Below are 50956 nucleotides of genomic sequence, written 5' to 3' on the forward strand. Positions count from 1 at the left end.
CTGTTCATCTTTATAGCGTAACTGCAAATGTAAGAGCTTCTCCTGCATCCGTGGGATCACGGAGATCAGACAGCATACTCCTAGTAGCCGATGCTGTGAGAGGAGTGGAAACGCGGCAAAAATCTCTCAACGTTTTGCGTGTATCCCTTCATACGTGCACCTCCCGCGGACACAGCCTGCCTCTGGGAAGCTGGAAAGGAGGGTCTGGAAAGGAGTGGGCTGCACACTGCCCCGCCTTCCTCTTCCCTTCCTGCTGCCCTAGCCTAGGCCCTCAGCTAACTTGGGGAGGCGCCGTCGGAGGAGCATGGTGTGCTTCCTTGGCTGTTCAGGTTACTCACTCAGGACACACCCGCCCTCTCCCTACGTTCAAGCAAGTTCTGGTCCACATGGAAAGTGCCGCTTCTCGGGGCTGTCAGTCATCGACGTAACATGCTTGCTTTTCACTCACTTTGAGTCCCGCTGAACCCCCATGCCTGCGGGCCCGCCCGGAGTCCTGTGCTCACCGGCATTCCCGGTGTGGATGCGCAGCGAGGAAGGCGGGCTCGCCTACCGCAGGCCTTTCTCCTGCCCTGGCGCTGACTTCACGGCCCCATCAGACTTCAGAACACAAGTCCGGAGATAAAATTATCAGGACCTTCAGGATGGCAGCAGAGCATTCAGCCAAGTTCAGGGCCTTCCCGAGTGCAGGGCCGAGCATCCTCATGAGGCCAGCGGCAGCCTGAGGCTTCATGTCGAGGGGCACTGCTCAGAGGCCATCCCGACTGAGAACCGACCTTCTAGGATCAAACAGGCCCCAAACAAGTTCTAGGTCTCTTATTCTGAGTTTGTTTGTTTGTTTGTTTGTTTGTTTGTTTTGAGAGAGAGAGACAGAGAGAGAGCGTGCACAAGAAGGGGCAGAGAGGGAGGGACAGAGAGAGAATCCCAAGCAGGCTCAGCACCATCGGCGCCGAGCCCGACTCGGGGCCTGAACTCACGACCTGTGAGATCATGACCTGAACCCACTGAGCCACCCAGGCGCCCCTCTTGTTCTAAGTCCTTCGTTAACGATTTGAACCACTGTTGCATTCATAAGTATGTTAGTCCTGGGGTGAGATGGCAATTGCCCCCGGATGCCCAGGCCGACAGCGGCCTGTGGGTGCAGTGACCGTGTGAGCGGAAAGAAGGCCTGGGGTCAGAGGTCAGGGTGATGGGCTCATGACCTCTCTGCCCTCTGTGCTGGCGGCATAGACTTTGGGAACATCTTCTCCAGTCCTGACAACTGGGCCGCAAGGAGACGTAACACCCGCTTCATACCTGAGGAAGCCAGGGCTCACGCCTTGCCACTTGCCCAAAGTCCCCCAGATGGTAAGTGGCAGAGCTGGGACCGGGCTCCACACCTGCCCAACTCAGGCAACCCCCTGCCTCCCACACGGCAGCCTCCTCGCAGGCTGAGAACCAGAGTTGAGAGGGTGAAGCTGGAAAGGAAGCACGGAGGGAAGAAGGCTCTGTGTGCGAAGACTCTGGGTGAGATTCACCTTGGCATGTCCCCAAGACGGGCAGAGATTGGCTCGGCAAACCTACTGATGGGTGCCTTGCCTCGGTTATTATTTTTTTCTAAATATAACCAGGCAAATTAGGGAATTGACAAGAAATAAAAATCCACGGAGACGGGCTGACGCCGGGCGTCCAGAGGTTGAATTACGTGGGACAAGTGGGCGTGGCTTCGGAACTCGCAACAGGCCGGAAGGCGGGGGAGCGTCTGTCCCCGGAGCCCCGTGCAGGGCGCCAAAGCCACCGCACGCAAAAAGAATGGGCGGCATTTAAGGACAGGAGTTGAGGGCCAGGCTAACCTGAGCTAATATCCCCTCCGCACGCGGTCAGGAAAAGAGTAGCAAGTGTGCAAAGTTGACCCAAAGGCACGGGTTGGTTTGCTTCCAAAGCCCGGAAAGTCGGATGGCAGACGGCCGTCTCTGGCTACCGTGCGTGTTCATCAAACTGAGGCTGGAGTGGGCAGCACCCTAAAGGAAACTGAAATACTCCAGCAGATTCTTAATAAACCCTGGTACCCAAGCCAAGATCGAAACCACAGAACATCCATCCACAGAATACCGACACCCGCTGTCACGGGGCTGAGCCCCAGGACGAGCCCCAGGACCTCACACAAAGCGCAATGAGCCAGGCCACAGAAGAGCGCATAGAGTGTGAGTCCACGCCGAGTAGGCGCCCGCGGTCGGAACAGACGAGACTCCGGAGGAAGAAAGTAACTGAGTAATCTGTGTCCTGGGCTTGTGGGTGGGAGTGGAAAGTGCAAATGGGCGACGAGTTTCTATTTGGGGCGATGGAAATTTTTAAAACTTCGATTGTGGTGATAAAAACAAGTGAATTTTATCACCGAAAATTATACTCCCAAGCAGTTATTAAACATGTATGTATTCACTCGGCAACGTTTAATAAGCATTCGTTACCACAAGTGACGGCAATTTGGTGGAAGTGTTGCAGGGGAGGGAGCTGGAGGGGCACCAGGGGCCAGCAGGTCTGGGCCTTGACACTTTGCCGACCCAGTGAGATGGGTTGCCTCTGTTTCTAAAGACGAGGAAACCTGGTCTCAGGTTTAATAATTTGTTCAAGGTCCTGCAGCTGGTAAGTGACAGAGCCTGTGCCCGTCACCCCCCCCCCCCCCCGTCCTCACAAAACATGGCCTGTCAGGTGTCCCCTCAGGAAGACGACCAGATGTACCATTTAAGAAATTAAATCCTCCTGGGGCTCCAGGGTGACTCAGTGGGTTAAGCGTCAGACTTCAGCTCAGGTCATGATCTCACAGCTTATAGGTTCGAGCCCCGCGTCGGACTCTGTGCTGACAGCTCGGAGCCTGGAGCCTGCTTCCGATTCTGTGTCTCCCTCTCCCTCTCTCTCTCTGCCCCTCCCCTGCTCACGCTCTGCCTCTCTGTGTCTCTCAAAAACAAAGTAAACATTGAAAACACTTTTTTAAAACAAGCAAGTAAATCCTCCTTTTGTGCAGATTTTTGCCCACCTTTTCTCGTGGCTGCCTCCACGGAGCACCCTGGAGATTCCACCCCTTTCCCAGAGGGACTGACAGAGCCCTGAAGGACCACAAGACGAGTGTGCTTAACCCCCCTTCCCAGGACACCTGCTTCTCTGGCCCTCCACAAACCTCTGGCTTTGATGTGCGTGTAAGCAGGGCAGTGGTACATATACACATATAAATAGCACAATGCTTATTTATAAACTGCAGAACACCGGGTTTCCATTTCCTGCCATCAGGGACCCAGAACAGGCCCTTAATTGCTCTTGAGAGTCATTTGACCGTGTCTGGCTTTAGCAGTGTCGGACCTGGCTGCCTGCTCCCATGTCAGCGGCTGGTGAATCTCTTTACTGAAGTTGTCAGGCTCGTGCTCAGACAGATGTGGGTTCTAGTACTGGCTGCTCTGAGTCTCTGGCCTCACAAGGCACTTGAAATTAAGGCACTTAATGTCTTTGAGCCTCAGTTTTCCTCACCTAGAAAATCAGGATCATACTGCCTGCCTGATAAACTTTGCCTGCGTTATTCACCGATCCACACGCGTCAGAGTCGACGCGAAGGTTAAACCAGCTAATGTACGCAGGGTACCTGGTGCGACATACGGTAAAGCGTCCAACATATGGGATCTCGCTCAGTTCAGAATAAAAGCGTATCGACCGCGCTTTACTCTCTGAGACCAGCCACAAATGACAAAGAGAACGAAAAAGCTCCACCTTTGATGAAACTTTTGAAAAGCCACAATGCCAAGTGCCAAACGGTGAAGGACGGCTCTTAACCACAGTGAAACTCAAATGTGAAACCAAAGCAGGGGAAGAAAGAAGGCGACAGTGAACACAGGCTCCCTACACACGCCTCTGGGAAGAGCTGCAGCTTCTCCAAAAGCTGGCGGCAAGGTCCAAAGCTTCAGGAAGTAACTAACCCCTTGCTCTGAAGGCCAGGTTTGGGGAGTGTGGGGGCTGCAGAAGCCCCCCGGAGGCCCTCCAGGCCTGGGACAGTAGGCCCGGATGAAGCAGCCCGGGACACAGGAGGAGACGGCGGGCGACTCTGCCGGTGCAAACGCTGTCCACTGGACGGAAGCCTGCTGACCCGTCTCGCAGAAATCCCATGACGTACAGGAAGACCTCCTCTTTGCCCCCAAGACAGAGGCCGTGGCGGAGACTGACAGAAAAACGCCCTGCGGCAACATGGCTCAGCACAAGCCGTCCGCGGCCCGACTCACATCCCCGATCCTTTCACGCCCTGTTCTTGAGCTCGGGGAGCCTGAGCCCCGTGCAGAGATAAGCCGCGTGACAATGTCACTGGCGCGGGGCTCACCATCTGTACGAGAGCAATTTGGGGAAAAGGTACGCACGGCGAAGAAAAGCCAGACCTCTGAGTCCAAGGGGGGGGGAATCAGATACTGTCTTCCCCGTGATATCAGAGGAGTTTGTTTAAAAGCTCTCTTTTTTTAATGTAATAGACTTATTAGGAGTGAAAAATCAAAGAAACAAGAGTGGAGGTAAATTAACAACGTTTGGAAAGGGAAGAGGAGAACGAGCTACGTTAGGAAACAGGAAAGATGAGAAACTGCTACGACGCACCGAGCACTGAAGGCAGATTCGAGAAAACTCCGCAAACTAAAATAGGAAAGAATCAAAAGGCTAAAGTTATTCTGGGAAAACAGTGGTATGAGTGCTGCGCAGAAGAGCCCACGCAGCCATTCGTGGCACACTGAGCAAAGCCAACAGAGTAAACGCAGGTGGACGTGATGGAAGGGAGCATCCGACACATCCTGACGAAGTTACGCCACTTCAGAGGTCAAGGGTGAGTCACGGGGAACGCAGCCACAGCCGTGCCCCACGCCCCACGACGACGGCTGGTGCTGCAAGAGAGGCACGTTTAGCCCAAGAATTTTAGACCCAGTTATCTTCAGAACAAAGACAAGACAAATTCTTTCTAACGTGCAAGAGCTCGGTGACGGTGGCACCGTGGAGCCCTGAAGACAAAGAACCAGAGTCAGAGGGGGGTCTCGAGCCCACGTAAACACGGCACCAACGTTCCGCAAGTGTGAGAACTATGGTTGTAGGACTCGGCATAAATGTTCTAACTTTAGAGAATGTGGAAGTTCTATTATTACTCATCAGGAGGTGAAAGGGAAGAAAACATGGCAAGAGGTAAAAGTGAGCTGGTCTCTTTCTTTTTTATCAGAAAATAAATGGAGTCTAATCAAGAAAAGAGCTTTATGAACACTAGAGTTGCAAAGCTAGCCACTAAGAGAACTGAAAAGACACTATACACTCTTTGAAGTATAAGCAATATAATACAACCGTAAAAGAAAATACTGACGAGGGATCGAAAGAAAATAAAGCAATTAGAAGAGAAAGTTTGGTAACACAAAATTAAGTGACAGGATTAAGACCAACACAGTTGTCATATGAATGCATAGGTGATAAATAAACGTTACAAAAGCAATAGATACATTTGGGATCTAAAAATGAAACCCAATAGGTTTTTGCATATATTATATGCGAGAAATCGTTCTAAAACAAAGTGACCTAAAAGGTAAGTGAATTGATGCTAAAAAGCATACCAGACAGGGGTGCCTGGGTGGCTCCTTTGGTGGAGTGTCCGACTTCAGCTCAGGTCATGATCTCACAGTCCGTGAGTTCGAGCCCCAGGTCGGGCTCTGTGCTGACAGCTCAGAACCTGGAGCCTGCTTCGGATTCTGTGTCTCCCTCTCTCTCTGCCCCTCCCCCCCACTCCCTTTCCCTCTCCCTCTCTCTCTCTCTCTGTCAAAAATAAATAAAACATTGGGGCGCCTGGGTGGCGCAGTCGGTTAAGCGTCCGACTTCAGCCAGGTCACGATCTCGCGGTCCGGGAGTTCGAGCCCCGCGTCGGGCTCTGGGCTGATGGCTCAGAGCCTGGAGCCTGTTTCCGATTCTGTGTCTCCCTCTCTCTCTGCCCCTCCCCCGTTCATGCTCTGTCTCTCTCTGTCCCCAAAATAAATAAACGTTGAAAAAAAAAAATTTAAAAAAAAAAAAAATAAATAAATAAATAAATAAAACATTAAAAAAAAACAAAAAATAAAAAAGCATACCAGACAAATAGGGACAGGAATCCTGACATTAATTTCAGACAAATCTAATTCAAGCTAAAAAAAAAAAAAAAAAAAAGGTATTTAATTGGACCAAAAGAAGGGCTGTATATAATGATGAAAAACATAAGATTGACCACAACTTTCCATATATCAAATCACATAATTTTACAATTTATGAATCAACCAAAAGTATTACATGAGAACACTGAAGATCTACTTAACATATTTAACCAGCTGGTTATACTAAATATATGTAGAACTTTCTGTCCTGAAGATAAAGAATATACATTCTTCTCAAAGCCCCATGGAATACTTAACAACTAACAACAACGACGACCATATTAGGTCACAGAAAATCTCAATAAATTCCAGAAAGTAGGATATACACACACCATATTTTTGGATTACAATGAAATGATGAACGAAACATCATTAATAATAGCAAAAAGAGAAAAAGAAAAATCTACCATCTAGATATTTGAAAACTCTAAAAATTCTTGTTTCAAAGACAAAATCAAAACTGAAATTGTAAACTACCTAGAACATGTTATAATGAAAAGACTGTATCAGAACTTACAAAATATGGCTAAAGCACACACACACAAAAATCCAGAGCCATGAATATTCATATGGCTAAAGAGGAAAAAAATTAAACATTTCATTTAATAATTTGAAGAAAACAAAAAAATCTACGAAAAGTAAAAATTTATAAATTACAAAACAAAGAACTGTAATTAAACTCAAGAGCTGGTTATTTTGAGATTAAAAATAAATAAATACTAGCAAATAAAAACCAGGGAAAATAACTAAAAATAAAAACTGTCCTGAGTTAGGGAAGAAAGTCTGAACAGATAACGTATCATGGTAGAAATTTAGACCATCGCTAAAGAACACTCTTATAAAAAAACATCAGTTCAAGACAGTTTCATAGCTAGATTTTTGTAACATCATTAACTATATTCCCTACGCCGCACCATGAAAGTTCATTTTTAACTCAAGTTACACATCCAATATGAGTCAGGAGCAGACATCCGTCACCAAGAAACCCCAAAGGGGGAAGATGACACGGGCTTCACGACTTTGTGCCTGCACTCTCTGAATAATGGCCAAGAGAAATAAAACATAAGAATTGGAAAGAATAAGGTAAAATTATACATGCACAAAACGCAGAAGCTGAGGCAGACTGAAATTAGTAAGTATGCAGATTTGAGTGACATGATTAACAAGCTTGATCTAATCACAAAAATAAACTTGAAGACAAAGGAAGTATTAGGGATAAATGAATTATTACTTGATGACTAAAAGAGTATTCCTGGGGTGCCTGAGTGGCTCAGTTGGTTAAGCATCTGACTTCGGCTCAGGTCATGATCTTGAGGTTCGTGGGTTCGAGCCCCACGTCGGGCTCTGTGCTGACAGCTCAGAGCCTGGAGCCTGGAGCCTGCTTCGGGTTCTGTGTCTCCCTCTCTCTCTGCCCCTCCCCCACTCACACTCTGTCTCTTTCTCTCAACATAAATAAACACGATAAAAAAATTCTTAAAAAAAGATGGCCTAATCCACATGTCTGGGGCCTGGTCTGGGAGGCTGGAGCAGCTCCCCTTGATGGGACTGTCCAGTAGGGCGGTCAGACTTCATACTCGGTGGTTCAGGGCTCCAAGATAAAAACAAACCCTGCCACGTCTCCGAAGGGCCAGACCCAAAACGTGCTCAGCTTTACGTCTGCCACGTTCTACTGGGTGGCTAGATTCAAGTGTGAAGGATATATAAGGAACTTCTGATGGGAAGACGGTGAGGTACATACAGATCCAAGAACTGCTCCTTAGGAGGCAGTCCGCACTCTAGCCGCAAATATTTACATCCTTCTTACACGAAAAATAAGCTCACCACCTCCGGAGACCCCCCAAAGACTCATCCAATCACAGGATAGGGTTATCAGATTCAGATTCAATCATCTAAATCAGGTCCAAAGGTAGATGGGCCCCCGCCAATGGGTTCTCAGGTTAGAAACATATAGAGACATTTAAGAGCGGTGAGTCAAACTACCAGAAAGAAATAATTATAATTATATAAATGTATAAATATATATAAATTATAAATAACATACATAAATATAAATAAATTACATAATTACATAAATAAATAAGTAATTTTAAATGTATATGCACCCATAAAACAACTTCAAATTATAAAACAAAAAAAAGACAAGAAATTAAAGAAGAAATAGACAAATTCACAATTATAGAGGGAAACTTTAACATAATTCTCTTAGTAATTGACAGAAAGTCAGAAAAAAAAAAAGCTGTAGCTATATACCGACAAAAAATATTTAGAGAAAGCTTTTAATGATATCACTTACAATAACACGAAAAATACATATCAACTATTTAGGAACAAGCCTAACAAAAAAATGTAACTTCTACAAGAAAGTTACTGACTCCTGGTTTTGGCTCAGGTCATGATTCGAGGGCTGTGGGACCAAGCCCCACGTTGGGCTCTGCACTGAGCGAGGAGCCTGCCTGAGATTCTCTCTCTCCCTCTGCCCTTTCCCCCGCTCCCGTGCTCTCACGCACGCATGTGCTCTTGCTCTCTCTCTCTCTCTCTCTCTCTCTCTCAAGTTAAAAAAAAAAAAGGCAACAATTAGGACACTGTGGTTCTGGCATGAGAATAAACAGACAACTGGACGAGAACAGAGTTTGCAGAAGCAGACCCGCATGGCTGTTTGTCTTACAAGGAGGTGAAATTGCATGGTGCTGTGGAAAGCTTGGATTTTCAATAAATTTGAGACTCAGGCAAAGTGGCCATCTGTAAGTGAATATGAACCCTTGCTTATACATAGAAGTCAATTCTAACGATACTATGGATACAAAGTAAAAGTAAAAGAAATCAAGTTTCTAGAAAATAACTTGGGAGAATAGTTTCAAGAGCTTGGAGCAGACAACATTTCCTGGAAGGGACAGATAAAGCTCTGACCATAAAGGAAGAGACGGCTAAATGGACCACCAGAGTTACAGCAGGGATTTGTCAAAGGCTCTATCAAAGTGTGACAGAGACAGGGAAAGACATTCGCAACACATTACCTGGAAAAAGAATCCATATCCAGCTTTAAAAGCCCCACAACACAGAATGAGAAAGACCGAAAAACTAGAAAAAGGGTTCTTTCTAGATTGGAAAAGAGATTTCACATTAAAAAGAATATCTAAATTGCCAATTAAATATGAAACATGCTCAGTTGCAAAATTCATCAGGGACACAACAATTGAAACCACGCTGAGATCATCCCAGGAGAAGGGCTAAAATTTACAAGACTGTGTATAATACCAGTATCAATCGGCAAGGATTTTAGAGGGACGAGAACTCACACACACAGGTTGATGGGGTGTGCATTAGCACAACCACCTTGGAAGGCAGTTTAGCGGTGCCTTCTCAAAATATACACAAGCCTTAGGAGCCGCAGACTCCACTCCTAGGGGTGTACCCAGTAGAAATGTGTGCGCACGCGCACACCGGGAGACCCGTCCAAGAGTATACATAGCGACGCTGTTTGTGTCCAAAAGCACAGGAAGGCTCCTGGCTCGCGTTGAGGTCCTGCTGGGCTGCCGTGGGTTAAACTCTATTTACCCTTATGATGCTTCTCCTGTCTCCCAGCGCCGCAGGTCAGGGGGGCATCACGTATGCAACGGGATATGCATTTGTCCGCGTGAAATTAAACGTCCCCTTAGGAGGACCGAGGTGTGGGCCCAGGGGGAGAAAAAAGGTGAGAAACACTACTTGAAAGGAAGAAAGTGGCAGTCCTCATGCTACTAATGTCCTAGGGATCTTTGTTGACCGGTATGCCAGGATGGAAGCTTGACTTTTGCAAGTTATCAAAGCAACGCACCAACATAGTATTTGTCACTAATTATTAACATAGTGGTTGTTTATGGGGACGCCTGGGTGGCACCCGACTCTTGATTTCGACTCAGGTCATGGTGTCACGGTTGGTGGGATCGAGCCCCACGTTGGGCTCCGTGCTGACAGAGCAGAGCCTGCTTGGGATCCTCTCGCTCCTCTCTCTCTGCCCCTCCCCCATTGGCTCACGCTCTCTCTCAAAATAAACAAACATTTAAAAAAAATAAAAAAAAAAACAGTAAAGAAAGCCATAAAATGAAGTATTTCCTTTCCATCCACAGTTCTTATCAACACAACTACTATCTTAGGTATACTTTCCAGGAAAAAAAAAAAAAACAGCGTATTTGTATCAGCTTGCACACACGTGTTCTATTTGTCACATCTACCCCACTGGGACGATATTACGAGTACCAACCCACTCCTGGGCTCTCTCTTCCCACTCACCAGGGTGCTGCACGCCTCTCCATGGGGGCTGATCTCATTCGTAACGGCTGCACTGCATCTCGCCGCAGAGATGTACAGAATCTTCATCCACGGTCCCGTGTTCATGACCTTTCACGTGCTTTCAGTGTTTTGGGCAGTTATGAACGACACCGCTGTAAACATTCTCTTAGACAATCTGCACATACTTCCCTTAAGGTAATTTCCCAGCCTTAGAGATGTGGGGTCACGGAGCCGTGTGTGTGTTTTTTTAAGCCTAGGATTTATTTTCTCACCTTGGTCATAGGGCAGGACATTCTGATTCTCAGTTAAAGAAGGGTAGTGCCACTTCCTTCTTTCTAATTCACTAGCACGACCTGCTCTTCGAAAAAGAACTTTCTCAGATGAGCTCCTCGGGGCTGCTGTGGAGCTGTGCTTCTCAAGAATCAAAACCAGCCCTGTTACTCCTGAGAAAAGCCCTCGTCTGGCCTCATCCCGGGGCAGGCCAGGCCTTCATGCTTCTGTGGGTGTCAGTGCTGGTCCTGGGTGAGTACAAGTGCCCAACGCGGGCCCAAGGTGGGACGGGGACAGCCTCTCTCTCCACCCTGGGGCTGGCCCTTTCACGGGGCTCAGACGTTCTCTCCTGCAAGGGGAGACTGTTCTCGGGACTCCCCATCCAGCTCAGGGGTTTCTCTCTTGAGTCTGAAGCAGTGGAGGGAGCTGGGATAAACCTTCACCCTTACGGAGAAGGAAACCCAGTGACCACACGGTGAAGGATCTATTCGTTGTTTTTCTGCGATAAATCTTACTTCATGAAGCCCAGAAAATGTATTGTTTGCTTGTTCCTATTGCCTGATTCAGAGGAGACCTTCCTTGTTTCTCTGCAAAGGAGATCATCTATTGCTTGTATGACCAGCCCAGACCCTGGTCCTGGGCACGGAAGGGCACGGTTTCTAACACGACGATGTCTCCTTCCCCTACACCATGGCAAACCCCGGCAGTGATGGGCAGATAAAGATCACAGGGGGAGGGGGACAGCAGGGCCCCAGAGGGAAGGCAGTGAGGCTCGGGGAAAGCCTGGGGCACCTGACATTCTTTCCCCCGGGGTTGACTGAAGTATAATTGGCAAATAAAAACTGTACATGTTTAAGATGCAGAAGATGATGTTTTTTTTTTTAATTTTTTTTTCAACGTTTATTTATTTTTGGGACAGAGAGAGACAGAGCATGAACGGGGGAGGGGCAGAGAGAGAGGGAGACACAGAATCGGAAACAGGCTCCAGGCTCTGAGCCATCAGCCCAGAGCCCGACGCGGGGCTCGAACTCACGGACCGCGAGATCGTGACCTGGCTGAAGTCGGACGCTTAACCGACTGCGCCACCCAGGCGCCCGATGATGTTTTGACATACATCTATTATTAAAATAATCACCACAATTGAGCTAATTAACATTTCTATCTTTTCACTTCACCTTTTGTGCGCGTGTGTGGTAAGAACTCACTGTCAGGATCTAATCTCCCTGCCAATTTCGAGTGTCTGTTCTTATTAACTATGGTCCCCGTGGTGTGCATTAGGTCTCCAGGATTTATTTATCTCGTAAGTGAAAGTTCATTTCCTTGGATCCACACCTCCCTGGCTCCCCCACCAGCTGGGAAATACCATTTTATTCTCTGCTTCTGTGAGTTCCAACTTTTTTGGACTCCACGTGAAAGTGAGGTCACACAGCATCCGTCTTTCTGGGTCTGGCTTGTGTCGCTTAGCGTTGTGTCCTCCAGATTCATCCATGCTGTTACAATGGCAAGATTCCCTTCTTTTTTCAGGCTGCGTAATACTCCATCATATATATACATATATGTCATATTTCCTTTACCCATTCCTTGGTTGGTAGACTTCCATACTCCTTGGTATGGAAACTTAGAATGTTTCCGTATCCTGGCTATTGCAAAGAATGTGGCAGTGAACGTGGGAATGAACGGAGGTGTCTCTTCAAGATACTGGTAACATTTCCGGGCCACCTGGGTGGCTCAGTAGGTGAAGCACCCCCTCTCTCTCTGCCCCTCCCCCACTCTCTCTTTCTCTCTCAAAATAAATAAACTTAAGGAAAGAGATTTTTTTTTAATTTTTTTTTCAACGTTTATTTATTTTTGGGACAGAGAGAAACAGAGCATGAACGGGGGAGGGGCAGAGAGAGAGGGAGACACAGAATCGGAAGCAGGCTCCAGGCTCCGAGCCATCAGCCCTGAGCCTGACGCGGGGCTCGAACTCACAGACCGCGAGATCGTGACCTGGCTGAAGTCGGACGCTTAACCGACTGCGCCACCCAGGCGCCCCAGGAAAGAGATTTTTTTTTAAAGGTACTGGTATCATTTCCTTTGGATATATATCCAGAAATGGGATTGCTGGATCGTATGATAGTTTTATTTTTAATTGTTTAAGGAATTTCCAATCTGTTTTGCATAATGGCTATACCAAGTGCATTCTCACCAACACTGCACAAGGGTTTTCTTTTCTCCACTTCCTAACCAATGCTTGTTATCTTTTGTCTTCATGATAATAACCACTCTGACAGGTGCAATGTGATATCTCATTGTGGTTTTGATTTGCATTTCCCTGATGACTGAGTGATGTTGAGCATCTTTTCATGTACTTACTGGCCGTTTGTATGTCTTCTATTGAGAATATCTGTTCAGGTCTTTACCTGTTTTTCAGTGAGGCTATTTGTTTTCTTGTTGATTTGTTAGAGTTCCTTAAACATTGTAGATACTAACTCCTTACCAGAATCATGACTTACAAATACTTTCTCCCATTCCATAGGTTACCTCTTCATGCAGTTGGTGGTTTCCTTTGCTGTGCAAAAGCTTTTTACTTAGATGCAACCCCGTTTGTCTATTCTGCTTTTGTTCCCAAGTGCTTTTGGGGGTCATATCTAAAAAATTGTGTCCCAGACCAATGTCAAGAAGCTTCCTACCTGTGTTTTCTTCTGGCAGCTTCACAGTTTGGGGTCTTACATGTAAGTCATTAATATACTTAGAGTTATTTTTGTACAAACAAAAACGGCACGGTATACAAAAGAGACTACTCTTTCCCCATTGTGTGTTCTTAGCACTTTTGTTGAAGGTCAGTCAGCTGTAAATGTGTGGATTTATTTCTGGGTCCTTGATTCTGTTCCATTGCTCTATATGTCTGCTTTTGTCCCAGTTGGGATGACTATATCTTTGTAATATGTTTTAAGTCAAGGAGTAGGTCTCGAGTTTTGTTTTTGTTCAGTATTGCATTGACCCTCAGTATCTTTTGTGGCTTCACACGAATTTTAGGATCCTTTCTTCTATTTCTGTGAAAAATGCCATTGGAATTTTGAGAGGGATTGCATCAGATCTGTAGATCGCTTCGATAATGTGGTGTTTTAACATATTAATTGTCCCAAGCCGTAAACACAGGATGTCTTTATATTTATTTGTGTTTTCTTTCATTTCTTTCAATGTTTTATAGTTTTCAGTATAGAGATTCTTCGATTCCTTGGTTAAATTTAGTCCTAAATATTCTATTCTTGTTGATGCTAATGGAAGTGGGATTGTTTTCCTGTTTTTTCAAATAGTTTGTTGCTAGTATACGGAAATGTAACTTTTTTCTGTACATTGACTGTGTGTCTTGCCACTGTACTGAATTGCTTATCAGTTCTAACAGTATTTTCGTGGAGTCTTGAGGGTTTCCTATATATAAGATAACCATCTGCAAACAGAGACCGTTTTACTTCTTCCTTTCTGGTTTGGACATCTTTTATTTCTTTTTCTTGCCTAATGATTCTGGCTAGGACTTCCAGGACTATACCGAATGTAAGTGGCAAGAGTGGGCATTCTTGCCTTGTTCCTGAACTGAAAGGAAAAGCTTTTAGCTTTTCACCATTAACTGTGATGTTAGTTATAGGTTCATCTCTTATGGCTTTTACTACATTGAGATACTTTCCTTCTAGACATAATTTGTTGAGAGTTTTTTTTTTTTAATCATGAAAACGTGTTGAATTTTGTGAAATACTTTTTATACATCTATTGAGATGATCCTATGATTTTCAAAAAAAAATTTTTAACATTTATTTTTGAGAGACTGAGACAGACAGAGCAGGCATGGAGGAGGGGCAGAGAGAGAGGGAGACATAGAATCGACGCGGGTTCCAGGCTCCAAGCTGTCAGCACAGAGCCCAGCACGGTGCTTGAACTCAGGAACCTCATCTGCTCAGGTGAGATCATGACCTGATCAGAAGTCAGATGTTTAACCAACTGAGCCACCCAGGCGCCCCTAGATGATCTGATGATTTTTATCATCCATTCTGTTAATGTAGTGTATCAACTTTATTGCACTGCATACATTGAGTCATCCCAGGGGCAAATCTCACATGTTCCTTCTGTTTGCTAGCATTCCATTTTAGGATTGTTTTAATTCTATGTATATCAAAGATATTGGCCTGTAATTTTGTTTTCCTGTAGAATGCTTATTTGGCTGACCTCACAAAGTGTGTTTGCAAGTATGTTCTCTCCTCTTCATTTTTTGGGAAGCCTTTGAAATGGTTTGGAGTTAATTCTTTAAGTGTTTAGTAGAACTCACCAGTGAAGCCATCTGACTTCTTTGTTGGGAGGCGAGGGGTTGATTAACAATTAAATATCCTTACTTGTTATCGGTCTGTTCAGATTTTCTCTCTCTTCAAGATCCATCCAGTCTTGGTAGATTGCATGTTTCTAGAACTTTATTGATTTCTTCTAAGTTATTCAATTTGTTGGGATATACTGTTCATAGTAGTCTTTTTAAAAATATTTTTGTGCTATCAGTTGCAATGCCTCCTCTCACTTCTGATTTTGAGTCTTCCCTTTTTCTTAGTCTACCTAAAGGTTTGTCAATTTACTTTATCTTTTGAAAACATAGCTCTTAGTTTTGTTTTCTTTTCTATTTTCTATCTTCTATTTATTTCTTCTCTAATTTTATTATTTCCTTTCTTCTGCCAACTTTGGGCTTCTCAAGGTATAAAGTTAGGGGGTTTTTTTATTTTAGGGTTTTTTTTTTATTTGAGAGATTTATCTTTTTCTTGAAGTAGGAATTTATGACTATTAACTTCTTTCTCAGAATTGCTTTGCTATATCCCATAGGTTTTACAATGTGTTTCCATTTTTATTTCACTCAAGATAATTTCTGATTTCCCTTTAGATTTTTTCTTTGACCCATTGATTATTCAAGAGTGTGTTGCTTTGCTTCCGTTATTTGTGAATTTTCCAGTCTCATCCTGTGAACGATTGCTAGCTTCATACCATTGTGGTCAGAAAACTCAATCCTCTCAAATTTAAGGCTTGTTTTATAACCTAACACATAATCTGTGCTGGAGAATGTTTCGTGACCACCTGAGAAGAATGTGTGCTCTGCTACTGTAGGATAGAATGTTCTGTATACATCCATCAGGTGTACATGTTAGATATGCAAACTCTTCAGTTTAGAATCTTGTACAAGCCTGCCATTTCCTTATTGATTTCCTGTCTGAATGATCTACGCATTGTTGAAAATGGGGTATTAAGGCCCTTACTACTATTGTATTGTTACTATTCCTTATTTCAGTTCTCTCATTTGTCTTCTATATTTAGGTGCTTTCGTATGGGGTGCATGTACGTTTATGGTTGCATATCCTCCTAATTCCAATTTACCCCTGTATAGTAACTTTCTTTGTCTCTTGTTACAATTTTTGACTTAAAATCTATTTTGTCTGATACAAGTAGAGTTGCTCCTGGTCTCTTTCAGTTACCATTTGCATGGAATATATTTTCCATCCTTTTACTTTGAGCCCATGTGTGCCCTTAAATGTAAAATGAATCTCTTGTAGGCAGCATACAGTTGGATTTTTTTATTCATTCAGATATCCCACGTTTTTTACTGGAAAATTTAATCCTTTTACATTAAAGGCAGTTATTGATGGGTAAGGACTTACTATTGCCATTTTGTTCATTGTTTTCCCACTATTTTGTAGTTCCTTTTTTTTCTTCCTTCTCCTACTATCTTCCTTTGTGATTTGATGATTTTTTTGTAGTGGTATGCTTTAACTTCTCTTTTTATCTTTTGTGTTATCTACTATAGTTTTTTTTTCTCTTTGTGATTTCCTTGTGATTTTTTTCTTTGTGAGGCTTATATTAAACATAACAGTCAATTAAGCTAAGAAATTTATTTCTATCACATATAAAAACTCTACACTTTTTCTTCTCCCTCCCCACATTTAGTTATTAATGTCACAATCTCCTTGTTTTTATATTCTGCATACATTAACAAATGATTGTAGCTATCGTTATTTGTAATACTTTTGTCTTTTTTAATTTATGCTAGAGTTAAAAGTGATTATATATCACCACACAGTATGCTATCGTCTGAATATATGCATCCCCAAATATTCATATGTTAAAATTCTGACCTGTCAGGTGGTAGTTTTAGGAGATGGTGAGGTCTTGAGAGGTGATTAAGTCTTTAGGGCTCTGCAAGGCAATGAGATTAGTACCCTTATAAAAGAGACCATAGAGAGCTCTCTCACCCTTCCGCCGTGTTACATGAGAAGATGGCTGTCTATGACAAAGCAGGCCCTCACCACAGATGAACCTGCTGGTGCCTTAATACTGGACTTTCCAGCCTCCAGAACTGTGAGAAATACATTTCTCTTGTTTATAAGCCACCCACGATGGTATTTTTGTCAGCAGACTGAATGCACTAAGGTACCATATTTAGAGGATTCTGAACTGGACTATACATTTACCTTCACCAGGGAGTGTGTGTTTTTATGTTCCTAATTAGTGTCCTTGCTTTAGTGCCCTTGAGGAACTCTTTTACTTTTCTTATAAGGCAGGTCTAGTGGTGGTGAATTCCCCCCAGCTTTTGTCTCAGAAAGTTTTTTTTTTTTTAATGTTATTTATTTTTGAGAGAAAGAGCATGAATGGGGGAGGGGCAGAGAGAGAAAGGGAGACAGAGAATCCCAAGTAGGCTCTGAGTTGTCAGTGTAGAGCCCAACGTAGGGCTCAAACTCACAAACTGCAAGATCATCACCTGAGCAGAAGTCAGATGATTAACCAGCTGAGCCACCCAGGAGCCCCTGTCTTGGAAAGTCTTTCTCTCTCCTTCATTTTGCTGGGTATAGTATTTCGACTGGCAGTGTTTTTTTTTTTTTTTTTCTTTCAGTGTTTCGAATATATGACCCCACTCTACCCTGGCCTACGATATTGCTAAAGAAATCCACTATAAATCTTACGGGGGGTTCTTTGTATGAGACTCTTTGATGCATTGTTTTTCTCTTACTGATTTCAAAATTCTCCTTGTCTTTCACTTTTGAGAATTTGAGTATAACGTGCTTCAGTTTAGACATTTTGATGTTCAGCCTGTTAGGGGTTATTTGGGAGCCATGAACCTAGATATAGATTTCCCTCCCCAGATTTGGGAAGTTCTTGGTCGTTATTTCTTTAAATAATCTTTCTGTTCTTGTTCTCTGCTCCTTCTGGGACTTCAGTAATAGGTACATTGATTCACTTATTGTTTTCCCAGAAGTCACCGAAGCTTTGTTCACTTTTTCATTTTTTCTTTTTCTTCTAACTGGGTAATTTCAAACAGCCTGTCTTCAAATTTGCTCATTCTTTCTCCTAAGTGACCAATTATGCTGTTGCCGCTACTGAATTTTTCAGTTTGGTCATTGTATTCTTTAGTGCCAAGATTCCTGTTTGATTCTTTTTCATGTTTTCTATTTGTTAAACTTCTCATTTAGTTTGTGTATCATTTTCCTGATTTCATTTAGTTGTGTCCTTATAGCTCACCGAGCTTCCTTAAGACTATTATTTTGAGTTCTGTGTCAAATAGTTCATGAATCTCCTTTTCTTTAGGGTCAGTTGCTGGAGCTTTATTAGTTTCCACTGATGTTGTCATATTTGCCTGACTTTTCATGATCAGTGCAACTCTGCATTGGTGTCTCTATTTAGAAGAGCTGATACCTTCACAGACTGGTTTTGGAAGGTGAATACCTTCTGTGGCTTCCCTGGGGTTATCAGGCTGCCTCCACGATATGGTTGAACGGAGCTGGAGCTGGGTCTCACGGCTGTTGCTGGGTCTGCAGTTGGCGGTTCCATTGCCAGGGGTATGAACAGATCTCATTTCTGCTGGGTCCTTGAGTACTCTCCCACTGAGTTAGGCTGATTCCTAGATGGCCAAGACTGCCTCTAGGAGTCACAGGACTACTTTCGCAACAACAGTTGGGTCTGAGCTCAGCAGGCCATGACGCTGGGGCACAGAAGGGGATGGTCCCTCTCGAGTCTCTCGGCAGTAGGGCCTAGGTGCAAGACCGTGAACAAATGAGACCAGATTTGAGTCCCCAGAAAGACGAGGCAGCTCTAGGTCTGCAGCTGGGCTCACAGTGAGTCTTCTACCGGGGCATGTGCCCGCCTTTTCAAAGTGATCCTCCTTGGTCTTGGGCTCCAATGGGATTGTGCAATCTCCTACCCAGGTCCCAAAGCTTCCCGGCTTTTATCTATGGATGGCTGCCAAGTACTTGCTTCTGTGGGAGACACAGGTTGGAGAACTCCTGTTCCATCATCTCACTCGTGTCATTTTTCTAGTACACGGAACTAACTGCATCTGCGGGTGTGTTTCAGTCTCTATCAGTTCACACACACAAAGGGGTTTGTTCTTACCAACATTGAAAACCTTAGAATAAAATATTTATTCATGTATTTCACAAAAACTTTTAGTGACACATACGCACAGCCCTGTACGGGGTGCTGAGAATGATGGGAAAGCATGGGAGGCAGCATTTCTGTGCTCAGAAAGCTCATGATCTAAAAGGGCCTCCAGGGGCGCCTGGGGGGCTCAGTCGGTTAAGCATCCGACTCTCGATTTCGGCTCAGGTCATGACCTCACAGTTCAGGAGTTCAAGCCCTATATCAGGCTCTGTGCTGACAGCGCAGAGCCTGCTTGGGATTTTCTCTCTCCCTCTCTCTCTGCCCTTCTACTTGTGCTCTCTCAAAATAAATACACAATAAGTGGATAAATAAATAAGTAGGCCTCCAGCAAACCCAGTGTACAAGAAACATCCACCTAACAAGGGCCCAGTTAAATAAATGTCCAAAGTTACCAACAGTGGTGTAAGCAAATACCACACTGCCTGCCAAGGAGCTGGTAATGCCTTCAAGAGACAGAGAGCAGGAGCTAGAGGAGGCAGACGTGTAGCAGGGCCCAGTGGCAGGAAAGAGACCCCATAGTTGGAAGCTGCACCAAACACTCCGGAAATAGGACATCCCAATGTTGTCCCAACACAGAGGGACAGGTTAGGGTAATGGCCTGGAGCACATGCTTTGGGGCCAAATAGCACGTGTTCAGACAAATGGCCCCAAACTCTGTTCTGCTGCCTACTGGCTACTTAAACCAGTTTACAGCCTGTAAAACAGGGATGATCCTAGAACTTACTTCACAGAGATGTTGACAAGATCACCTAAAACACTACACGTAAACATCTACCACATAGAATATACTCGGGAAAATTTTAGCCACATTTAAAACAATACAAAATCCACGGTGACCAAGATACTTGGGCAATGGGAAATAATCCACTGTTCTCTACAAAGCTCGTAGGTCTGGATTACGTCTCCCCACCAGCCTCATGTGGAGAGGGACAGTACCGCTTGCTCACTGCTGGATCTCCTTTGTCCTATCCAGGCCCTGGCACATAGTCGGCATTTTAAAATTTGCTGAATAGGGGCGCCTGGGTGGCTGTCGGTTGAGCGACTGACTTCGGCTCAGGTCATGATCTTGCGGTTCGTGGGTTTGAGCCCCGTATTGGGCTCTGTGCTGACAGCTTGGAGCCTGGAGCCTGCTTGGGCTTCTGTGTCTCCCTCTCTCTCTGCCCCTCCCCCACTCAAGCTCTGTCTCTGTCTCAGAAATAAAATAAACATTAAAAAAAAATTTTTAATTTGTTGAATAAACGAACAGTCCCTCATCTGGAGTGTCTAAGCTATTTATAAACTTGCCAACTTTGCCTCCTCTGTCTTCCCGTTACCCATTTCTCAAACCTGTACCTCCTACCTCTATTCACTTAGTTACTTAATTCATTACTTAATAAATACACATTCAATATTTACGGAATGTCTCTTAAATGCCAGGCACCGCTGTAGATCCAGGGGGGCATATAACAAACCTAAGAAGCCCTTGCTCTCACAGAACATCTATTCTAGAGGTGGGAAAGTAAACAAGCAAATAATTTGGGATAAACACTCTGAAGAAAAGTAAACATCATCATCTCTCGCCCCTGCCTTCTAATCAGCCTCTCTGCTTCACATCCGGTCTCACGGACGTCTACCCACCGTCATAACGCTCCATCGAAGTTACAAATTCTAACCTTACCGTTCTCCTACTTGAAGCCTTTCCATGGCTCCCTGTTGATGATGGTAACACTGCAGCTTTTAGAAGAAACCCGCAGCTACTTACCGCCCATGACGCGAGCCCTGCATGCCTCTCCGACCCGAGTCCTCCTCACTCCCTTCCTTCCAGAACTCCGTCTCAGCCCCCCTGAACACCAGTGCTGTTTCTCCACTTCTGTGCCCTTGCTGCCTTTCTTACCTCCTCCACCATGTCTTGCCAGGTAGAGACACCTTTGCCTGGCTGACTCCTGTTTTCATTCAGTTTTCTCAAGGATCACTCTTTCAGGTACATGTCACAGCCCATCCCCCTCACCACACACTCACGCACGCACACCCCCCACTCACACACACAGCCACTGGCCCCGCTGGCCCTTCCGCCCTCAAGATGCCCATGTGTGTTTCTACTACCGCACGTCCATTCCGCACTACGTTATTTTGCTTCCTGCTTCTGCTCCCCCAGCCATCAACTCCTTGCCAGCAGGTACCGTTTTTTTATTACTCATCTTAGAAGTCCAAGGAGGAGACATTTGACAAGTGTCTGTTAAGTTTTTTAAATGAATTTCTATTGAAAGAAATAATAAAATGAACAGAAGACAACAGCCATGACTTTTGAAAAACCGAAGAATCCTTGCTCTGTGTTCATCTCTGGCTAATTTATTTATTTTGCAGCTCCTGTCAGTGGAAAATCTGGTGAGTTCTCGTCTCTTTTGCTCTTCGGGTGTCCCTGGATAAGAACGTCTCCCTAAAAAACACGAGGTGCTTGCAATGTCTGTCTGAGGGTCTCCAATAGCTCCTGTTCTCGCCGAGACCAGAAGGGGTGTGAAAGTGTCACGTGCTCTACTGGCACCACCCAAGGGCCAGGACAGCCACACGCCCCCCTCCCCCCCCCCCGCCCCGTCCTCTCCCTGGAAGAACTAAGAAATGCACAAGCAGCTCCTGGCCTTCGGTAGACCCTGAACTTAACCCTAGCGCAGATGGAACCCACTTGACCATGCAGGACGTCCTCAACTCCACGGCAAACGCGCAGGGCTTGGGATAAGGTTTTCTCCCATCAGCAAGCTCGAAGAACGTCTCTGTAAGCATCGCACTGTGAAGACGCGAGCAGGAATACTACGTTCTCTACACATTTAGAAGTAAAATCCTGCAGGAAATGTTCCTCCTCCAGAAGAACATCCAGCAACTAGGCCCTCAAAAAGAAGAAATGCACCCAAAATAGGAATTGGGGGAGAAGACATATTATCTGTGTCACACATTTTCTTAGTTCTGACTCCCACCACCATTCCCCTGGGTCAGAGAATGTCCTGAATATTTGAGGATTCACGAACGGCAATACAACCGCTCTCCTTGCCCGAAATCAGCCGCCCCGGGATTTCATCCTTGTCTGGCTCACTTCTGGATTCCAGCAGACGACCTGTCCGTTCCTTGCTCTGCCACAATCAGCTGTGACAAGAGTCTCTGGGCATCTGAAACATCATCTGTGACACGAAGGTGTTAGACAAGTTAATCTCTCAGGCTTTACTCAGTGCCAAAACCTTCAGAAAATAGGATTTATCCCGTGAGAGAAAGTGCACGCCTGTGATGCGCACAGCTCCCTGGGAGGTCCCCATGAGTCGGTGGACGTGATGAAGTAGGAGGGCAGGGGCGGCCTTCTCTAGCGCCCGTAAAAAGCCAACTGGCCATTGATCCCACTGACATTCGGCGGCGAACCCCGCTGCTTATACTGTCGGCTTGAAATCATTTCTCTCATTGCCATCCCCTGGGGGCTCCAATCCACAAACAGCCGTGAGCAACCACTGACCCTCCCGGGAGGCTTTCCTGGGGATCCCCCCAAGCCTGGTCCTCGGGTCCGTCCCACACAGACAACCGCGGCGGGGACCACAGGCGTCCCCATCTCAGGCTCTGTCTCTCTCTTCCTCAGAAGCTGCGGCCAAACCCGTGATTTCCCTCCATCCTCCATGGACTGTCGTCTTCACAGGAGAGACAGTGACCCTGACTTGTCACGTATTGCACTTCCACGCTCCAGAGAAAATAAAACGGTTCCTTTGGTACCTCGAGGGTAGAATACTACGCGAAACCCCAGGCAACACCCTGGAGGTCCGTGACTCCGGACAGTACAGATGCCAGACCCAGGACTCGCTCCCAAGTGACCATGTGAGCTTGATCTTTTCTTCAGGTGAGAAAAAAAGAAAAGAAACATACCACAGTTTCTTTAGAAACCACACAGTTACCCAGAAGCTGCCTATATTTACGGAATAATAATCTATACAGATGAGACCCAGAGATTTGTTGCTCAGATCCAAGAAAATTGGAGAAGCAAATTATTGGAATGGTTTCTGAATCTACGTATAGTTTTGGTTTTTTTAATTATTTTAATTTTTAATTTTTTATTTTTTATTTTTGAAAGCGGGACAGAGTGAGAGTGGGGGAGGGGCAGAGAGAGAGGGAGACACAGAATCCGAAGCAGGCTCTGGGCTCTGAGCTGTCAGCACAGAGCCTGATACGGGCTCGAACTCACAAACTGTGAGATCACGACCTGAGCTGAAGTTGGACGTTCAGCTGACTGAGCCACCCAGGCACCCCACACGTGTAGTTTCAAACTTATAAAATTTATTTGGAATAATAAGCAGCATGAGGATTTTTCAGATGGACAGGCAGACAGACAGACAGAGGTACAGCTGACCCATGAATGCCACGGGGTTGAAATGCACGGGTCCCCTTCCCTGCAGACTTTCTACAGGACAGGACTGTAAATGTATTTTCTCTTCCTGATGATTTTCTTAATAACATTTCCCTCCAGTTTACTTCCTTCCAACAATACGGTCTATGATATAGAGAACATACAAAATACGTGTTAATGTCACAAAATGCGTAATTCTCAGATTTTCCACTGCATGGGGGGTCGGTGCCCCACCCCCATGTTGTGCAAGGGTATAATGTATACAGACAACAAGAAAAAAAGAAGAAACATTTCTCTTTTCCCCTGTGTCCTAAAGTCACCTGTTTTTGTTTTTTGTTTTTTTTATGTAAAGAGATTCTGATTTATTTTGGTGTAATTTCCTTCTGAATTAAAAAGAAGAAGAGAGAGAATCCCAAGCAGGCTCTGCCCTGCCAGCACAGAGCCCAACACAGGGCTCGATCTCACCAACCGTGAGATCACGACCTGAGTGAGATCGGGAGTCTGATGCTTAACTCACTGAGCCACCCAGGCACCCCAGAAAGAATAACAAATAAAGCCACCTGTTTGAATTCGAAGCAAGTTATGATGTTCTCTGATTTCATGAACAAGGAAGCAGTATGGTAACAAGGAGAAAGTAAGATGCTTATCCTCTCTGAGCTGGCAATTCCCCTCTTAAGAATTTACCTACTGGAGGGGCACCTGGGTGGCTCAGGCAGTTAAGCCGCCGACTTCAGTTCAGGTCATGATCTTACGGTTCGTGGGTTCGAGCCCCGCGTCGGGCTCTGTGCTGACAGCTGGGAGCCTGGAGCCTGCTTCGGATTCTGTGTCTCCCTCTCTCTCTGGTCCTCCCCCGCTCACACTCTGTCTCTCTCTGCTTCAAAAATAAATATTAAAAAAAAAAAAAAAAAAGAATTCACCTACTGGAATCATAGACACACTCCCCGCAAACTGAAGGATGCTGAACGGTCAAGAAAAGAAAGCTCATTAAATAAATTACTTACATGGCATCGCACTGAAGGGAAACTTTGCGGCCGTTAGAAGCCAGGCTCGGTAGCGAGACCGACGGCCTAGAGAAGGGTTCGTAGCAGAGTAGGTTGTCAAATACACAAACATTGCTGCAGTTTCATAAAGAGAACACGGCAGACTCTCACGTACGTGCCCATGGAAAAGAGCACCCGACACGTGCACGTCCACATCTGGGCCGCGAGGCGGGAAGGGATCTGTAACTTACATTTCTGCTTTCCGAGTCTTCTCAGGACATGTGTTCACTCTAAAATCAGAATAAAAGCGGATCGTAGTTATTTTATGCGTTCTTCTCCCCTATCCCAATCCTAGAAAATCCGTTGGGGACACTAATCAAGAGAAGGCACCGAGTGACCAGGCTTGCGTTGTCTTGCAGCGAACCTGATCCTGCAGGCTCCCCCCTTCGTGTTTGAAGGCGACTCTGTGGTTCTGAGATGCCGAGCAAATGCAGAAATCACTCTGGATACCATGACACTGCACAGGTGGGGAAAGGTCCTGAGCGTCTCTGATGAAAGTTCCGACTTCCGCATCGAGCAAGCAAGTCTCAAAGATAATGGAGACTATCACTGTTCCGGATTTAAGAATGGCTGCTGTTCCTACTCTTCCAACATGATCAACATCGAAGTCCAAGGTAAAGCCTTCGTTATCTGCGAGACGGGCTTGCTGAAAGGACGCTCCCTGAGGCAGCAGAGGGTGAGAAGGGTGGGCTGGGATACCCCCGCACCTCAGGGCTCACTCCTGCGAGCATCAGAGGAAGCGCAGGAGTGCTTTGAGCTGAAGGGGTTGGGGATGGAAAGCGGCCTCCCCCCTGCCTGCTGTGCACCTTCCGCGGCTGCTGCAGACGGGCTGTGTTTCTCTCCAGAGCAGTTCTGGGCCTCACTGCTCTGGGGACCGTTGCGATCCTTCTCTAGAGCTGTTTCCACGTCCCGTGCTGACAGCCAGCCTCTCACCGACCGTCTCTGGGAAGTCAGTGACCCTGACCTGCAAGACCCAGCTCCCTCCACTGAGGTCAGACGTCAAACTCTGGTTCCGCTTCTTCAAAGACGACCACATGCTGCAGTTGGGCTTGGAAAGCTCTCTGAAAATCTCGACCCTCACCACGAGGAGCAGAGACCCGCCGTATTACTGGTGCGAGGCCCAGAGAGGGTCTTCCGGCGTCTGCAAACAGAGCCAGAAATCCCAGCTACGCGTGCAGAGTGAGTGTCAGCGGGTTCTGATCCGCCAGGACCCGGGGACGGGGCAGGAGCCAGGCGGAGCCGCACATCAGTGCTTGATTGTCCTGCTGGTCAACTGGAGCCCAGCCCCTCCGGCTTCTTCGGGCTTTGTACTGCCTCCCAACCCATCTCTTGCCTTACCCGCTTCCTGCCTCCTCCCCAAGTCACCTGCGTGGGTCTGTTCAGGCTGCATGGCCTGCACGCAGAAGTGCATTCTCTCACAGCCCTGGGGACTACGAGTCCAAGATCAAGGAGCAGTAGGTTGGTGTCTCAAGAGAGCTCTTTCCATCCTGCAGCTGGCCAGCTTCTCGCCGAGTCCTACCTGGGCCTCTTTTCCTCTGCTGTCATAAGAGCCCCGGTCTGACCTGATTAGGGCCCCACCTATAGCTTCCTTTAACTTGAATTACCTCCTCAAAGGCCCTGTCTCCAAATACAGCCACCTCTGGGGTTAGGGCTTCCACACAGGCATTTGGGAGGAACACAGTGCAGCCAGTGACGTCCTGATGTCTCTGCTGTCTCCCAGATCTCTGAGCAAGGGTGTCTCTCTATCTGTCGTGGGCCTTGTGCTCTGTCCAGCCCAGGACCATCACGCCCTTCGATGTGTCCGCAGCGTCTCTTCCCTCCCTCCCTCATTCTCTCTCCCTCCCTCCCTGTTTGTCTCCATCTCTCTTTCTCCCAGGGATGCAGAAGTATCTTTTCCCAATTAGCAGTTAATTTTTGACAGTAACCAATACACACATCCTCGTAGGATACAGAGATGGGTAATAACATCGTAGCCACTCCAGAGATGTAGTCGGGGGTAAGGAAGACCCCCGAAACCACCATTCCTTGACCAGGGCACTCAAGGCCCTTAGGGAAGTCATGGCTGCCTAACCCAGCCCGGCCTAAGGAGACTCTTCATTCAGCACTGGGCCAGTACTCAGCAGGCAGACCCCAGTCCTGGCCTCTGGAAACTCACAGGCCACCCATCCTCTTCCTGACCCTGTTCTCACCAAGGGAAACAGAGGGGGTCAGGATGGATGCGGGGAGAGTGCGGGGACAGAGGAGGGGATCCTGGAACAGTGTGTGAATCTGGAAGGGAAAGGATGAAGGGTGGTGCACTGAGCCCAGCCCCAGTGAGTGGAGAAGTGGAGAACAGGGACTGAGCAGAAGACCCCAGGGCTTGGGCAGGTGGGGGCAGCTCTTCCAGGGTCACAGGCAGAAGGAAGGAACAGGGAGGGGTAAAAGAAGGGACTTCTTCCACCAGAGCATCATTTACCCTGGAAAACGGGAGTGGGGTCACCTCAAGGGGGGCGGATGGGGAGAAGGGGGCACGTGGAAGGCAGGGGCTGAAGCCTGGCCAGCACCGGCAATGTGCAGGGAGGAGGCCCAGCACCCGCTGACTGAAGATTCTTTCCCTCAGTCCCCGTGTCTCGTCCTGTCCTCACCCTCAGCCCCCATGGGGCCCCGGTTCCTGAAGGACATACAGTGACGCTTACCTGTAAAGCCGAGAGTGGCTCCTTCCCAATCTTGTACCAGTTCCTTCGCGAAGAAGTCGTCATCCAGAAGATGGAGCCCACTCGGGGCATGAAGTCCGTCATGTCTCTGAGGGCAGAGCATTCTGGAAACTACTACTGCACCGCGGACAACGGCCTGGGTGCCCAACGCAGCCTGCCCGTGTACCTCGCTGTGACTGGTAAGTCCTGGGCTTGCGGCCCTCCATCCTCGGCCTCCTTCCCCCAGCCCTCCCGTAGTGCGCTCCCGCCTCCAAGGCCCACCGATGTTCCCGGGGACAGCTGCCTGCCTCTCTGCACCTGGTCGCTGGCACAGTGCAGGCTCCATCAGAGCCCGGGACGTCTGCACCGCAGCCCCCCTCCCGGCCCCACCCGAGGAGCCCGGTGCTTTCTCGTGCCCACCCCTCGTCCTGCGAGGCCCCATCCTCGCACGTGCTCTCAGTAACTGCACAATCAGTCCCCGGGGCCCAGAGGTGACGTCAATTATTGATCACCACACACCTTGATCACTTGGCTCTCGAACGTCTCGTATGGATCCCAGCGGGGTACAGAGCCACCAAAGGTACTCAGCCCGCGCGGCGCGATCAGCGTTTCCTCCGCGGGCGCCGGGGAGCAGGAGTGCAGGGTAGAGCGAGTCTGGGAAGCACGGATGACCCCCCCGCCCGATGGCCTTAAGGCCCCCAAAGTGACAAAGGCGACTGTCGAAAAAGTTACGAACCTACCCGGTTTCTGCGGAGCCTCGAGTCTCTGCGTTGTACCGTCGACGCAGAACCAGTTCCGGGCGCACCTTTGCGGGCGGGGGTTGGGGGGGGCGGGGTGTACCCATGCGCAGTCCGGTCCCGGCGCAGGACCCGCGCAGCCTCAGTTTCCGCTTCTGGAGAAAACACACAACCAGGCTGGCGACGAGCCAGAGTGCAGCCGCTCCCGCAGCTCCTGCGCAGACGGTCGTACGGAACTGGGCCAGGGAGCCCCGACGGAGGCATCGGACCAGGAGGGCAGGGGCTCCGCGCTGCGAACACCCAGAGGCCCGAGGACATCGGGCAGTGACGTCACCGTGAGCGCCTGCCGCGGCGGAAGTGCCTACGTGACGGCGCATGCGCTCGGCTGGCGCTGCGCGCCTTCTGCGGAGGCCTGAGGCGAGCCCGGCCCGGCCTTGCGCACGGTTCTGGGGGCGACCGGCGGGTGTGGACCGGCACCCCGGCCAGCCCCGGGCCGAGGCCCACGAGCACCTGCGGGCCGTGGGGGCAGGGGGGCACCCCGATCTGCGCTGCCCGAGACAGGACTCGAGGAGAGCTCACGGGAGAGCTGAGGGCTGGGAGAGAGCCTGGGACCCGGGCGGAGGCAGGCGCCGAAGGACGCGCAGTGGAAACAAGGGACCCGTCCAGGACCCGGCGGGAGGCTGGCGGTGCAGACTGCAGCGAGCGTGGAAGGGCCGAGGGGCGGAGGACGGGCGGCAGGAGGCCTCAGACCCATGCTCAGGGCTTGGGCCTTATTCCAAAGGGAGCTCCAGGCTCCGCGATCGGGACTCACACCGGAGAGATCACTCGGGCCGCCGGGGTGACGAATGGATGGCAGAAAAGAGAAGAGCCCGCCCTGGGAGCCGCCAGGAGCAGAGCAGAGGCTCCAGAAGAGAGGCCAGACAGGACCTCAGGCCAGCCCCGCCGAAGGGGAAGGGCCCTGAGCACCGTGGCTCGTGGGAGGAGACGCCGTGACCCAGAAACCGCAGAAACCAAGGGAAGAACGTATTTGAAGCAGAAGATGTGGCCACTTCAGACAAAGCAGAGCTGCGAGCTGATGAGAGACAAGAACTGAGTCACCTCCCCTGGGTTCAGCCACAAAGCGCTGCATGCAAAAGCAGGAGACGCAAAGGAGAAAAGGGAGTCTGGGTGTGACCGCTGCCTCGCTTACCAGCTGCGCGGTTGACTGCTTTGGGCTTCAGTTTCCTCTTCTGTAAGATAGGAGCAGTAATAGCACCTGCCCCATTGGCTTGTTTGATAATTAGTGCTTGCATGCATGTGTTTACAAACTATACACGACAGACACCCGTACAGCAGATGCAGATGTGACAGCGCTATATTCTCATTATAATCGCAAACGCGGAAGATCAACGTTATAGATTGGTGGCGATAAGGCAAAAAAAGCAGGTTTTCACAGACCAAAACAGGAGTGTGAGGCAAAGAAATGGAGACAGGAAATGTAGGCCCCTTCTCTCAGAAATCCGTCCACAGGAGAAAGGGATGACGGGGAAGAGTACACAGAGATGCGGAAGGTTTTCTGTGCTTGATTTTTTAAAGTTTATTCATTTATTTTGAGAGCAAGAAAGAGAGCAAGCAGGGGAGAGGCAGAGAGAGAGGATCCCAAGCAGGCTTCATCAGCACGGAGCCCAGCATGGGCCTCGAACCCATGAACCATGAGATCATGACCTGAGCCGAAACAAAGAGTTGGGCACTTAACCAACCGAGTCACCCGAGCGCCCCATGCTTTGCTGATTTTCAATGTTCGAGAGGATTAAATACGTCTACCTGGAGTTTGGAAAAAGCCGGCGGAGCCAGAGAATCTGTATGTGGGACAGAGGCAGGTGGAGAAGGAGGAGGATTCTTCTGGGGTGGGCAGGTGGGGGCAGCTCTTCCAGGGTCACAGGAAGGAACAGGGAGGGGTAAAAGAAGGGACTTCCTCCACAAGAGCGTCATTTACACTGGAAAACAGGAGTGGGGTCACCTCAAGGGGGGCGGATGGGGAGAAGGGGGCACGTGGAAGGCAGGGGCTGAAGCCTGGCCAGCACCGGCAATGTGCAGGGAGGAGGCCCAGCACCCGCTGACTGATGATTCTTTCCCTCAGTCCCCGTGTCTCGTCCTGTCCTCACCCTCAGCCCCCGTGGGGCCTTGGTTCCTGAAGGACATACAGTGACACTTTCCTGTAAAGCCGAGAGAGGTTCGCCTCGCATCCTGTACAAGTTTTATCACGAGAATATCAGCCTGGGGAGCAGGTCGGTCCTGTCTGCAGGAGGAATGTCCCTCCGTGTCACCGTGACGGTGCAGGACTCTGGGAACTACTTCTGTACCGCTGACAATGGCTTCGGGCCCCAGCGCAGTGAGGCCAAGAGCCTCTCTGTCAAAGGTAAGCCCTGCATTCTTGTCAGCCACTCATCTCTGTTTTGCCACTATGTTACAGAAGAGGAAACTGAGGCCCGATGCGACAAGTGGCGAGGCAGCCGTCACACCCAGACTCCCTTCTCCTCGGCGTTTTGTGGCTGAACCCCGGGGGCGCTGACTCAGTCCTTGCCTCTCACACGGTTCTTTCCTTTCAGAAGTCTGCACGGATCTCGCAGTCTCCACCTCCCCAACCTGGCGCCCCTGGCAGCCAGCTGTGGGCCTTAGCCCTCCCTGCCCTGGCTCAGCCTGACCCCTGGATAGCTCAAGGGACTCCCCAGCCTTTACCAGAGGAATGCATTCCCTCCGAGGTTTTCGCATGTTCTGTAGATCCCGTCCCGGGAGACTCTTTCTTAACCCAGTGCCCAGAAGCACTAACGCTCACGCGTGCACTTGGCTGCAAGCAGGGTCACGCAGCCAAGTAGGCGGCAAGCCCTCAACCGGTCCAGAGTTCCCAAGCCGTTGAAACACTCACGGCAGGGTCGACGAGGGAAGGAGGGAGGGTTTTCTGGAGTTTCCGTGATCTTTTGCCTGAATCCGTGAAAATAAGTTTCATTTTATCGTATCACATTTTTTAAGTTGTTGAAATATGCCATACGTTCAGAAAAGCACAGAAATCAGAGGCATACAGCTCACGGTGACCCACGTAACCACCCAAATAGGTGGCATCACATTTGGAGTGAAGTTGCTTGTGTTTACACTTGGATCTTTGCTTCTTAGGGAGTGAAAGCCCAGTTGTTTGTGGGTTTGGCCGGTTTTTTGTTTTTAATTTTTTTTAATGTTATTTATTTTTGAGAGAGAGGGACAGAGGGTGAGTGGGGGAGGAGCACAGACAAGGAGACACAGAATCGGACGCAGGCTCCAGGCCCCAAGCTGTCAGCACAGACCCCGAGGCGGGGCTCGAACCCACGTAACCGTGAGATCATGACCTGAGCCGAAGTCAGATGCTCAACCCTCTGAGCCACCCAGGCGCCCCTGTTGGTTTATCTGTTTTTATGAGAAATAGAAGGATGATGGAAAAACCATGAGCGGGGTTCACCAGACCATTCTACGTCATGAGGAAACTGAGACCGGGTGTCCCCAGAGGGGAGGGTTGTTTCGTGGACGTCCAGGGAGCGAGAAAAACAAGACAACACTTGCAGGCACAAGGAAGAGCTGGGAGATCTCTCAGAAAATCATTTATTTCTCCATAGCAGGTGATACTGGCCTGTGACGAGCTCAAAGCTCACTCTGCTCGCAGGCCACCAGCTATTTTCCTGTGTCCCCACCGTCACCCCTGCTGCTCCTAAGCGCCCTCCCTTCTCTCCACCTCGTGACCTCTGCCACGCCGGCATCAACTGCTCGGCTTCTGGCTGCGACTCCTTGCCGTGTATCTCAGCCTCTGCCCGGCCTCCAGGGCCAGATGGCTCGAGCCAAGGCAGCGGGTGGACCGGGCGGGCAGCCAGGCCCCGGGGGGCTGCAGGCCATGCACTGCCCACCTCCAGCCCAACAAAAGCGTGGAGACGACACAGCACAGCATGAACTACGGTTCAGAAAATACTTGTTTTAGGGACCCGTGTGCACGGCAGGGACTCTGGGGTTTCCTAGAAAGAGCCAGCGTACCTGAAAACACTTGGGTCGTCCGATCTAAGTATGAGTCAGAAAACCTGAATTCTGGCTCTGGCTATGAAAATGTGGTTCGTAATTCGGGCAAAACGTGTAAACTGCCTTTGTCTTACTGTTTCCACCGTATGCTGGAAGTTAGGCAAGACGGTGGTTAGCGTCCCTCCGAGCCCCAGAGAAGACAGCGGGGGCAGAGCGGGGCGTGCTGCCGAGCTGGGCCCGTTTGCCCGGCCCCCCGGGGGAGAGCGCCACCGACGGCCTCACTGTCGCTCCCGGCGGCGTGAGGGGAGGCACCGCCGGGGCCATGGGAGGGGGCAGGAGTCGGAGCACGATTGCGGCTGGAGGCAGCAGCTGGTGAGTATGTAAACTGGCAACGTGCTGGTCTTAGGAACACGTGAGTCCGGGTGGAGTTGTCTTATCTTTGAACAGACAGATCTGAAGGCTCTCTTGCTCCTGGACGACCTCTGTCTCAGGTCACAGAAATCAGGAATGACCAAAGGCAGACATTCCCCCAACGTAAATTGTGGGGTCAAGAGATTAGTTAAGAAATTTAAGTGTTGTGAGACCCAGGCTCCGAAGCCGGAACGTAACCTACCTAGGAAAGGCCCCAGCCCTAAGGCGCCGTCCATCCCATTACCACGTTTTATTTTCTTCTCAAACTTAGCAATGCCTCAAACTTCTTTATCTCCTGTTTCTTGCCTGCCTCCCTCAAAACCACATTGTAAGCTTCATGAGAACAGAGCCTCGTCACTCTGGGTCTCCGCCACATCCCTGTGCCTACTTGGCACCTGGCACAGTGCGGGTCCTCAGTCGGCATTCATAAAACGATGAACAAAAAGCCTTTGAGGCAAGATGAGGAAGAGAACACTGATCTTTGCATCCACTCCTGCACATGGGCAGAAGTTCATGAGCCCTAGATTCGCAGACAACTGTCTGTGAGCTGGGAAGCTTCACTGTGAGCCAGGCAGATACTCTGACAGAACTATGTACTTTTTTGAGGGACTGTGCCCCAAAGAAACGACAAAGAGAGTTTGCGGGAAGGTGTTCTGATAAGATATACCCATTTGGAACCTATCACCAGCCCTGGGTCAACGAAACACACATACACACACACACACACACACACACACACACACAGCATTCTCAAGCAGATACAAGACTCTGAATATACCTCCATCCATTGAAGGATTAGTTATAAGCAAAAAGAAGCAGAATATGGGAGTTTTGCATTGATGCATTTGAAACTGTAAAAGGGGAAGAAGGGACACGTAATTCATAATACTTTTAAAAAGAATTGCCATAGGAAACAAAAAAACCCCACAAATTCTTCTAACTATTCTCAATACAATTAAAGACAATACGGACTCCAGAAAAAAAAAAAAAAACTGCAAAAAGGAACAAACAGGTTAAAGGAGAGATGATAAGAAAGCAAGATATTTTATAAATTAGCAGAGCTCGGAAGAAAAGCCAAAAAACCCCCACAAAGCTCTCTTAGAAATGAAAGCCAAGTTCGAAGCCTTAAGAACAGGATGTATCCTTCTGAAAACCGTTAATCAAAGGGAGAATTGGTTTGAGAAAACATGACAGAATGCAAAGTAGAAAAAGAGAAACGAAAGCAACAAAGTGTTCGAAATATGGAGACCAGTGAAGACCCCGTGTGGAATGTCCCTAAGATAGGAAACCAAACTGAAGACAAAAAACAAAAGTCCAAGATGTAATAAAAAATTTTCCCAAAGTGAAGAAAATTGAATATGTAGATCGAAAGGCCTGGGTGGTTCAGTCGGTTGAGCGTCCGACTTCGGCTCAGGTCATGATCTCACGGTTCATGAGTTCAAGCCCTGCGTTGGGCTCTGTGCTGACAGCTCGGAGCCTGGAGCCTGTTTCGGCTTCTGTGTCTCCCTCTCTCTGCCCCTCCCCCACTGTGTGTGTGTGTGTCTTAAAAATCAAAAATAAATAAACGTTGAAAAAAAAAAATTTTTTTAAAAAAAATAAACATTTAAAATTTAAAAAAAAACATACTCTGATAAGGTTACTGAATTTTGAGGTTATATATGCACACGTGTGTACATGTGTGTGCATGTGTTTGTTGTATGCACGTGCATGTGTATGCATGCACATGCATTGTGTGTGGGTGTGCGTGCACATGTGATCACGGCAAAAATAAATGAAATTGGTCATCTCAGAAAGAAAGATTATTAGATTGGTCTTAGACTTTGCACAGAAACCAATGCTGGGAGAGAGGAGTCATGTCCAGATTTGCCCTTTTTCTTTCTTTCTTTCTTTCTTTCTTTCTTTCTTTCTTTCTTTAATTTACATCCAAATTAGCATGTAGTGCAACAATGATTTCAGGAGTAGATTCCTTAGTGCCCCTTACCCATTTAGCCCATCCCCCCTCCCACAACCCCTCCAGCAACCCTCAGTTTGTTCTCCGTATTTATGAGTCTCTTCTGTTTTGTCCCCCTCCCTGTTTTTATATTATTTTTGTTTCCCTTCCCTTATGTTCCTCTGTTTTGTCTCTTAAAGTCCTCATATGAATGAAGTCATATGATTTTTGCCTTTCTCTGACTAATTTCACTTAGCATAATACCCCCCAGTTCCATCCACGTCGTTGCAAATGACAAGATTTCATTCTTTTTGATTGCCGAGTAATACTCCACATCTCCTTAATCCATTCACCCATCCATGGACATTTGGGCTCTTTCCATCCTTTGACTATTGTCAATAGGGCTGCTATAAACATGGGGGTGCATGCGTCCCTTGAAACAGCACACCTGTATCCGTGGATAAATGCCTAGTAGTGCAATTGCTGGGTCGTAGGGTAGTTCTATTTTTAGTTTTATGAGGTGCCTCCATACTGTTTTCCAGAGTGGCTGCACCAGCTTGCATTCCCACCAGCAGTGCAAAAGAGATCCTCTTTCTCCGCAGATTTGCACTTTCAAAGGAGGAAAAAGAATGGAGAATTTTATACCAAATCCAAAAGACATGCTCAAACATGCAGGGACCCAGGGAACTTAGTATCCATTAAACCTTCTTGAACAAGTTACATGATGACAAAATCCAGCCAGCCAAAATATGAATCGATACAAAGGGCTCAAAAGGAGTTAGCTATAAGAAGTGCAAGCTGGATCTCTTTGGACCAGCGACCAGCAGAGCCCCGCCTTGGCTGCAGGCTAGAGTCTGGGAGCTCTGAAAACAGGCTCATTACTGATCATCTCTCCGGACCCATTACATTCAGAATCTCTCAGATGTGGTCTCAGAATCTCTATTTTTTTTTTTTTTTACACGTCCTTAGTTAAGAATATTGTACACATAGGGTTGAAAACCACTGAATCAGATATGAAAACAAGCCTAATCAACTGTGAGAGTTATGGTCACAGAGAGCGCCAAAGGTGTAAAAAATATATACATAACAAAGAAAAGCTAGTTGGCCAGATGGGGAAAAAGAAATAAGAGAACAAGAATTTTCTCATGATTACTACTGTTATTTCATAGGGGAGCACAAAAAAGAATTGACTTGATACATTTTGAAAAATTAACGACAGCTGTCAAGTTTTCCATTTTGTAAGCAATATCTGAATACTTTGCAGGCCCAAGTTTTCCATTTTGTAAGCAATATCTGAATACTTTGCAGGCCGTAACTTCTCATTCATGGATTATAATTCACCAGCAGCCCACGGAAAATCAGCAAGTAGACAGAAGAGTCACATAGGATAGATACACGGGGGAGTTGTTCAGATAGAATAACTGTAGGGGCGCCTGGGTGGCTCGGTCGGTTGAGCATCTGACTTCGGCTCAGGTCATGATCTCACGGCTTGTGAGTTCGAGCCCCCCATCGGGCTCTGTGCCGACAGCTCAGAGCCTGGAGCCGGCTTCCGATTCTATGTCTCTCTCTCTCTCTCTCTCTCTCTCTCTCTCTCGAAAATACATAATCATTAAAAGAATATAGAATTTAGGATTAGGAAGAGACAAGAAATAATAAAAATGAGTCTCTGCATTTCTGTGACTATCACTCATGACAGTGTGGGAGCAGGAGCTCTTACCTCCGTTAATGCAAAGGGAAAAGGGTCCAAAGTTTTTGAAGAACAATCTAGCATAATATATGGTTACTTGAAATGTTCATATTCCTCACCCGAGAAAAGTCCGCTTCTAAGAATTCATGCTCAGAAGCTCATGTGCAAATGTACCGTGACGTGTATGCAGGACTGTGGGACGTGACATTGTAGGAGAGCTGGGACATAAACACCTGCTCGTGGGGAACTGCTTCAGTGTACCGTGGTGAATCCATGCACTGGAATGCTTTGCGGTTATTAAAGTAATCGAGCAATGTTTATCCCAAGTTAGCAAATTGTAGATTTCAGAGAGTTGCATTTTGTGGCATGCGAATCATACCACACTAAGTTGGATCTCTAAAAGCAAATGAGACAGATCTTCAAGCAATGACGTGGAAAGATGTTCGTGGTGCGTTCCTGAAGGAAAGACCAGGCCACAGACCAGTGCATATATTGTGGTCCTGTGCATGTGCGTGCCTGTATGCTTTTATGTGTCTATTGATGTGTTGATACGCATGAGTGTTCTGGTACAGGGAAAGATCTAGAAAACGTCATCAATACAGTGCAGAGGTCATGTCTGAAAAATGAAAATACAAGAAATGTGAAAAGATACAGATGTCAGCTAACTTACTTCTCTTCCCTCAGTCCCAGTGTCCCGCCCCGTCCTCACCGTCAGGACGCCCAGGGCCCAGGTCGTGGAGGGGGAGGTGGTGGAGCTTTACTGTGGGGCCTGGAAGGGCTCTCCCCCCATCCTGTACCGGTTTTATCACGAGGACAACGCCCTGGGGAGCAGCAGGGTCTACAGCAGAAGAGGAGCGTCCTTCAAACTCCCCCTGTCCGCAGAACATTCTGGAAAATATGCCTGTGAGGCCGACAATGGCCTGGGGGCCCGGCGCAGTGAGACGGTGTCACTCGACGTCAAAGGTGAGTTGAGTCTTCCAACTCGGGCCTCGTTTCCGACGCGGCCCAGGCTCCGTGACGTCCCTGGCTGTGTGAGTCACGGGTCTCCTGTCCCTCCTTTCCCCCCACTGTCTCCTGACTTCTCGGCAGTCCCTGTAACCTTTGCCTTCAGGCCCCCAAACACACTGGAGACTGTGTATCCCGGTCCTCGGAACTGGATACGGCACCACACGGATCTTACTGTGTCGTCAGATCTGAGGAAATCATCACTGGGCTCTGATGATGTCACAAGGTCACTAAAGACCGAGGAAAACCGTTTCTGGTCTGAAACGTCTTTCCTGTGGAGGGAGATGTTCAAACAGCATGAACTGATGCTTAACTGTTTTTCCTCCCTCAGTCCCAGCGTCCCGCCCCGTCCTCACCGTCAGGACGCCCAGGGCCCAGGCCGTGGAGGGGGACGTGGTGGAGCTTCGCTGCGAGGCCCAGAGGGGCTCTCCCCCCATCCTGTACCGGTTTTATCGTGAGGACAACGCCCTGGGGAGCAGCAGGGTCCACAGCAGAGGAGGCGCGTCCTTCAAACTCCCCCTGTCCGCAGAACATTCTGGAAAATATGCCTGTGAGGCTGACAATGGCCTGGGGGCCCGGCGCAGTGAGACGGTGTCACTCGACGTCACAGGTGAGTTGAGGCTTCCAGCGACGGCACAACCAGGGGCCGACCGTGCCCCCAACTTCCCCGGGGGCCCAGGCTGGAGGTGCCACAGGGCCGTTTGCTATGACATCACAGCCGGCCCCTGCCCTCACAGCCTCCATCTGGGAGGTCTGGACTCTCCATTTCCAGGAACCTGCACCTTCCCTTTGCTGTGTGTTCCCCAGAAGCCATCCTGCAGCCACTGTGACCAAGAACGCCCTCACGTAGAAGTAAAGGCTTTCAGACCACAGACCGCATCCTGGTCCGCAATGATGGGCAGGAAAGGACACTTGACGTGGGTGCGTCTCAGCCCAGAAGAGGCCGGGGTGGGGTTTCCTCTGTCTGTCCATCAGGACAAAGGCCGCCTCGCTGTCTCACTGGCCCTTGAACTTCTCTCTGGCTCCTCCGGCCCCCTCCCGGAGCTCTGGCTACGAGACTTGCCAGAGCTTCTCCCGACTTTGTCCCCGCCCCTATTGCCTGGGGCTGGACCACCGTGTCCCAGCGTGTGCACCTGGCCCCGTCGCGGGCTGGCCTCCCCGAGATGCCCCTTTCCCCGCAGGGCAGCATCTCACCCACAGCTCTGCCCTCCATCCTGCCGTCAGGCCATGGCTCTGATGTGTAGCCGCTGGCGACTGGACCCCACGCCTCGTCACCTGCTCCACGCCAGCCTGCACCCCCTGTACACGCGCCACTCCAACAACCTGCCCTGCTTGCTGCTTCAACCCCTGTGGCCACCACTGTCCTCAGACCCCAGCAGAGCCCCAGTTCACCGACCTGTCTGCTCCCTCCCGGACGCTGGCCCCCGACTCCACCGCCATATCGCTTGTCTTGGTGCCCACTCGGTGACCCCTCCGTCCTCTGCCTAAGGCCCAGAGGAGAGGCGTCCGCTCCCCGTGAGTCTCCACCTGATCCCTAGGTTCTGTCTTTCTCGCATTCCCGACACTTTGCACACCGATTAGCCCTTTGTGTCCTCCTCCTCCTCTCCCAGTGTCTCCCTCTCTCTAGGACCTTTCCCCGGACATTTATTTAACGTGATGAGTCCGGACCAATCGGATTACCTCACAGCCCTGTACAGATACACTTAGCGACTTCCTGCGGCTGTGTGAAGGGGGGTCAGTGTCCTCCCCGAGGCACCTCGAGCCCAGCCTCCCTCTCCTACTCATGCCACCCCTCAGACCGCCTCTCACTGCTGCTGCCACCTTGTTACAGTAATCCCAGGGCTCCAGCCTTCTTCCAACTCAGGGCCTTTGCACATGCTGTCTGCCTGCCGGGCACGCTCTGCATTTTCCTCTTCACCTGGTTGATTTCAGATGTCCCCGTGAGGAAGCATTCCCTGACCAGCCCCTGCGAGACCGGGTCCCTGGGATGACACATTTCACAGCACATTAGTCTCCACTTTGCATCAGTCATCGCTGTGTTCGTTCTGCACCTGCTGTTCACGTGATCGCTGCCTATCCCGTCCTCTGGATTGAGGCTTCGGGAGGGCTGGGACGGGGTCTTTCTCGCTCTTGAATCCCTAGCACATAGCGCTCTTCCCGGGACTTACTTAGTGCTCCGTTAATTTTGGATGAGTGAATGACTGTAAAATGAGCTAATAAGGTGATCAGCACCCATTCTCTGTGGACCTCGTTTCCGACGCGGCCCAGGCTCCGTGACGTCCCTGGCTGTGTGAGTCACGGGTCTCCTGTCCCTCCTTTCCCCCAACTGTCTCCTGACTTCTCGGCAGTCCCTGTAACCTTTGCCTTCAGGCCCCCAAACACACTGGAGACTGTGTATCCCGGTCCTCGGAACTGGATACGGCACCACATGGATCTTACTGTGTCGTCAGATCTGAGGAAATCATCACTGGGCTCTGATGATGTCACAAGGTCACTAAAGACCGAGGAAAACAGTTTCTGGTCTGAAACGTCTTTCCTGTGGAGGGAGATGTTCAAACAGCATGAACTGATGCTTAACTGTTTTTCCTCCCTCAGTCCCAGCGTCCCGCCCCGTCCTCACCGTCAGGACGCCCAGGGCCCAGGCCGTGGAGGGGGACGTGGTGGAGCTTCGCTGCGAGGCCCAGAGGGGCTCTCCCCCCATCCTGTACCGGTTTTATCGCGAGGACGTCCCCTTGGAGAGCAGCTCAGCCCCCTCTGGGGGAGGAACGTCTTTCTACCTGTCTCTGACTACAGAACATTCTGGAAACTACTCCTGCGAAGCTGACAATGGCCTGGGAGCTCAGCGCAGTGAGGTGGTGCCACTCAGTGTCATCGGTGAGTTCGTCCTGCCCCACCAGCAGCACAGGCAAGGACCGGCCCCTGGAGGGGAGCTGAGGTCCTCCCCCCCGCTGCCGGGATGGCTCGGGCCCCCAGTACTTCCTGCCGCCACAACCTCCCTCTGTGCATCCTCCCTGTGGATCCTCCCTGTGGTTTTCCCTACAAGAACCTGGACCTTCCTGGCCACCCAGCCCAAGTGGTCTTCCTCAGTGGCATCAAAACTCCTCACTAAAAATGCAAAGGGTTTTTACGCCATAGACTATATTCTGATCTGTGGTTAAGATTACAAAGGGAGACTATGGGTCTCTCTGCTCCAGAAACAGGTTTGGCTGTTCCTTGTCCGGGTTTTTCTCTCCTTGACCCCCCCTCAAGCCTTTACTCTTATGCTTCTTTTTTTTTTTTTTTTACGTTTATTTTTGAGACAGAGAGAGACAGAGCATGAACGGGGGAGGGTCAGAGAGAGGGAGACACAGAATCCGAAACAGGCTCCAGGCTCCGAGCCGTCGGCACAGAGCCTGATGCGGGGCTCGAACTCACGGACCGCGAGATCATGACCTGAGCCAAAATCAAAAGTCCCACGCTTAACCCATTGAGGCACTCAGTCGCCCCAGGGGCCCATGAAATCCCCCTGGTAAATGCAACTTTAGCAAAGTACAAACACTCTACTGGCTTTAGCTCAGTGTTTACTATGTGTGAAGTATTTTTTTTAAAAAGAGATAAAACTGCCTTTTATTCTATTTTTTTTTTAATTTTTTTTTTAACCTTTATTTATTTTTGAGACAGAGAGAGACAGAGCATGAACGGGGGAGGGTCAGAGAGAGGGAGACACAGAATCCGAAACAGGCTCCAGGCTCCGCGCCGTCGGCACAGAGCCCGACGCGGGGCTCGAACTCCCGGACCGCGAGACCACGACCTGAGCCGAAGTCGGACGCTAACCGACCGAGCCACCCAGGCGCCCCTCTATTATTTTTTTAATGTTCGTGTATTTATTTTGAGAGAGACAGATAGTAGGTATGAGCGGAGGAGCAGCACAGAGAGAGAGGGAGACAGACAGAGAATCCTAAGCAGGCTCCGTACGGTCAGCACAGAGCCTGACATGGGGCTCAATCCCACACACCCTGAGATTATGATCTGAGCCCAAATCACGAGTCAGATGCTGATCCGACTGAGCCACCCAGGCGCCCTGAAACTGCGTTTTTAAAAAGTAATACACATTGTCTTCTAAGCAATAATGTTTTTGCTTAAATCCTAACTTTTTATGTAAAGCAAAAAAGGCTTGGGTAGGGCTGTATTCACTCAAATCATCATTCCTCCATACTGACTCTCAGTCCCTCAGAGGATGGTAACCACCATCGGACAAGGCAGACCTTCTATACTGGCCTGCCTGGTCTGTGGTTCTCCTGAACCAGGCACTTGGGCTTTGATTGGGCACCCTCCCATCCCCTCACCCATCCGTCCCAACATCCCCTAGCTACTGTCCTTGTAGAAAGCTTTTGGTGTGGTCAGACGGTCCAGGCCTCGCTTATTTTTTTTTTTTAATGTTTTGTTTTTTTTTTAATTTTTGAGACAGAGAGAGACAGAGCACGAACAGGGGAGGGGCAGAGAGAGAGGGAGACACAGAATCCGAAACAGGCTCCAGGCTCCGAGCTGTCGGCACAGAGCCCGACGCGGGGCTCGAACTCACGGACCGCGAGATCATGACCCGAGCCGAAGTCGGCCTCCAAACCGACTGAGCCACCCAGGCGCCCCTATTCTTATGCTTCTTTATTCCCAGGAATATAAATACGCCTCAGACTTCCATCTTAACATTAGCTCTGTGTGTGGCCTTTTAGGAGACACAACCAGTCCACGTTTTTGTTTTTTTTTTTTTTACAAAGTGAATCTGAAAGCAGTGGGGCCGTGGGAGAGCAGCACAGAGAGGTTAGAACAGGACAGCATGGATGCCACGAGCCACTCTCCACCAAATTCCTCCGTTCTCTATGCTGCCCTCTGACCACTTGCCATTCAGTGTTGAATCCAAAGGGAAACGGCTTCTTGTGAGCTCTGAACCAGTTGTGACAGCCCTACAGACCGAACCTCCAACCTCCTGTTCCGGGGGACCCGGGGGAGAGTAGCACAAGTATGCTAAGGGCCATAGAGGTGAGCGTTCTGGTCTCAGCTCTGGAGGCAACTAGCCGCATGACCTTGGCCGAGCATATTTCCCCGTATGTTGACCTCGATTTCCACACCCATAAAGTGGGAAAATCAGACTAGATGGCCATTGTGGTCATCCCCAGCCCTAAAATTCTATGATTTTGGTGCACAGTGACTGTGGAGTATTTTGGACTCAAAGTTTCCTGGAAGGAGATATTCAAAAGGAGAAACTTCAGAGACTCTTACACACTTACCTCTCAGATCCACCACGCAGGCGTGTAACGTGAGCTAAATGCCACTCCCTCTCTCTTCACAACACAGCGGACCGCGCATCGTCCCCGCCACACTCAGTATTCCTGACGTTCTGCTCACCTTCATGCCTTTGTTTCTATGATTCCTTCACACGATGCAGGCTGTTTGTGCTGCTGCCATCACAGCTGAGGGACTCCTTGCCTGGACTCCGTGAGTTATGTCTTAGCTCTGCGACAAGGGTGCCGATCACAGAGAACTGCGGGAAGGGGAGAGATTTCTCACCACCACCACCACCACCGCCATCATTGTCCTTGTCATTGTCATCATCATCATCCTCACTGAGCCCTTGCATGTGCCTGGCCCTGTGCTTAGTAGTTGGCATGCGAGATCCCATTTCATCTTGGAGATAAACCGCCATTATCCCCAATTTGCAGGAGAGCAAGATGAGACTCAAGAGGTGGGAAGCAGGCAGTCTGCACACAGCTAGCGATGGGAAAGCCTGGCTTCCGTGGGCCTGCCCTGGTCTCCACTGTGGCATTCCTTCATCCTTCATGGCCGTGTTTCAGCACAACTTTCGAGTTGTTAACGATTCGTTATTCTGAAGGGATACATAAATCTTCGTAAGAAAACCGATGGTACAGCAGGGAGAACATAAAAAGTGAAGGTCTCCACCTGCAGGCACACACTTTTATGTCGGTGTACTTCCAAGATATAACTGCTATTAATAGTTTCATGGGCGTTTTTCTAGAAGTATTCAAATGTATTATAAATATAAAAGTATAAAATTTTTCACAGCATCAGATTATACATAACGATGCAACTTGCGTTTTTCACTTAAAACATACATCTTGGCTTTAGTTTAAAAAATAGATCTTGGCTCTCTCTTGTGTTTCTTTAGTCAGCCAACTAGGCTACCTCTAGTTTTAGCTATCGTAAAAATTCTAGCATAGAAATCCTTGCACAAAGACCTTTGCACATCTGACGTCAGTATCCCTAAAGGAAGCAGTCTTAGAGGTAGATTTGTTGGGTCAAAGTTGATGTGCGTTTTGAACTTGGCAGGTGTGGCCAAATCGCTGTGCAAGAAAGTGTCTCAAATTTGCGTTCCCGCCTAGAGCATCTCAAGGCACCTCTTTCTCCGTAACTCTATCAGTATCGTCTGTCCTTTTAAGTTTTGCCCATCTGATGGGTGTTTTTATTTGTACGTCTTTAATTAGTAACGAAAGTAATTGTTCATTGGCTATTTAAAGTTTTTAGTGATTCATACCCTTTCACACTCTTCTATTGGGTATTTTGTGCATTTGTAGATTAAGGTTGTTAGCTTTGTCTGCCGTATGAGTTTCAGCCTGTTTTCCAAGATCAACATCTGACTTCTGCCATTTGTTTATATACTGCTCCTTTATGGATACATTAGAAGCAGGAACTTCTATTGGCTTTTGTCTCCCTCAGTCCCAGCGTCGCACCCCACCCTCACCCTCAGGGCGCCCGGGGCCCAGGCCAAGGTGGGAGACATGGTGGAGCTTCGCTGCGAGGCCCAGAGGGGCTCTCCCCCCATCTGGTACTGGTTTTATCACGAGGACGTCCCCCTGGGGAACAGCTCGGCCCCCTCTGGAGGAGGAGCGTCCCTCAACCTCTCTCTGACCGCAGAACATTCTGGAAACTACTCTTGCGAGGCCGACAACGGCCTGGGGGCCCGGCGCAGCGAGGCGGTGCCACTCAGCATGTCAGGTAAGTTTCCTGTTCCCAGGCCACAGATGTGGACAGAATATCTCCTCCGAGGATGTTCTGGTACCCCTGCTGGTGTTTGACCAGGACGTTCTCAGGGGCAGGTGCGCAAAGCTGGGAGTTCTCTAACTTGTCATTTTCTGAAGCGTTTCTGGAGTGCTGGTAGCTGAGTGGGAGCAGGAGGCCCGAGAGGATCGTTGACTTTAGCGCTCACTGATGGGCTCTGTCCACCCTGGCCCCCCACCCTTGCCCCAGCCGCAGACAGGAGCTTCCTCTCAAAGAGAAGAGCCGTCTCCTGTGCTGCTGCCTCGGGAGTCCTGGCTCCCCAGATTCTTCCCCTCCTCCTCCAGGCCCGGGCACCATCTCCAGGGGTCAGGGCAGGTCAAGGCTACGAGCCTCTCCCTCCAGCTCATGCGTGGGCTCTCCTCCCCAGGGCTGACCAGGAGCAGAAGTGGCCCCATTGCTACGGGTGTCACCGGGGGGCTGTTCAGCACCCTGGGCTTTGGGGTCGTGGCCCTGCTGTTGTATTGCCGGCTCCCAAGGAAAGCAGGTGGGTCACCTCTGCGGGAGCCCCTGCCCTCCCCGTCCTGTCCCCTCAGGCTCGTGCTGAGCTCTCAGCCGCTGCCCCCGCCACCATCCCGGTCCCCCCTTCCCCTCCTGGTCCCCCGGAATTCCTCTTCACAAACACAGAGTTCCCCAAATAGCCCTAGTGCGTGGAAGATGCCCCGAGGAGAGGAGTTTATCCAGCATCATACACTTGAGTGCACTCCCCTCTCCACCCTTACGAGGCCCCCAAGGATTGGGAGGAAGAGAAGGAAGACCGAGAAACAGGAGTGGGGACAGAAACCCAGTGGGGCCTCGTGACTTGCTGAGTGTCTCAACGGGCAGTGTTGTCACAGCCCATCAGATCTGCTTCCCGCTGCAGCCGTCGAGCGTTGCTCTTTACGGAGCCCCCTTTCACATTGCAATGCGGCCCCTCTGGAAGCCAGGCTCAGGAATTTTCATGCCATCTGCTGCCTCCCTCGGGCTTAGCAGAGAAGGGTCCGCCTCTTGGTGCCTGCCCCTCCCTGCGGCCGTGCTCCCGGGCAAGGCCCCCTCCTCCCGTGGCTCCAAATGCTCTGCTTTCCTTTGCAGGAGGAAGGCCGACCTCTGACCCCTCCAGGTAAGACCTGGGCTATGATCTCGTGTGCTCCGGGAGATGCCCGCAGGGGATAAAAGTTGACCTGGGTCTGGTGACCGCTGAGGACGCAGACAGGTTGTGCCGTCTGCACACTGTGGTCTCCCTTGGCGTAGGTCAAGGCAATTCCCAGGTAGCAACTCACTGCTGCCTTAGCTACCTGGGCCTCCGTGCGTCAAGGGCCAGTTCCTTTTTATTTATTAACTTGCACCCTGCACCACTGTTGCCTTGGCTGTTGCGTGACCGCTGTAAACACTGGATCCATCCGTGCCCGAAGCTCATCTTAGCTCAGCCGGCCTGGAAATCTCTGAATGTGAGCAGCCTAACCCACGCCTGCCGTGGGGACAGCCGAGGGGATGGAGCCACGCGACTTGGCCGTCCAGAGAGGCGGTCCGCCAGCCAGAAGCTTTGCCATCTTGGATCCCAGCGGCTGACCTCGGGAGGCACGCCACAGCTCAAAACCCTGTCCGGGCAAGCGGGTTCCTCTGAGCGCTCATCATGACTGATCCCTCTGAGATGCGGATCTCTCTGAGAGGGGAGGCTTTGGAGCCAGGTTCTAGTTTGCCGTGTCTAGTTACACGGTCTTGAGCAAGTCACTTTCTCTCTCAGAACCACCATTTTCTCCATCGATAAGAGAAGGATAATAATAGAATCGCCCTGATACTGTCACAAGCATTAGCACAGTGCCTGGTGGTGTCACGTGCCCACCACGTCCGGGAACATGTTGCGATTTGTAACGTACTCGTTCATAGCAGCAAACCACCCGAGACGCGTTCGTCTGTGTCTCCGGGCTTGGCAGCCACCTCGCGCAAAGACCTGCCAACGGGGCACGATTATTACGTTGGCTCCTTCATCAGGGCTCCCGGGAGACACGGCCGTTTCTGTCCCACAGGAGCCCTGCAGACTCCGACGTCCGAGAGCCCGTCTACCACAATGCACCAGCCTGGCTGGAATTGCAGCCGGTATACAGCAATGGTGAGGAGCGAGGTGCCCCTGTTTGGGCAGCGAGCCGGGGCTGGTCCGGCAGGGGTGGGGCAGGAGAGGACGGGGTGGGGGGGGGCCGTGCGGACGCCCGGGGGACACGTGTCCCTGCAGAGAGCGAACTCCAGCTGGGGGAGGAGGAAGTAACTCAGACCAGAGGCAAGAGCCTTGCAGTCTCTCAAACTGCAGTCTCTTTCCAGTAAATCCTAAAGGAGGAGAAGTTGTGTACTCGGAAGTCCGGAGGATTCCGCAGGGGAGCAAACCTGCAGGTAAGACCTGGGGACCCTGGGCTTTGACGGCGCTGGCCGCGCGTGGCCCCGCCTCCGTCCTTCGGGCAGGTCTGGGGCAGACCGGGCGCGGAGCCGCCCTCACGCAGGGTCGCCCTCACTTGCGCCCGCCTGCCCTGCTGGGGTCCCCGGGCCCACCGTGCGGTGCCCCTCTGCCATTCACCACGGACGCCGCGGGATGGCCTGAGGACCGGCTACGCCATCAGGGCTTCTGCACTCGCAGCTGTCACGGGACACAGGGCTACCGTCCCTGTCCTGCCTCTGTCCGATTTCTACTGCTGTCGTGGCAAATGGCCACGAGCTCCGGAGGGGTGGGGGGTGGGGGGGAGGAGAAGTCAGACCGGCGTCTCCCTGGGCCGCGCTCCTTTCTGGAGGCCCAGGGGTAGAAAGTATTTCCTGACCCTTTCCTGCTTCTCAAGGACACTCCCTCCTCGGTCTTCAAAGTGCTACATCTCTGACCTTTTGTCCCAAGTCAGGTCTCCCTCTGAGTGCAGCTGGGAAACGTTCTCTGATTTCAAGTTCTCAAAATCCCACCTGGATTAATTCAGAATCATTTCCGCTTAATCTTTTTTTTTTAATGTTTATTTATTTTGAGAAAGAGAGAGAGAGAGAGAACATGAGCAGGGGAGGGGCAGAGAGAGAGGGAGACACAGAATCCCAAGCAGGCTCCAGGCTCCGAGCTGTCAGCACAGAGCCTGACACGGGGCTCGAACCCATGAACCTCGAGATCATGACCTGAGCTGAGGTCTGACGCTTAACCGACGGAGCCCCCCAGGCGGCCCGGTCCTTAATCTTAATCACATCTGCAGAGTCCCTTTTTGTAAGGTCACACACTCACAGGTTCCGGGAATCAGGACATGGACATCTTGGGGGCATTATTCTGCACCCCCACGCTGTCTCATAGGGGTGAGAGAGCAGATGTGGAAATGGGACGAGGGAACGGCAGCTTTGAGGGTGACTGACTGCTGGTGGTCTGGCTGTGTCATTGCCCGCTCGTGAGTGGTCTGCCAGGACCGGTCCCAGCCCAACCCCTCCGGCGTCAGGGAGACAACCCGCTCCCAGCTGCGCTCCGTAGAGAGTGCTGTGTGACCCTAGCCGTTCTGCTTCCCTCTCTGGTTTTCCGATCCTCTTGTATAAAGTCAGATGAACCGTGTTTGTGCCCATTCTTGGTTCAACGGCGCACCTGTAACACATGGAGTCACACACGCTCACAACCCCCTTTGAGGCGAGTAGTGTCTTACCTCAATCTTGGAAACGAGGGAACTAAGGCAGAGGACCTGAAACGACTGGCCCGAAGTCGCAAAGCAAATGCATCACTGAACGGTCTGTCTCCAGAGTCCCAGCTCCTGACTGAGCTCTGCTCCTCGGTGTGGCTCCAGGAAGCCTGGAGGGCCACACCGAGCCACAAGGACAGAGCCTGCTTGCAGACTGCCCTATTCCGTTCCAGCTTAAGACCGTGTACAAGTGATGATGACGTCTGACATCACATCCACATGTGTTCCGAAGTCCCTGTGTGCCAAGTAGTTTTAAGTGCTAAACGTGAATACGCCATAAACGTGCACACGTGTGCGTCTGCACCGTACCTGGCGCACAGTAAACACGCGACACATGACAGACGCGCACACACGTGAGCTCACGTGAGGTCACAGTAACCCCGGAGGCGGGTGACGTTATCGCTCCCACCCCGTGGACGAGACCACCAGGGCAGAAGTGGCGGCGACCCGTCTGAGGCCACAGAGGGGCACAGCGCCCCGCTCGGTCAGGGGTCTGCGCTCAAAGCACTAACAAGATTAGAGGGAGGTTCCTGCTTGCGGGCTCCCGGGGAGCGGCGTGGGGAGCAGAGTGGGAAGTGAGGCCGAGGAGGGGCCGGGCCCGGCCAGAGGCGAAGGGCTCAGGAGAGGGCCCCTGCGGTACAGGGCGGCTGCCACGTGGGTGGGGAGAGGCGCCAGGGTGGGACGGGGACACGGGGGCTGGGGCGCGGGGAGCTCTGGGCCTCCTTTCCCGGCTGAGCAGTGCTCTTTCTCCCTCAGCGAACTCAGACTCCGTGTTAGGGCTCCTCCGGACCCACCTGCCCTCCCACGGCCAGGCCGCCAGCCACCGGCCTTCCGACCCCCCGGGCTCATCTGTCATCTACTCCCAGGTGAAGGTGGCATGCCCCTCGGCCTACGTGGCTCCTCAAAGCTGAGTCCACACACACGCCCTGCGTCCCAAGCCATCCTGGGGGCAAGGACATCGACATGGGGTGACTTGAACGGGTCCAGGCCCCGTCCCCTGGCCTCTGCCCTCGGTGTGACCGGAGCACGGGACTACGGACGCTGCCGTTTCCCAAGTGACAGCCCGTGCGCCTCGCGGTCTCTCTGTCTGGTGACGCGTTGCTCCCCCCGGGGCCATCCCGTCCCCTGGCTTCCTTAGCGGGCTTCAGCCACGGTCCCTGTTCTGGGTCCCACTCCCATGCACACGCCAGCCACTCCTAGTGGAGCCTGCTCCTGGACTTCGAGGAGGCCGCCTGCCCCCTTCCTGTGGACACCCGTCACCTGTAGAGACCTCCACCATAGACACCTGCTCCCCCTGGACACCCGCCCCCCCCCCGGACACCTGCTCCCCTGCAGCTCCTTTCTTCAGTGCTCTTCCGTCTGGTGGGGCTACCGTGGGACTCTACCAAGTGGGGACGGGCGCAGCTGGCTGTGGACCTCAGCACCATGGGGCTGCATTTCATGCCCCCCATCTGCCTGGGACGTTAAGGCCAGCCCCTGACAGCAGGAGAGCTTCTCCCCTGTATGCGGACCCACACCCCTGCCAGTGGGCTCACATCCCCTTCCCGTGAGCCCTCCGGTGTGGGTGCAGGAACGCGTCTCACCTGCACAGAGCTCCTGTCCAGAGGCTCGCCCTGATCCCCGTGAGGAGACCTGCACATTCCGACAGAGGCACCTCAGAGCATCGGGGGGACGGAGGAGGCCCGACAGGTGGGAACCTCGACCGGGTTCTGGGTCAAGAAAAAGCCGCAGGAGAAACTTCGGAGGCAGTTAGGGAAAACTGAATATGAACTATATATTACTGATACTATTGAATCAATAACCTGGCATTAATTTAAGAATATTTGAAAATATCTGAAATGCCTTGAAGTGATTCAGTAAACATTTTTTCATGTGCATGTTAGCGTCTGTGTTAGCGTGTGTCTGTCTCAGTGTGCATTTGTGTGTGCGTGTGTGTGTACGGAGAGAGCACAAACGTGGCAAAAACCCACAACTGGTGAATGCAGAGAAGGGCATACGGCATCGGTTGTATCATTCTGTTAACTTTTCTGAGATTTCACTTTTTTAACTAAAACATTGAGGGTGGAGCCCGGAGCGCGTCGGACCCCGGGTGTCGGTTGAGGGGCGCCGCCCGGGCCGGCACCCCTCCCGCCACCAGGGGCTCAGGAGGGAGCCCAGCAAGACCTGGAGGAGGCGGGCCGGGGATTTTGCAGGGAAAACATTTCCCTTCCCCGTCGCTCCTCCCTGAGGCTTTCCTGGTGGAACAGTCGGCTCCCACCCTCGGAGCACCTGCCTCGGGCATTGGAGGGGCGGGGCTCGCGTGGAGGGGCGGGGCTCGCGTGGAGGGGAGGGGCGGGGCTCGCGTGGAGGGGCGGGGCTCGCGTGGAGGGCGGGGGGCGGGGCCCTGGCGGGGTCTGGGACTCCCGTGGCAGGGAATTCAGACTTGCAGAGTCTGACTTGCGGAGGGGAGCGGGGCAGAGAGGGGCTCTCGGCTTCGGGTGCCGAGGGACCTGGAGTGGCCTCTGACACGTTTGCCCTTCTGACCCGCTTTGGAGCTGGAGTGTCGAGGGACAAAACCCCAGTGCCCGGGAGCTCCCGGGAGGAGGCCGCACAGAGGTCGAAGGTCGGGTCTGGGGGAGCACCCTGCAGTGGTGGGGTCGGCACCGATACTCCTTCTGCCCACCTCACCCCTGACCGGCTGCGGGCCTCAAGGGTGAGCACGACGGGCCCAACAAGAAGCTAGGGAAACCCTGGAATTTTCCCCGAGCACCCCTCAGGCTTCCCCAGCTAGCGGGTGACGGTACATCTTTACCGGGGCCCTGTGCACGGCCTGGGGATCTGTTCCCTTCCTCCTTCCCCCCGCCCAGTCGGATCCCCGGGTCTTCTCTGGAGGCGGAGGCTGTCCCTGGGGCGGGCTGCCGCAGGTTCCAGCCCGGAGAACAGGCGGCCGGCCGGCCCGCTGGGCTCTCTCGCCTCAGCTTTCCTAGTTGTTTCTCCAGAGAAACAGAACCAGAGGGAGATGCAGAGGCATAGGTGTTCATTTGCTGACAGGAACATAGCTCGTGGGGCTACGGGGGCTGACAAGTCCCGAGATTGGCAGTTGGCAAACTGAGCACTCACAGCTGGTGTGGTTTCAGGCCAAAGGCCAGCGGGTTCGAGAGCCCGGAGGAGCCGACATTTCAGTCGGAGTCCGAGGCAGGAAGGAGCCTGATGCCCGCACTCAGAGCGGGTCAGGCAAGAGAAGTTGTCCTCTCACTCGGAGGAGGTTCGGCTCTCTTTGTCCCAGCCGGGCCT

At 50.4% G+C, this 50956-nt stretch overlaps 1 protein-coding gene across 4 annotated transcripts; it reads left to right on the forward strand.

Annotated features, from left to right (window-relative positions):
* Positions 1-10427: 10427 nt before the first annotated feature.
* On the forward strand, positions 10428-49522 carry FCRL5 (Fc receptor like 5). Of its 4 annotated transcripts, none has more exons than XM_030301823.1 (17): positions 10428-10619; positions 10772-10946; positions 21477-21497; positions 22726-22980; positions 24884-25138; positions 25419-25703; positions 27124-27396; positions 30053-30331; positions 36660-36938; positions 37312-37590; positions 39576-39854; positions 43689-43967; positions 44398-44514; positions 45099-45126; positions 46034-46116; positions 46323-46391; positions 48440-49522. In XM_030301823.1, exons 1-17 carry the CDS (start codon positions 10446-10448, stop codon positions 48592-48594), a joined length of 3285 nt encoding a protein of 1094 aa, XP_030157683.1. In that variant the 5' UTR covers positions 10428-10445; the 3' UTR covers positions 48595-49522. The 4 variants fall into 4 exon arrangements, with proteins under 4 accessions (XP_030157683.1, XP_030157684.1, XP_030157685.1 ...); XM_030301824.1 differs by having other exon boundaries at positions 22729-22980; XM_030301825.1 differs by lacking the exon at positions 30053-30331.
* Positions 49523-50956: the final 1434 nt, after the last annotated feature.

This window comes from Lynx canadensis, chromosome F1, assembly GCF_007474595.2.
Source record: "Lynx canadensis isolate LIC74 chromosome F1, mLynCan4.pri.v2, whole genome shotgun sequence".
Lineage (NCBI taxonomy): Eukaryota > Metazoa > Chordata > Mammalia > Carnivora > Felidae > Lynx > Lynx canadensis.

What these genes read in the sequence shown, in the direction of transcription:
- FCRL5 (XM_030301823.1), top strand. Translation starts at nt 10,446, where the DNA reads ATGGGGGCTGATCTCATTCGTAACGGCTGCACTGCATCTCGCCGCAGA. An exon ending in TCCTGTCAGTGGAAAATCTG is followed by an intron (nt 21,498 to 22,725) that starts GTGAGTTCTCGT and finishes TCTCTTCCTCAG; the next exon opens with AAGCTGCGGCCAAACCCGTG. An exon ending in CAAGAGCCTCTCTGTCAAAG is followed by an intron (nt 30,332 to 36,659) that starts GTAAGCCCTGCA and finishes CTCTTCCCTCAG; the next exon opens with TCCCAGTGTCCCGCCCCGTC.